The sequence below is a fragment of the Anoplopoma fimbria genome, chromosome 12 (genome assembly GCF_027596085.1).
Source record: "Anoplopoma fimbria isolate UVic2021 breed Golden Eagle Sablefish chromosome 12, Afim_UVic_2022, whole genome shotgun sequence".
Lineage (NCBI taxonomy): Eukaryota > Metazoa > Chordata > Actinopteri > Perciformes > Anoplopomatidae > Anoplopoma > Anoplopoma fimbria.
The window spans coordinates 10348275-10419441 of NC_072460.1; the positions used below are offsets into that span (position 1 = coordinate 10348275).

Sequence of the window (71167 nt, forward strand, 5' to 3'; positions counted from 1 at the left end):
AGCATTCAAAGTTTATACAGTATTTGCCTGCACTCTTGTTTCAGCTTGTTCATGAATTTATCAATCAGGAATTGGATCTAGTAACTTGTGTAAAGGCATGATGCCACAACCTGACTGGATTTCCACTATGTTCAGACTTGTATTGGAGAGGACTATGGGCATACAGCAAACGGCTACTGGTCTACTGCGTCAGCATGACACTTGGATTTATTAAATCCTATTTGCATTAGCATATTAATTAGAATAGCACATAATCGCCACATGGTGCATGTAGTTCATCCATGCTTATCTGACACACATTTCAGTCCATCCTCATCCAGCGGATAAAAGAAAATCTCCATGTGAATGTATGTGTTTTCACCTAATTCCTGTGCTCCTGTCATTTTTCTCTGAGCAACCACCCCTTCTATGAAAAATGAAGAGTTACTTGATATGCATTATAAATAGCTGCTCCCTGATTGGACGAGCTCAGACTCTCCTGCAAGCTCTTCCGTATAGCAACAGCCCCCTCCCATCCCTCCTTATCACCGCTTCTCCCTGGAATCCCCTTTCTCTCCTCCTCCCCCCTCCCATCTCCTTCCCTTCTTCAAAAAAACACAGACAGCTCTCGTTCTCCATGTGGCTTCACCCTCAACCCACAATGCACTGGGTGCTGCCACTGGCTTGAGATGTGGCAGGCAGTGTCTGTGTAAGGCAGGCTCCTCTGCTCTCCTCCTCTCCTCTAAGCTACAGACTGACTTGCTCCTCCCGCTGGCTCCCACTGCTGCGGCAGCATCTGGATGTGGTCGCCATGGCAACAGCAGCGGGCCTGACCCCACCTCCTCTGCTCTCCCGCTTCTCTTCTCTCTCCACACACACACAAGCACACACTCGCTCTTGCTCTCACACAGACACAACGCCTCTACCCCTCCTGCTCCCCCTCTCCTTCTCTTAAGCTTTTTTTTTTCTCTGCCCGACTGGGTGCGCTTCCTTCAAGCTTGACCTGGATTCTGCGTGTGGCGCCACGTCTGCCACGCTGCATGTGTGACAGTAGTGATGATGACAGGGGTGTGCATAGTCAACTGACCTGTTTCAAGGAACTTTGAGGGTCAAACGTTAAACTAGAAATTACCTTCTTTCATCTCATCTATTCTCCTTTACTTCTTCTGTTTTCTGCCAATACTTTTCCTTTACTTTCCTCTTATCTGCTTGTGTCCCACCCTTTTTTCCTTTTGCCACTGCCTTTTTCTTTTCTCTTCTCCCCTTTTTTCTCCTCTCATCTCCTGCTTTTCTTGGATCTCCTCTCTCACTTCCTTTCCTTTTAGCCACCAGCTTCCCTTTTCTTTCATCTCCAGTTTCTTCTCTCCTTTCCACTTCGTTATTGGTTCTCCTCTTGTGTCCTTGTTTCTCCTCTTTTCTTCTCTCCTCCCCTAAGCACCACCACCACCACCACCTTCTTTCTACCCCCTACCCATGTGCTTCAGGGCAGAAGCAAGGGGCTGTAAAAAAAACGTGGAAAAAAAAATCAGCTGTATCCTCCTTCCTCAATCACTGTACTCCACATCACACCCTGAGCCAGTCTGCACCCCCCCTTACCCATTCCCTCCCTCCCCCATCACAAATCCTTGCATCCTCCTCAGCTGAATATTTGAACAAAGATATCAGCCTCCTGAAGGCAGACATCGCCGAATCTTTGTCACACTGATGCATGTAGCTCTTAAATACATGGAATCTTTTGTACATTTTCTCTTTTTGGCACACTTTGTAAGTTTGGCCCAGCAGCAATGTTCTCACTTAGAACTGTAGACCTACACTTTAGGATATGAGTCACAGCCATTCATTGAAATACATTCCTTTATAGAGAGAAAATGGTTATCTGTGCTGGTACGGGGACGGCTTATCTATATTAGAGATACATTCATATCATGTAATGCACTCGTCACAGATTGCTGCATACCCGCACTTTTTATTTGTTTTTATTCCTTTATCTAAAACTTAATTTGTATATTAAACTAAATCTGCTGAATCTTACAAAGATGTAGTTTTGTTTCAGTTATTTACACTTTTTTTGATTGTTGTTTTGGTTTGTTTTCATTGTATCCTTTCTTACAAGTTGCTGTGAATATTTATCATTTTATGTGGACCCCGGGAAGATGAGCAATCACTTTGTGGGGGGATCACTAGGTGGGATCCCAAAATATATATAAAGTATGCATGCAAAACATAACATGAACATCACCACATGTGGTTCAGTCATCCTCAGACATAAGCAGCATAGCATACATTAAAACATCCATATACTCATTTGAGTTTGAGGGGGGAAATTATAAAAATTCAGCTGAATGCGACATTAGATATACATATTGCGAGACATTTGCAGCTCCTGAGAAATCTGATCATTTGAGAGACATGTGTCCTGTGAGAGCTAGGACAGAGAAAATATACATGCAGCAGAGGAGCGTTATATTGGAAAAAAAGAGGGTTGACACAATAAAACAATCAGCCCAGTTTTACCAGGCAGCCGAGTCTAATGCGGTATCTGGGAAAGCAGAGAGGCTGGCAAACCTGTTGGTCTCAGGGGAAATGCATCTTTTGTGCTGTTATGAGGCTGTCTGTGTGCTCTCATGTTCCCTCCAAATTTGGAATGTGAGAGATATTTATTTTGATACGTGACGTATGGCGTGGAGGGAGGGGATTCGCAGGGAAATAACAACTGTTAGTGAGTGTGCCTTGATCAAATTAGTCTCTCTAATTCAATCTGCACTTGGAATCCCTCATGGTTTATTTAGTAAGGTGAGCATACTAATTGTGCTCTGGTTTCTTCCCCCCCTCTCTCCTCTCACCTACTTTTGCACATTTGGTGATTGTTTCCCCCCCCCTCATCTTTGTCTCCCCCTCAATACTCCCTTCCCCCTCGGTCCTCTCTTTGCCTTCTTTCCCTGCTTTTGATCCTCCACTCCCACTCTCTCCTTAACCCTCTTTCATCTCACTCTTCTCTTCGGCTTCTTTTCCAACTCCTCTGTCACTGTAGTAGAGTTGATGGACCAGCAGAGGGTGCTGAGGACCGGTTGCCTGGTGACGGGGGTCCACACTCCACCCATCCGACGTAACAGCAAGCTGGCCACGCTGGGGCGCATCTTCAAGCCCTGGAAGTGGAGGAAAAAGAAAAATGAGAAGCTAAAGCAGAGTTCCACAGGTACGGCGCTGGATGGGTTAAGGGTGAAGTGATGGCATAGGGTGGCTGTAGTTGTCCGGGTTCGGGTTCACATCCACACACACACAGACAGTCTAGCATTTGCTGAACACATGGCTAAATATGATTCTCTTGCTGTAATGGAGAGTGCTATCCAATCAAGGTGACATTAAGAGTGAATGTCATTTAGAGAAACGTTGACAGTTGGTCAAGTAAGAGGTCTGTTGCAGTGGTTCCCAGTCCGTCCCCCCAGTGACTGGACCCGCCTTCTAATGGACTAATGGGCGAAATTATATACATAATCTTTTTTTATAAAAAATTATATACATATAAACAGTTCTGGAAAAAATTAAGAGACCACTTCAAAATTATCAGTTTCTCTGGTTTTACTATTTATTAGTATGTGTTTGAGTAAAATGGAAACATTTCTCCCAAATTTCAAATAAAAATATTGTCATTTAGAGCATTTATTTGCAGAAAATGACAACTGGTCAAATTAAACAAAAACGATGCAGTGTTTTCAGATCTTGAATAATGCAAAGAAATTCATTTTTAAACCACACAATACTAATGTTTTTACTTAGGAAGAGTTCAGAAATGAATATTTGGTGGAATAACCTTGATTTACAATCACAGCTTTCATGCGTCTTGGCATGCTCTCCACCAGTCTTTCACATTGCCGTTGGGTGACTTTATGCCAAAATCAAGCAGCTCGGCTTTGTTTGATGGCTTGTGACCATCCATCTTCCTCTTGATCACATTCCAGAGGTTTTCAATGGGATTCAGGTCTGGAGATTGGGCTGGCCATGACAGGGTCCTGATCTGGTGGTCCTTCATCCACACCGTCACTGACCTGGCTGTGTGGCATGGAGCATTGTCCTGCTGGAAAACCCACTCCTCAGAGTTGGGGAACATTGTCAGAGCAGAAGGAAGCAAGTTCTCTTCCAGGACAACTTTGTTCTTGGCTTGATTCATGCGTCCTTCACAAAGACAAATCTGCCCGATTCCAGCCTTGCTGAAGCACCCCCAGATCATCACCGATCCTCCACCAAATTTCACAGTAGGTGCGAGACACTGTGGCTTGTAGGCCTCTCCAGGTCTCCGTCCAACCATTAGACGACCAGGTGTTGGGCAAAGCTGAAAATTGGACTCATCAGAGAAGATGACCTGACTCCAGTCCTCTATGGTCCAATCCTTAAGGTCTTTTGCAAACCTCAGCCTGGCTCTTCTTTGCTTCTCGTTGATGAAGGGCTTTTTTCTAGCTTTGCACGACTTCAGCCCTGCCCCTAGGAGCCTGTTTCTAACCGTCCTCGCCGTGCACTTCACCCCATCTGCCGTTTGCCATTCTTTTTGGAGGTCATTTTATGTCATCCTACGGTTGTTGAGTGACATTCGAATGAGTTGGCGGTCATCCCGGTGAGTGGAGAGTTGTTTTCCTCCTCTGCCGGTCTGTAGCGTTGTTGTCCCTAATGTCTGCTGCTTGACCGTGTTCTTATGAACCGCCGTCTTTGAAATTTTAAGGATGGAAGCAACCTGACGCTCACTGTATCCCTCTGCCAGTAAAACCAGAATTGAACCCTTCTTTTCCTCACACAAAACTTTTCTTTTTAACTTTGTTGGCATGGTCAATAGTCACTTTTTTTTTTATTCCAATTACTTTTGAGGTACTAGTAGCATTGTTTCTGCCATCCAGCTGGTCCTATTGCAAGAGGATAGTGATGACCACAGCACTGGTTTTTATACTTTTCTTCATTAAATAAGATTTGGTTCAGGTGATCACCTAATCAGTACCTCATTAAGAAGAATCAGGTGTGCCTGTATTGGAATTCAACAGACACTGGAATGGAATGGCTGCCATACACGTAGAGATGCTGATTTAAGAAAAATTTGGAGTGGTCTCTTAGAGAGCTATATATATATATATATATATATATATATATATATATACTGTATATATAAACACATATATTCCTAATTACATTGGTTTGAACTACCCGATTTAGCGTCAACACTCACGTCAACAAAGTAAGATGGTCTCAAAAATGCTGTTTTATTGTAACTGCATAAAATCAGCTGTCTGAAAAGACAGAAATAGAGAAGATTACAAGCAACAGGAGATAAATCATCAATACTAGAAATAACTTTTCATTTCTGGAGATAATTGCAATGAATGTCACATAGTTTTGTTGTCCTCAACAGAGAAAACATGACATACTCCCCTCTTGTCCTCTCACAGATGTAGCATTATCCAGCGGTCTTCTATGCCACGAACACAACTCCCCCACCCAGGGCTGCTGCTCAGACGGTGCAGTCCTGCTTGGAGGATTCGGGGGATCCTTGAACTCAAACCTCACAGTCAGCAGTGTGGAATACCTTGGTCCTGAGGAGGAGCTTCCCCCTCCAGGTAGTACAATCCCTCACTTTACTCAGACTCAACTAATCAATTGACATTATAGAGCTGAATAAAGCAAAAAGCATCTGGGTGTCTTTTCCTCAGTTTTGCGGTAGATCAATGAGATTAGGAGATTGCTGTGAAACCAATCTATTATCTTTTATGTAATCCACAAAGCTATTGCTTGATGAAACTGAGACATTTGTGTGTGTATCTTTAGAGGGCAGCAAAGACAATTCAATGACGTTCCAGTACAATACGGTACATCTCACTAAAGTTGGACAATGTAGAAAATGTCATCAGTAAAACCTATGCAGTTTGGCAAAAATGTTACGGCACAATCCATTTTACAACTATTCTAAATGCTTTCATTGACATACTCCAGTAGCTGCCCCTCTTCAGGACTGTGAACGGGTGGAGGAGAATGTACTAACATCGGAGGAAGATGGAAGTGAGGAGGTGCACCCTGTCGGGGATTTACCTGAGGGGCTAAAGGACGTGGGCGAGCAGATGGAAGAAAGACCAGAGGAAGAGATTCCTCCAGGAACATCACCTCCAAAAGTACCTCCAAAACATTATCCCCAGTTGAGTCCTGGAGATGGTGAGTGCTATGAGGTTAAGGATAGGTCATTTGTATGTCATATAAGATGAATCTGGGAAACGAAATTCTGCTTCACAAATATGTGTTCATTTTTTTGGGTGAAATATTGGATAATTGTTCCTCTTTGTGCCTCAAACGGTTGTTTACATAAAACCCTCTGAGCAGTTTGGAGGAGAATTCACTCTTCGGTGGACCTGCTAACAACTGAAATATGATGAGGAGACCTAATTAGACACCGTGTTATTCTAAGAGATCACAAGTCAAAAAAGATTCAGAACTAACAGTTAAATCTTTTACAATGTGTTGTGTTAATGTCATATCTTAATCTAAAAAGTAACTTATAATAACATCTATAAAACTAATGTCATGGAGTAAAAAGAACAATAAATTCCTAAATTTTTGTAGTGGCATGAAATGGAAATACTTGAAAGAGACATTTTGGGAGCTAATGACCTTCTGTGATTTGAACCCGGGTGGTCCTGTTTGCTCTAGAACCAAATAAGCCACAGCATCTCCTAACAATTTACAACTGTGATTAAGCACAGTAAATGTTATTGGCTACTTTTCCCCACTGTTTAAAATCTGAATGAGGAAGAATGTAGTTTACCATTCCAGGTCGAGTTCCATAGGCTTTTTGAGACTCTAAGATATAAAGCACGGGGCAAAAGCATACCCTAGGTTTCTTGTTGTCACTTAATATATTCATGTATCTTATTATGTTTGTTGTACCTGAGTCTGTGTGCTCTATATTTTACCTTGCTGCAAAAAAATATGTCCCCTCGGAAACATTAACAGTTGAAGATTCATTGAAGCTGCTCTGTTGGGTGGCTTGTCACATTACTAATTGTGTAGTTTGACAAATCCTAAATTTGGCATTGATACCTTGTTTGAAAGCCAAAGTTGAAGTGACTCAGGTTCATATAGACTCCTGTAGATATGCTGCAGATGGCAGGTACGCAAAGTAGCTTGCTCTTTAATTTCTTTGCAAGAAAACTTGTTGAGTTTGTTTCTCAGTCCTGTTCATATTTCCCCCCCAGATGTTTAATGCCCTTATCATATTAAATAGATGTGCAAGTCAGGCGTTCTGGGGAGCCTTAATTCCGATAAATTGATATTGTAATGTGTTTCCCAAACTCCGGTCCCTGTGAGCCTGCAGACGAATAAAAGGATAAGATATTGTTGATCTGCTCCCTTTCAGATTCAGGCCCTGCGTCGCTCCCTGCTAACCTGCCCAACTCCTACCTTCCCAAGGAGCCTCCACCCAGGGCAACAGAGAGCATGGCTTCAATAACCTTGCCGCTACGAGGGCCCTTAGGCAACACCTCAGGGTCCCCACATATAGGCAATATGATGCATCCTCCCATGCCCCCTAGCTGCATTATGGAGGAACTGCAGAGAGCCTTCGCTTCCAAGAACAGACAAGAGATGTGAGTGCTCAGGTGGACCCCATACATCTGTTTGTGTTAGCGCCCTCACTTGGAATTACTGGGCAGGTGAAAAACAACTATGTTGCTTTGCTAGTCTTATTGGTGTCATAATGAAGTTTTCTCACAAATCTCAATTTCTATCAGTAAAGATTTTCCCCTGAATGACACCTTTAAAATACTCATACTAAATTGATTTGATCAGATTTTATGCTCCCACTGCCATCAACATTAATCCTACATTTCCCCTCCTCTCTTGTACCCACAGTGTCCATGAAGGGTTTGAGCAGGCCTCAACCCCAAGGCTGTGGTGTTCAGATGGGCGTCTCTCTCGCTCCTGCAGCTCTGAGAATCAGCACTCATCGCCTTTTGGGGGCGGCTGTGTGGGAGGTGGAGGCTCCGACTGGCCCAAGAAGGAGGCGGAGGAGAATAAGGAGAACATGCGGCTGGACCAGTGCTTCTCCAACAGCTCAGGCCTCCCCAACGACTTAGAGGGCTGGAACGACTCCGTCATCTCTGGTGGGTTGAAGAGCTTAAAAAGTATGATTAACGATGCAGCCTCTAAGCATTTTACATTCACACATATTTTTTGTTTTGGCTCAGTACCCTACATATTGGATTTTTATTTTTTAATTTATATTATTCTATTTTATTTCAGATTTTAGCATTTTATTATTATATTTGATTATTGTGATTGATTGTTTTACCCTGTAAAGCACCTTGAGATTTCATTGTATTTTAAAGTGTGCTATATAAATAAAATCCATTATTATTATTAATGCTAATGTTGCTCTCTGGCAGCTGGGGGTGTAAATAGACAACTGATGTTAACAACGTCACCATAACAACTTTATAAAGTGGCTAACAGAATCAATTGCTGCAGATTTTTGACATTAATACACACATTAATACAATCAATATGGATTAGTTAGGTTTTAAATTATATTTTTTGCACTCTACACTCTACAAAAGGGGACCCCCATAATGCCCCATGGTCCTTATTATTTCAGGTGATATTGTGCTTAAATATCCCCAAACAACTTGTTTTGTTTGAGCAGTAGCCTGGCTAGGGCAACTGGTAATCTAGCCTTAGAAGTTACATATTAAAGGGGCTAGGAGTCGCACATTGTTGCATTTCAAATCTACTTTGCTGCAGTACAGAGCAAAAACAACAGAAAACACTTGAATAAGGGTGTGGTTGTTGCTGAGATTAAGTAGTCATCGTAATTTTTGGGTTGATGGATTGGTCGGCTTAATTCATTTACAGAATGATTTCCGCAAATTGTTAAGATGCGTGATTGTAAATAAACACTGTGATTCTTACAAAAAAGCTACAAAAGATAGTAAGTTCAAAGTTTCCTGTGTGTAAATGCTTGTATGCATGGTTGCAGGTACACTTCCTCGCAGGCTAAGGAAGGAGTTGCTGACGGTCAAACTACGAAACAGGCCCAGCAAGCAGGAGTTGGAGGACAGAAATATCTTCCCAGCCAGAAGTGACCAGGAGCGCCAGGAAATTCGCCAGCAGATTGAGATGAAACTTGCCAAGTAAGAAATGAAATCTTCCGGTTGCTATCGGAGTACAGTGTTAGTGTTGTAAATATGAAATGTTTTATTGATATCAGATCAGTAACAGAATTTTACTTTCTCCTTGCTTAAATATGTCTTAATACTACTCTGCAGTTAGTTAATGATTTTCATGTTATTCATGGTGCAACAACACAAACCCATTGAGATCTGGGCAATGCTTAATTGCTTCAGTTACTTAACAACCACAGTAGGAGGATGAGATGAGATAAAAAACGGGATCTGAAAGGATTATCCGATTGTTTTGATTTATGTCGTGTAATCTGCTCCTGCTAAAATGTGACTGTTTGGGTGTAACACTATTTACTCGGTCCTCCTACTGTATTCCAGAATAGCACAAAACCATTAAACTGAGGAGATTCCCAATGTGGGGAAATGGTATTTCTATTGTAACCAGTAAGGGTTTCAAATGGAGTAAAGTCCCAGAACTCATTTGGCGCAACAAAAGTACACGTGTTAAGTCAATTTCTGGATGCTTTTAAAAGAAACAACAGGCGTTTCTGTGGTGCAAAGAGAACAGACAGATGCTGCTTCCAGGAAAACACCCTGTGCACGACGTACCGCTAATGTTTGTATCTGTGCTTCCCTGCCAGGACATTAATAGAACTGTCTTTTATAATACAACTGAGAAACCAAATGTGCAAAGACCGACAGCAGCAGTCTTGTGTGTTAATTTGTCACAAGATCCAAGTTCTTTAACACCAGCGTATCAAACAGAGGCACACCACAGCGTTGCATGTCCTGCTGTGCAATAATTCGCAGTCAGGCAGAGAGGGCCACCCACACTTTGTAGAGATTCAAGATCTATCAACTGTCTGTGAGACTACTAATAATACTGCCTCCCTGATCTATTTTTAGATTCACTGGAAGAACATATTGTGTTGTTATTTGTGAAATGTATAGGTGATTCATTAGCAATCAGCTTATATAAAGGTGAGGATGGAGCACGACTGTATCTTGCATAAGAGCCAGCCGGGCCTGTGTTTTAAAGACAGGGAGGTTCCAATTGTCGCACAGCAGTGAGAGAAGCTGCTTGTTACATAAAGCTTCAGATTCTGTTGATCTTGAACCTGTAGTTTTTATTTTATAGCCGTTTAAATAAAAATAATACAGACTAAATTAAATGAATGATCCCAGGAAGATCAAGGAGGGTTCTCAGAGCAGATTTGTATGCTTCATGCTGACATTGCTGAAAGAAACCTGCATATGCACCTGCAAAAGGCTTCTGCCAGCTGTTTACCAGCTGTTAAGTTTACTTCTTTGTCTGGAGATATTATCTGTAAATCCAGAGGCTTTAAATAACGTATGCAAATAGGATTACTTCACCTATAGTGCTGAGCATAAGCAAGAAAATGCCTTTTCACCGTGCAGTACAGTATATACATACATTTAAAGCATAATGCACCATTTGGGAAGGAAATCCTGGCTAAATATAGCCGAAATGCTAAAGAGGAGGCAAAAAGCTCATTTCCCCAGGGCATTCATACTGAATGACAAAACAATCCATCACACACTACTCTGGATTTCTCTTGGTGACTCCCACCCAGATTCAATCTGCTCTTTTTCCCATCCTATCTGCGGCTCACACTGTAAACCTACTGTTACATTAGCTGCCGATCAAGCAGAAAATGCCGTCAGGACTTATGGTGGATAATGACACCTTGCCTGTCCATTGTGTCAGTGATGGATGACCTTTCTAACTTTAGAGACTCCCACCTGGCACTTGTGCTGCAGCCGCACTCCGCTGTTTCTAATCTTAGCTCCTCACTGTTCAATAATGCATCTCCCCATGCATTCCCTTTTCTCCACAAAGGTGTTGTTGGGGAGTTATATCAGCAGAAATAATAGAGGGAAGGAGCAGGTGGGGATTAGCTACTGTACTAAAAGGAAGAAAGGCTGGGAACGGCCAATTTCATCTCCTTGCATGTTTGGCAGCTGAAATAAAAGAACAGACTGAAAGCCTCTGCCACCCACTCCTTGCTTTTTCATTCCTTTGTTTCGATTTTTCATTCCTCCCTTGGCTGACATGGTTAGCTTTTCTTTTTCAACAAATTTTGTTGCAGAACATCCTGAGTGGGAAATGGAAACCCTCATGCCAACAGGCGTTTATGCGTCATCATGGTATTCGGGGGATACCTTTCAAAATAATACCTATGAAATCATATCCTAAACGCGGATGTAGAAAGCATGGGGTGAGACACCGGCGCAAAGTAAATCTGCTGTAGTGATAATCTCCGTTATCCCAAATAAACCATCTTCTGTCACCTGAGATCAGCAGAGTAATAAGGTTTTTATGATTCATGTGGCTCACAAAAAAGAACGTCTGACATTGTTACCAAAATAGTGTTTAATATTGACAACGATCTCTGATTTATTCAGCTCACCAGCAAAGAAAATGGTCTGATGCTAAAAATAGCCACAGACTCTCTGTCAAGCACATACAGCTCTGTGTGCAATAGTGAAATCCCCATTACTGTGTTGCTAGGGAGAAGTGCGAAGATTCTATTGTCTCAAGGATAGCGAGTGTTGTTGCTAAGCAACTCAGCGGCCAGGTCAATAATACAGTGGATGGTGGTATTCGCTGGGGCTTTAGAAGTGATTTTCTGTTTCATCTGCTTGAAATGTTGTGCTGCTAAGTGCTTTTGGGAGACTTTGTCTCTCTGTTTGTTTATCAAGGAGTCACAAAAGAATCATAGTGTTGGACCGTTCCCCACCTAATGAGATTTTAAGATTGTTGTGTAAAAAACTGATTTGATCAAAAATACTTTGATCAAAAGGGGAACCTCACAGAGAAGGAGGATTGAAATCAAATGGGAAGAAATGGATCAAACTCCTACATACTGATTGTGTGCAAAACACTGAAATGATTCTAGACCACCTTCTAAGTGTTTGTTTTCCATATTCAATCCTATTTCTCAGAAGGAAGTCAAACTATTGCATTATTCCTGTTGCTATTACGGGATGTCTAGTCGTGCATGTAAATTAACACCGACCTGGTCGCTTGCTTGCACTCATTACTGCATAGATATCCAAGTGTGATTTTGTGTCTGTGCATCCAGCTTCCTTGTCTCTGCCAATGCTGTGATGTACAAAACACATCTAAGACAAATGCCTATTGCATAATGCGTTTTAGTACCGTTGCCTCTTCTGTTGTGATGGTAGCATCTGCTCTTACACAAATATGGTCTTAAGTCAGTTCAAGTCCCACATTAATACTACTAACTGGGTTTAGATCACTAAAATGATTACGGTATATTAGCTATTCAGTGCACATGTAGCCAGGTACACACGGTACACACACATTTGGCAGTTTGCTTTGTGGGTGTCCAGGCCTCAGTCCGTGTGACCTAACTTTGATCTTTCACAGGACAGAACTATAAAGTGCCCAGTATTTTCTTGGGTTGAGGGTTTAAAGAGTCCTGCTGCGTGGCGGCATTCTGCCCTCTCTGTCCTTTTCCACCTCTAGAGGTGTGCTGGGGGGTGGCCACATGCTGTCTGGGGTCCTGAGTCCTGTTGTGCAGCTTACATTTATTATTTAAGCATAGTATGAATAGTTCACACACACACACACACACACACACACACACACACACACACACACACACACACACACACACACACACACACACACACACACACACACACACACACACACACACACACACACACACACACACACACACACACACACACACACACACACACACACACACATTGGATTTTGGAGACCTTTTGGATGCTTTGATGGTGAGGGAACGTGACTGCTTGAAATGAATGCACTACTGTAGGTGTGACTTGAATCTTAGACTTGGTCATCAGAGCAAAGGAGAGGTATTTTTTTTCAAAACATGAAATAGGCTACAGTCATTTGATTCTATAAAGTATTTTGTTCTGGTTTTATGTCTTTTACGTGGCTAAACATAAAATGAACTAGTGCTACAGGAGTAAAATGACTGTGCCAGTAACCCAGTGTACACAAGGATGAGGTTGGGGATGCCGTGAGTGGGAGCCTGTTAGGCTCCGCCTCCTAAAGAATTATGCATGCAGTAACCGGGGAAACTAGGATAGTCGCGCCCCAGCAGCCCATCACGACTCAGTTGAAAAGCGCTTGTAGCCTGTGTCGGATAGTAGAGGAGCAGAGCTGCTGCTCCGGCGGTGGAGATCAGACGCATCACGGCAGCTGCACATGAGACGCAGTATCTTGGAATCGACATTTAATTTGGTGGTAAATTCTCAAACACGAGAATTGCGCTTCTTCGACTATTCCAGATGTGGGGAGCGCCTCTGCCGAAGCATCACAGCCGCGGTTTGGATGCGAGATGGAGACATAGGGGATTCCTCTCGAGAACGCGCACAGTGAAGAAACTGCAGCCGGTTTAGAGGATCGGAGGGGCAGCTCGAGTCAAACATGGTTCAAAACGTGGTTTTGGTGTTTCTCCGCAGGAGGCTGAGCCAGAGACCGAATGTGGAGGAGCTGGAGAGTCGGAACATACTGAAACGTAAGTTCAAAAACACTTTCATTGCTGTCTCTGAACTATAGTCTCTTCACAAAAAATACTATTATTTACTATTTGAAATAAATATTTTAAAAAAAACCTTAAAAAACGCTTGAACCCTGGCTAGATGATGTATTAATGATAAGACAGATTGTACAGTGTAGTCTATTATTCAGGAGTAGAAGAGAGCGTGAGTGAAGCTTGTTGTAGGAACTGGATATTATATTAGATACACACACACACACATATCTATCTATCTATCTATACACACACACTATACTATATATACACACACACACATCTATCTATCTATATGTATATACACACACACACACACACACATATCTATCTATATATATACACACACACATATCTATATATATACACACACACACATCTATCTGTCTATATGTATACACACACACACACACACACATCTATCTATATACACACACACATATATATACATATATATATATACACACACACACACATACATATATATATATATATATACACACACACATAAATATATCTATATAGATATGTGTATACACATTCAGTTCCTACCAACAAGGTTCACTCTCTTATATTTTTAACGGTCACTTACTGAGTATGAATTTCTAATTTGGCTTTTTTCCCCCCTCTTCCCAGAGAGAAACGACCAGACAGAGCAAGAGGAGAGGAGGGAGATCAAACAGCGGCTAAACAGAAAGGTACAACATTGTGTGATTGTTATTTTCCATATATTTAAAAGACATTTGTTTCTGATTACACCAAAACTAAAATATCAACCAAATGAACACTGTTTTAAATGAAACACATGGAGACTTTCACAGCAGTCTACTCTCAATGTTTGTCCAATCCCTTGTGTTCCAGCTCAACCAGCGGCCCACAGTAGACGAACTACGAGACAGAAAGATTCTGATCCGCTTCAGTGACTATGTGGAGGTGGCCAAAGCTCAGGACTATGACAGGAGAGCAGACAAGCCCTGGACTCGGCTCTCGGCGGCAGACAAGGTGTGTATTTAGGTGGAACACAGAGAGACAAGTAATATTTGACAATAAAGACATTAGTCATACATGTTAACCCCTATGACCTGCCACTGATCACATGGAATTATTACCAAAGCGAGTTCACCATCAGGCCAAACTGGTTAAAAAAGCCTCCAAATTCGTTGACCATTTGTTTATCAAGACTATTTGCATTGCTTGTTGCTGTTATCAGCTTATCTCACAAAATCCCGTTTTTTTTAGGCTGATTATATTTCCTCTTCCTCCTCCTGCTGTCACTTTGCCTTCCAGAGGTTACAGCGCCCCGATGGCTCTGGATGAAACCAGGGATGCACTAATTGTTGTTTTTCCCTCTTCCCCACAGGCTGCAATCCGAAAAGAGCTCAACGAATTCAAGAGCACCGAGATGGAAGTGCATGCCTCAAGCAAGCACCTTACGAGGTCAGTATGTATACGGCTGTGTGTAGTATGTCAGGTAATGCATGCGTGCTCTATTCTGGGCCGCAACGGTCTATATTTAGCTCTCCTCGCTCATCCAGAGAGCACGGAGGAGCTAAAGATAGATGGGGAGGGCTTGTAAACGAGGAGTGGGGGAGGTTGTCCTCTGGAGAGAAATGATAAAATGCCACGGTGTCCTTGGCTAAGCTTTGTTTGGAAAGCAGGGATCATTGTGGGTTGTAACAGTGACCCAGAGGGAGTACTGGGATGCGAGTACGTGTACAACCCCTCAGCACATGTAATGACTGCGCTAAAAATAGCCCCCACAAAACTGATTATAGCTGCAATAATAGCTGTGTGCGATGACAAAGGCACCCTCTGCTCTCAAGTTTGTACTTATACCCTAACACGTGGTTTCTCTGCATGTTTGTCTCTCCAGGTTCCACCGGCCATGAAAGCGGGGAGTTTCTTCTGTGAAGAAATGCTGAGGCTTCAAATCTTTTTCTGAAGCTGCGCAGTGGCAGACAGTTCAAAGAGCCTGGAGCCCATTCGTCTTCAGCGTGTCTTTAACATTCTTCCAGCACCCTTGACTATCATATCATCAGTATGAGGGCACGGGTGTGAGAGAGAAGCTGATGGAAATGTTTGCGGCAGTGTGTCCTGGAGACTACTGAATGTCGCCACATGGAAGCTGGCTGGTGGAAGTGGACTATAGTAAAGCCTCTGACTCTCAGGATCAGAGCGGAGGGAAAAAAAAACAAAAAACAATTATGTCATTCAGTCAGTGTTGGTTTTTTTGTACTATTTCATGGACTCCTTTGACAAGGCGGCGTCGTTGGAAGAAGTTGTGCATGTGACCAGCTTCACCTTTTCTTAACTGATGAATAATGTGTCACTTGGACTGTGTAAAGACTGTGCAGTCTCGGGGAGATGGTATTGGGGATGAATTTTGATATTAACTGTACATAATGTCAATCTGAATGGGACGTCAATGTCTTCACTGAAAAGAGAAATACCTTTGTAAGCACTACTTGTCCTCAAAATACAAGGTCTTTTTTAAGAATGGCTTATCTCTTTTGTAAACAGTTTTATTTTCAATTAAGAATCAGGTTGAAGATCTATTTAAAAACAATTGATAGATTTAACAATTTCATTTCATTGTTCAATTAATTGGCAATTTCCAGTGCTTTACTAATCTACATGAATAATTCAGGAATTTGTATTAAAAATGTCACAGAGCCAAACAGCTTATTACCTGTACTTACTTTTAAGAACACAAAAAATTATTGAATTCATAAATTTCAGAAAATAATAAATATCAGAATAACATGACATTTCCAGTATAAACAAACGTATAACAACAACACATCCAGGTCAGAATAAACCAAACACATCTACGTACAATTGAAGCAGAACCTGGAACAATCAGTACTTAAGGCAAACACCTTGAAATGAAACCAGCAGAGCTGAAGTACACAACCTTGTTTATAGTTAGAGATCTTTGGCAGGACTTTGTTCAGCTCGAAACCTGGCTCCATCAAGAGAAAAACAAAGCATGCAGGCCTCTCTTCACACTCTTGATCTCCCCTTCTTGCTACAAAAAGGACACAAGTACAAAGAAACATTCAGAAAAGACACCTCATTAAAACGCTTTTTTCAAGACTGCATGTTATATACAGGCTTTCAAAAGGAGTGAAGGATACAAAATGATAGCCAGCCGAATTATTCCGGTCTAATCTATGCTGAAGGGTCACCGGTGTTGTGTCCACTCACCATTTGGCTGAGGAGTCTGTCCTGGACTGACTTCATGTCATTTCGTATCAGGCACATCTGAGAACAGCAGGCAGAGCAGCAGGGTTTTAGGGGTGGTAACATAGAATATGACACAGTCGGGACAAACGGGACGAGTTGACACATGAGACAATGAGATGAGCAAAATGTTATTAATGCAACGCAGCGAAAAATGGACGGACGAGCTGACAGGCAGAGGTAACATGCTCTATTGAAAAAAAATAATAGATGAGCCATGAATAAAAAATTCAAAGTTTAAAGCCGCATGAGCTTTGGGTTTACCCAGCTTATTAGAAGGTAACACTTGGGAAACACAATGAAGCACATATTAGATATCAGTTGTGTAGTTACAGTCTGAGGATCACACCTGGGACGTGAATATTCTCTCCTCATACTCCACACTGTGACACACGTTGCCCTGGAGGGCTTTCTTCAAGGCATCATTTCTGGAAGGAAGGCGACAGAAAGTCACACAAGCCAATGAGGAAGAGAGACAAATAAGGTGGGAAAACACGAAAGCTCAAGGTAAAGGAATAATGTAAATATAATGTGGGTTAAAGGCAAACACTAATAAACATAAAATGCAATATTTTCTAAAAACTGCAATTGGTGTGGAAAAGGATATCCGATTTACTCAACCTAATAATAAGATGTCAGTGATTCAGAATCAAACACATTTCTAAAAAAGTATTGTAAAGCAGAAAGCCTTTAATTAAGTCAAATAATGTAGGGGGGGGCATGGATCTGATCAAGACTGAAAAAGAAAATCTACATTTTTGGCCATTTAGGAGTGTGAGTGGCCAAAATAAAGCAGGTAACCCACCTTACATTACACTACCACTTCTTTGTGGTGCTTTTCAGTACAAATTGAGATATTCATCAAGAAATAGCTATTAAAAAACTCAACTCAAAGACTATTTTTTTTAAATGTATAACTCATGATCTTGTCTAGTAAAGAAATAATGTATAAATCCTAATTTTATCAGCCTCTAACCTGTATGACAGGTCACTTATTGGATCATGTTGTTAATTGTCTCCGACATGAAGATGATAAGATCGGTCGTGTGTGGGTCCCTCTGTGTGTGTGCACCTCTATGTCTGTCCATGGCTAATCTTGCATTCTGCTGCAGCAAACTGCTTAATATTTTGAATACCCAGTTATTGCCGCATGCTCAAAGACCTCTCGCAGTTTTATTTTTGGCAAGATTGTATGAAGTGTTATATATTTGAATTCAAGCTGATTGCTTGCATTAAGTTACATCGTCGCTTGTTTTGGAGTTTAATTGAAGTGTGTTTTACAACACTTTACAGCCCACTGGTTTGGTTCGTCACCTGTTTTTAGTTGGCTCACTTTTATTATTTTGTTTGGTGTTTAGCTAACTGCTGACATAACTACCACACTGCTGTACCTTTCCACAACTAAGTCGCTGCTATGCAGTTTGCCAAAATTGCATGACTTGCATGAATTCATTGCTGCTTGTTTTTGAGTTTGTATGAAGTGTGTTTTACGACACCTTACAGGCCATTGGTGTCTAGACGGAAGGTTAGCCAGCTGTGAGTTGTATTTATTCAATCATACAATACAGCTGTGATCTACAGTCTACTGAATGCACCTTTCTAGTTAAGGCATGGAAAGAGGGGAGGCATGTTGATGAATCAGGATGCTCTATATTAAGACAAATAACAAATGGCACTTTGCAGTCAGGGCAGCAGTGCCTGGCTGGATAATGGTAGGGAAGCTGCTTCACGTATCCTGCGTCTATTTCGAATGTTGGTTGTATACATCGTCAGAAATAAACACGACACGTACACAACGCATGGTTAAAAAGAAAGTATATCTCCGTCGTTTGTCATATGAAGAAACACGGGTCAAAAATAGCTTAGGGTGCATATCTAGTGTATAATGATAAGCCTGAGGAAGAACTTGTTTTCTAAGCTTTTCAATTCATGTTCCACCAAATAATCAAGTGTTATTCAACCTTTTACAGAGTATTTGGGTTTAAGCCTGTGGGAACTGCATTGATCAAAGTGTGACAGGAATCACCGCATCAAAAAAACAATATGGCTCTTTCAGTGCTCACATAAAAACACACACACCGGCCTAAATTTCACCTCATGGTTCCCTGCTCCTGGTAGGAATGGAAAGCCACGGCCTGCTTTTTCCAGTGCATCTGTGAGAGAACAGAAACCAAACACTGTTCAAGAACTGAAACACACAAAATCAAGAACGCATTATATTCAGTGGCATCCTCATTTAACAGAATACCCCGTGTGGACAGTGTTTCCCACGGGATTTTTTGAGACACTAGTGGGTGGACCTTGGATTCTCTGGGCGGATATAGGGGCAAGCTCACTCGGAAGAAAATTCTGTGCACTTTTAAGTTAAATGCATCAATCTGGTGCACTTTGAGAATAAAATTAGGAAGCTGGATCAATTAACGGCTTTGTGCTCTTGTAAACAATCTTATGCTCTAGCAGTGGTGGAATGACCGTAAGTACAATTTTGAGGTACCCATACAATGACAATATTAATGCATCCTTGATCATAATCCAATGATAAAGGCCTACTGTAAATATATTATTTGAAACTACACTGCTATGCTGCATGAGTGTACTTTTACTTTTGTTACTTTAAATATATTTCGATGGAAATACCTTTGTACTTTTAGTTAAGTGGCATTTTGAATGCAGGACTTTTACTTGTAACAGTAGTATTTTTACCATGCACTCTAGTCATTTAATCAGAAACACATTGGTTGTATAATTAAAAAAAGTTTGGCGAGTACACGGCAAAAAAAAGTCACAATCACAAAGCATGGTAAATGAGACTGGGTTGTGTTTCAAGGAGGGTCGAATGTGTTGCTGACATTGGCACAGATTGTGCACTGCGGACAGTCAGCACTGTTCAAGAGCGGTACCCCGGGAACATGGGGCTCCGTCACTCCCGGCAAAGGCAGAGGCGCAGCGGGTTTTTAGTTCATGGCCGCAGGACGCTCTGCAGTTCGGGTGACGAGTGCTGTAAAGCTGACATGGCCAAAGCCACGAGTTACTTTCGCCTTTCGGGACAAACTACAGCCGGATGCTGCACACCACTGAGGAGGATATGTGTCTGGTGAGAAGTGTAAAAAATACTTTTGCTTCATTATGAAACTGTGGCCACCACTAGGTAATTAATGAGAAACACTGGGATACTTTGTTTTATGATATTACTTTAGAGACTCCCCAGCAAGAGTGAGAGAAGTGAGTGAGTGAGTGAGGAAGTGAGAGTGAGTGAGTGAGTGAGTGAGTGAGTGAGTGAGTGTGTGTGTGTGTGTGTGTGGTGGGTGTGAGTGAGAGTAGGAAAGATGAGTGACATACAGTCAGGTCTTTCTCCATGCTTTTGAGCACAGTGTCATCCTGCTCCAGTTTGTGGATTTCTTCCATGAGGACGTTCTGAACTTGTTCAAGCCTCTGAGTCCTGTACAGAGGAGGAATTAATAAGTGAAATGGAAATCTAAAATATATGCAGACAAAAACAAAAACATTGTGTTTTTTTAAATTGCAGGGAAGCACAATGCTGTACACTTGGAGCCTGTAAAACAAACAAGTACTTATGTACCATCAAAGTAAACTAAGAACCAACCATAATACTCTGGCTCAAATAAATACAGGCAGCCATCAAAGACCTCATCCACATTGTAGAAGTGATCAAAATATTCAGCCATGACACTGAAACTATTTTTGATAACACTAAGCTATGCTTTCGGTACTCAAACACATCAATCTCTGCCTGGCCGACACTTGCATTTCCACGATTGTCTTTCGGCAGCACATCACCTTGCGTGTTTTCAGAAAGTGACTTCTCCTTGAGCGAGACTCTTTCCATAATGTTGTCAGACACATCTAATAACAGTCCAAGCCTGTCAATGGCATAAACTAGCACTTTTAATGGACGGTGCCAGCTTGCCCCTTGCAAGTACGCAAGTGGCTGCCACCTACAGCGCACTCGCTCAACACTTGACCAATTTAAGAAAATGTTGTCCCTATTGATCAGTTAGACACAAAACATGTGAAAACGTACAGCTTACATAAAACCATAGTTACCATAAAATGTGCATATTCATTTAATAATTTGTTGGACAACCCTCACCAGTGGATGGAAATGTTAGCATTACAACACTAACTACATACTAACGGACCTGTATTTGGCAACTTGCGTGTTGAGGGAGGAGACATGTTGTTGGACGGTCTTCAAGGACTGCTTGTTGTAAACTTCCACCATATTATGACGGCTCTGAATACAAACACATTTAAAAGATAATGATTCAGCTCGGCCATCATTTAGAAAACATTTTAGTGGCTCAGGATTATACAAATAAAACTGACAAGAGTCAGATACAAAGTGCTCAAAAGAAGTTCTGAGAATATATTAAGTAAAAAAAAAAACAGAAAAAAGGGGAACTACATAATGCAGAATATCAGTAATGCAGTAACTTCTGCTATTCTCTCTACTATTTAAACCTGGAACTTCTTCTTCAGCTCAGAACTGAATTGCTTGCACAGGTCACTCGGGTCTACAGCAATTTTTGGCAACTCGAAAAACTCATCCATGTCTCCATCCCCCACTTCAGCCTCCCAGTGACTGGAGCTCATCGCGTGGGAAGAAGACATCCCGCGGCTCACCTCACCCTCAGCAGATAACCCAGCGACTGAGGATGAAAGACAGACCCACTGATCCGTTAAAGAAGATAACATATAACATCTAATATATATATTGTTTTGGCAATTCTAAATAAGAAATAATCTGCTGTTGGTATACAGTTGTATATAATTTAATATATGATAGTTGTATCCCAAGTGCAACTATTATATTAGCTTTTAATCTAAGACAGCTTGTCGTTTGTGCTTTTCTGCCATTACGAATTGTGAATGTCACAGAATAGGATTCTAATCACAAGATCTGTTCCTTGAAAAATCACCTGAAACTGAATGTGATGTATAGTAGGGGAAAACAGGGGAAAAGGGTACCTGTGCCATGAGAAGTGTCTCTGATGGTCTTATTCTTGATATTCTGATATTCTGCTCTTATTCTTTCCTTAACTTTGAAAGTTAAATCCGTTGGGCTGCTTTCCTCTTCATCTAAACTACTTTGCTCTCCCCAGCTCTGGGTCAGACCATGAGGTCGGGTTGCTGAAACAATAAGGAGATAGTTGTATTATACTGGATAAAAGCGTCTGCTAAATGACTGTAATGTAATGTAATGTAATACTTAGGCGTCATTGCCAATATTAGAGGCAAATCAATGAAACACTTTCTATTGTGTTAGTTGCGTAGCATATAGAATGTAAATGATGAGTTGATAAGTATTTTATCACTTAGATTCCTCATGGGCTCAAGCTAAACATAATTACAGAGTATCTGACAAATAGATTTAACCAATGAAGACAGTATTGTTATGTCTTACAGGACTTGAACAACTTCCTTGGTTTCATCCGGGGAGAGCGCTGTCCTCTCATCTTGCTTTTCTTCCTCTTTTCCTTTTCATCTTCCTCAGAATTACTGGACGAGGAGACGTGGCGCTTGCGACTGGGTCCTGTAACAAGAGCCAACAGTTATAATACATTACCCAGATACGACCATTTAACACAGGGGTGTTCCTCTAAAGCAGATTAGGGATTTGACTGTGGAGCCACATTTTAGAGAATTCCTACTCACAACTTTTTTGTTCGATTCCATTACACGATTACGTTTTGTATTTTTATACTTAATTGCAACCTTATTTCGGTGTGGAAGGGACCTAGCTTTGAGGTTAGACACAAAGGTCTTTTACCTGAGACATGAAGCTGTTCAGACTTTCGGTCTCCGTCTGAAGATGGTGTTTTCTGTGAGGATGGGCAGTAATGCATTAGTCGTTTGTTTGATTGGCTACAGTTTATTAAAAATCCCAATAACTCACTATATCATTAGCGGTCTTTCAGTGCTCTTACCGTCCGTCCGCTATCCATCCAATTATAACCAATCAATCACATTAATCATAAAACATTAAGTATTTTAAAGCCCTACCTCTTTTTTATGAGACACAGCAAGAGTGGCAGTGGGGTTGTCCTTAACTCTGCGAGTGATTACTGATGACTGAGTGGATGAAACATAAGATACTGAAGACACTTTACTGAAGCTGTAATGGCTCCCTTGGTTGACAGTGTCTTCAGGGAACGGAGACTGAGGAGGAGAAGGCATGGAAGGCTTGTCCAGCTCGAGGAGCGTGGATGTCAACAGGGGCCGATAGGACAGAGAAAAAGGAGATTGAGATGCTGAGGGTAGATGCTGCTTGATTGGACTTATCTGGAAACAAAAGCAGGAATGGAGAGGGACAGAAAGAGATAAGAAAATGATGGAAAAAATAAATATGGCCACTTATTTAAGGGTTAACTAATCAACATATCTGTAATAGATTAAGCACAGTTAAATGAGAACAACATTTTTCAACGATGCATAAAGAGGCAAAGATGAAGTGCTGCAGTGCTATTATCTGCTCTGCCTTGAGTTAAATAGGTCATTTCAATCATTCTACATAATCATTTGGATCATCATGTGCAATTCCAAAGTTTACTACTTAATTACATTCCGCATTTATCTCGGAAAGTTGAATCTCTGTAATGGACACTTTAGATTCATGGTTACAATATCCTAAGTCCTCTTTTGTTACCCCTAACAACTGTTAGCAGTTGAGGGTAACCAAAATGCTTAAAGAGAAAATCTCAAACCTAAAACATTTTTAAGTGTGAAGTGTTACTCCTTTACTTTCTCTGTCCACATTTTCTCAGCTGGCCTCGGAATTTCAGCCAGCAATGCTTAGGATACAGACATACTTCCTTAAATTCTTCGACACATACATAACATACCTACATAAGGTGTCAGGGAAGTGCTGTTTTACCTCTGCTGCACTAGGTCCAGTGGGAGCACCATGGGGAGGGGTCTGACCGATGGGGGTCAGTGAAGGGAGAGAGGGTACAGACTGGTTGGATCGAGTCATGGATGAGCTGCATTTTTTTTCTGAACTGTAGAAAGAGGAGGGCCTGAAGTTTCCTTTACTGCTGACTGTAGAGCGAGGTTTGGGTAGCAGCAGGATAGGTGAGGGGGTGTCCTCGCAGAGCGGGTCGGGTGAGGCAGGGAGTGGGGATCCCCGCGGGGTGAGGAGAGGGGAGCAGGTCAAACCCAAGGTTGGGGCTGACCTCTCAGCAGCTGTGAGGGTCCAAAATAAGCACAGATGTTCAGGCAGCTGCCCTCAGAAGTTGGACAGGGAGTAGAAGGTCAATATATACATGCTTTTCTAAATATCAATTTACAGTTAAGAGGTTGGAGAGCAATAGGGTCATTTATATAAGAGTTTTCAAACTTTTTGCATAAAAGTGAGGGTGAAAATGTATCTAGTAATGCAAGCGTAGATAATTACACAATACTTTACATTTTAACAGAGTGAAAATAAAATATTGCAAGGCTAAAACTTAACAGACCAAGTAAATGCTTTACATACAATAGGTGCAATACATTTTGGTTTTAGGTAAAGAATATTCATTTTGAATATCCATCTGACAATTCAAATCTTCATTTTTGCCTTCGGAATAAAAGTGATAGTTTGTTTTTGACAACAGGGCTCTACGATAAAATTCAAATGAGGACTTGACTGAGATGAAATCAGTCCCCATATCAGCCTGAATCATTTCCAAAGGCAGATGCCTAAATTTACTCTTGAGCTTATTAAATAAACATAGAGTGTCACTACACTAAGTAAAAAACAACCATACATTGCTATGCAATAGTTTCAAATCATTTGAACCACTATGAAACATGTAATAGACATTAACTGATGTCAGAGGAAATTACAGTTGTGTAATTGTTGGTGATTGGCTTTCCAGTCTTACATCTCATCCTCTCGATCATAGGAGGGGATGAACAGGCGAAGGTCTGGCGGACGGCCCAGGAATCCTTCATTCCCTTCGTTTGTTCTTGGGCAGGGACAACATTTTTCTTATTTACCTTCCAAGTTTCTGAAAGATCATTCTCAGGCCTCTGCTGCTGAAAAGCAAAGTGTTTCTGTTTTCAACAAACATGAGGGCAAATTTGGACCATAATGTTAAAGTTCAAGTTCAAGACCATGGCTCCTTCCCAGCTTAATAGAAACAAAGTAACATCTTGATATTATTCCCCCCTTTTGCTTTTAATGATATACAGGATTCTGTGTCTTAAGATGTATACCCTTTTAATGAAACAGCTCACTGTTTTAAGCATTATATTATAACGACATATCTATATCAGTTGTCCAATATGATGAGGATTTTTATTTTATTTTCTCTATATTTCTCTTTAACTAACATATTCTAAAATCGGTCTTCTCAAACTAACCTTGTATTATCCAAAGTCCTTAATCCACACAACCTAGTACTTTTGAAAATGTAAGATCCAATGACCAAAATGAGGGGGTGTGCTCCCACCTTGAGACCCAATGGCTTTTTCAGATCTGACTGGTGCTTGCTGTCCGATCTCCTGTATGCATCTGTGGATTGCTTAGAGGGGCTGTTTTTTCTCCTCCTTACCTCTGGGACCACTGAATAGGTCTTCTCAGTCTTTCCCTGCTGGCCGACAAAATATTTTTTGGGGCAGACAAACCAATAACGAATTAACTGTTTTCAATACAGCCATGATGTCAAAATGAGTTACATATTCTATAGAGCTCAGTAAGGTTAGACTGATGTCAACAAGCTTTACAGCTGAGAAAAGTTGCCTGTGGCTGAACTTTCCTTGTCATTTTGTGCCCGTTTCAAAAACAGAAGCTCTAATAACACTGAAGCTTTGAGAACAACTGCATCAACCTAGGGAGTTAAAAATGAGCACTGATGTAGTTGTTTTCGTTAACTTTTGATAGATGTTACTTTATACATGCCCACAAACTAGATTTTATTCTCATTAAAATGATGTACCGTATTTTCCGCACTATAAGGCGCACTTAAAAGCCTTTAATTTTCTCAAAAAACGACAGTGCGCCTTATAATCCGGAGCGCTTTATATATGGATTAATTCTGGTTGTGCTTACTGACCTCGAAGCGGTTTTGTGTGGTACACGGCGCTCTGTCAAAATGTTTTAGTAGACTTAGTAAACTACAAAGCCGCACCGCAGCAGCATTACGGCTACCGTAGTCAGGAGCGTCGCGGAGTAATACATACTGTGCTTCACCATAATATTACAGTGTGTGTGTATAAGGACCCAACATGGCTCCTGTCAAGAGACACGCTTACGACGCGGACTTCAAACTCAAGGCTGTCAGTCACGCAGTAGAACATGGGAATAGAGCAGCTGCGGGAGAATTCAACGTTAATGAATCAATGGTAGGAAGTGGAGGAAGTTTGACTGACTGACTGTTTTGTTTCGCTTAATGCGCCTTATAGTCCGGTGCGCCTTATATATGAAAAAAGATCGAAAATAGACCATTCATTGACAGTGCGCCTTATAATCCAGTGCGCCCTATAGTGCGGAAAATACGGTAACATTATAGATATCAATACCAAAGTCACATAAAATAAATTGTGAGCATGTGGTGAATATGGATATGTTCACTGATGTATTCAAACTTACAGATGCTTCGTGTTATGCAGAAAACACCATCACTTATAATTATAATACAATATAAACTCAATGACCTCTACCTTGGAAGTGGGTGGCTGCGCTGACACAGACTCTGACTGGCTGCTGTGATGGTTGCTCTCTGGTATCATATAGCTTTTGGTTCGTTGTTTGCTGGCAGTCTTTTTCTTTGTCACTTGATCAGCCTCTGGAGTTTTCTCAGCAGTCTCCAGATGATTATTAGAGGAGTACTATTATTATGCGGACAAAGAGAGTATGATTTTAGTCTTTTTGCAACAGCACTATTATTAACTGCCGTCTTTCAAATGATACATAAAAAAAGACATGTTCTCCCAATGGCAGGCAGTGAATCCCAGCAGTTTTGTTGCTTGTGTACCTGGGATATGAAACCTCAAAATACTTTGAACGACTTTAACAGCCTGGACATAAATAACAGCGGGAGGTTTTAGGGAAGGCTTCTTCCTAAAGTCAACTATCATTAGCGGGGACACAATATCGGTTTCATCTGGGATTACTTCCATACACTTGTTTAGGAGAAAATTAATTACAACATGATTATTCCTAATCGAGCAGTTCATCAAAATATTGCAACAATTTGCTTGACATTTTCACTGAGCAATATATTTTGTGTGTAAGAAAGTGATCAGGACAAATCGGTGATCAGATAAGTTTGTCTGATCAAGACAAACCTAGTCTCATAGACATATGCTTACAGAATTAGAACAATAATTATGTTATTTGTCTTTCAAAAGCAGATAAGCAATTCATACTTAAAGTTAAAGTATAAAGTGAGATAAAGGGAGGTATGTTTGCCTTGGAAACAAGAGGATACTCTGAGTCTGATAGGCTGTCATCAGTGTCTGGCTCCCTGTAGCTCTTTCTAGAGATGGCTGCAGTTCTCTGGGGCCTCCTGCCGGCTGCATGTGGTCTATTGGGTGCTGTTGCTGGCTTCACTACCTTGCTTGTCCGCTCCACTCTCCCCTTCACGTCAGGCCTCTTCTGATTAAACAATGACACACTGTGGCTGACTGGGATATTGCATCGCTGACTTAAAGGACATAATCTAAAAAAGAAAAACAATACTGCCTTACCTTGTTGAGTTTGTTATTACCTTTCACAGGTTTTTGAGAGGCTGGGGGTAGATCTGGGGATTCAACTGTAATGAAAAAGACATTTTTTTACAGAGATGCTAATGACTTTAAATAATTTGATCCACATTCAGTTTTAATGAGATGAATTCCAGATTGTGAGCAGCATGAATGTGTGGCTTTAATGGCCTACATGATGTATGAGATGACATCGCTCTAGGCTTGACAGGCGCCTGCCTGGAGTATTTGGTAACTTTAGGTTTGGGTTTCCTGCTTGATTCCCTCAGCCAGCTGACATCTGTCATGCTATAGTCCGTGTCACTGAACAGATGCTTTTTCACATACCGCTTCTCCTGTAACACAGATGGCAAGGTAGTGGAAAACAGGGAGATAGATAGATAGATACGCATAGCGTTAGATGGTTTATTCGCTAGCACATAGTGTATTTCAATTTTGTGATTGCTGCATTATAATTGCTATGATAGTGACTGTAAGCTATTATAGCATTTGGAAAATAGGCATTCCTACACTACACAAGCAAAAACACAGTAAGCATGCACACACACATATAGAGAAAGATATATAGAGAAAAATATAAACACAGTGTCTCTACCAGCTTCAACTTTAAGTACCCATCACAAAACACTACAGTACAATGAAAATATACTTTTGCCACAGGTTGTCCTTTCTTGGTTGTGCTGGGTAGTGCTGGTGTGTCATGGATGCCACTGTCAAACAACATAGGTAATATTACATTAGACTGTTTAAAAAAAAATATATATATATATCTTACGAAAGGTTACTGTTTCAGCATTTGCATTTTCTTGACAATCCACAAGGCATTGTCAACTGTCAGACCTACCTGCTTGATATGGCAGAAGTGTTAGAGAAGGTTTTGTTCTTTCCCTAAAGAGCAATAAATCAGACTTAAAACAATACACTAGGATGCCATATAGGTATCATACAACCAGGTGTCAAAGTATATTATATATAACAGTAGTAATGTTTACCGTATCACTCAATGGTGTATCAATGTTGAATGAAAAAATATCTTTTCTGTACAACAGAAAACCTAGCATTAATGACATCCTTAAATGCAGTGAAAGCCGCTGAAATATTCAAATGTACACCAAATATTTTAAATGAATTGTATTACCTCTGCCTCGTAGACTTAGTTGTGGTTTTGCTTTGTGATTTCATGAGGCTTACAGCTCCTGAAACATCTCTCTATAGCAGATTAAGATCATGTTTAGTTAATAAAGCAGGAGAAAAGTAATTTAAAGTTACTCCTCCATAAAAGTAATGATCACTTACTTTAGCAGTCGATTTCCAGCTCATATTGAAGATAGGCCTATTACAGAAACAGTCAATAAGCGACACACTTATGTATCAATGACATTTGTGCATTTACAACATAATGTAGCCCTACAATCATCAATCTGTGTACCTGTTGACAAGAGGCGGAATCCAGCTCTTAGGGAAAATTTCTGCAGTATCTTTTGCTGTGGATTGGGTGTTAATCTCATAATGACTAGAGATGAGCTTCACCATGCTGCCTGCAACCTCTGCATCTCTCTAAATAGACAGTAGGTACGTAAATCACAATATACAACACTAATAGCCATAGAATTGACAGCAAAGGCCCAAAAGCACCGAAAGCGTCTGACGACCACTCTACAACAGCAAGTGGACTGAGTTAGTCCAAACAACACCAACAGTGATACGTCTTCCATCTAGGGGATGGTCTGACCTCAATTTCACATTATCTAGTTTAACTTTAATCTACTTTATATCATATCAATGATTTCATCTTATCCACTTTATAGTTTTGAACGAGGACCTTTATTATTTAGATCACGTTAAAAGATTAAGGTTATCTGTAGCCTAAATAGTGGCCTTTTCCTAAAACACTGCTGTTTCTGTGGTGTTTGCTTTTTTACTCTGATGCTTGCAGTGCACCATAGGAGCATTAAATGGTGCCTTTCAAATTAGGCTTGTTATTGCTCAGTGTGTTTGCTTCCTGAAGATGCTTAAAGTTAACATAATGCTTACCTTCTCTTTGTTTGATTGGATACTATGAGTTTCAACCTTAACATTGGCTGGTTCTCTCTTTTTCAGAGCTTTGGTTGTGGAGGACTTGGCTGGATCTTTGATTAGAGCAGCATCTGCCTCCAGTGACAAAAGGCGTTTGCTCTTTCCTTTGGCGAGGCCATTTCTCTGGGTCTGCTGCTGTTTGGTAGTACACAGTACTGAAGCACACTGAACCGCAGAGCTTCTTCCTTTAGAGTCCTCTCTGATATCAAGCAATTTTCTTTGGGGTGCAAATGGCTCCTGAGGTGCAGGATCTTGGTTACTCTCATTGAGGACCTGCTGCAGGCGCTGGGTGAGTTCGTTATGGAGTTGCTTTTGACTGGTTGAGCTTGAGCCTAGAAGTGACAATCTCTGTCCTGATGACGGGCACTCTTGCTGCTGTGCCAAACTTGAACAAGGCTCTAAAGACAATTAATAATTTAAAAAACAAATTAAAGTTTGAGGACATTAGTTTTTTAAGCTAGGTTTTATGTGTTTTCCTAGCTTTTAATATGCAAAACATTTGGTGACATCTTAGAGATAATAAAAGTATTTCATGACTTCTTTGCCTACCAAGTCTCGGCAGATAATTGATTTTCTGTGTAGGCATCATTAGCATTTCAGAAACGGACATTTTGTTCCCGTTAAAAGATCTGCAATTTGAACAAATATGTTAAGAGATATACACTTATACACATACTGTATAAACACATCAACTACTCCAGTGGCAGTAGATTTACAGCCAGTATGGAGGTTCATTATAATGCTTACATGTTACTCTCAGTTCTGGGTTGGGTGTCAGGCACAACACTAGACTCTGTAAGGAAAAGATCAGTGGTGCGTTCAAGATTTTCTGAAGAATATCAATGCAGCTGTATTTCCTGGCTAAGCTAAAGTCACTCTAGCAATACAATACCCAGATACTGTTCTTCTCCATGTCCAGATAAAACCATATCTACTGCTTCTGCCACTGGTATGTTCTGTAGAAAAAGCAGAGAATACAAATGCAACAATATATTTTGCACCAGAAGGCTAGAAGAGAAATTCCATTGGGACGGCTGGTTGGGACCAACAGCCTAAAACATTATCTGGGCCTGGAGTCATCAGATTTATCCTAATCGTTAATACTAGTTAATTACTAAAACAAATCAAGGAAATATTATTGTGTTCTTAGTTAAATCACATCATACCATCATACATGTATACTGAATACAGATTGTGCAAAAGTAGACAACAGATACTAGTTTAACTTTATATATAAACATATCAATTTGGTGATTATACCTTTTTGTGTTTGCCAACCATATTCCTATTGGACTGTTTGGAAGTCATGCTCTGTAGAGATGTAGCACTCTGAGACAGACACCATGAAATTAATTAACAACACATTTTGAGTACTTAAATGTCACATTTTGGACTTGCTGAGCTTGAATGCAGTATCCAGTATAGGTCGTACCTGCTCGGTCATGCCACCTGTTATTGTGATGTTAGTTGGTGTGCTATAACTGCAGGTCTTAGCAGTTGTCCTTAGCTCTCCTAGGTAAAGTTCACCTTGCCTATCGCATGAACGAACCATCTCCAGAGATGGCTTCCCTTTAACCTTGGCTGAAGTGTCTAAAAGGGAAAGAAGAAAATAACAAAGTCATAATGAGATCTGAGTTGACAAACCGTTCTTTAATTTATCTTCATGGACAATAACAAAGAAAGAGAAAATAAATTTATGATCTTAGTTTGATTTATTGCAAACCTTTTGCTCACTAGACCTACAAGGATCTATCCTAACTGTTTCCTCCATGTTTTCCTCAATTTGTTGCTGCTGCATATAAATTGCAGCAGCAACAACTTGATTGATGAATTGATTGATTGATGAGTTCTATTGCAAATAAGCTTCATTTTTACAACTGTCTTGAGAGCATTTAAATTATTTCACGAATTTCAATTGGTGTGACTGCAATTCTGGAGAACCTCTGGTGATACATACTGGATGACATAACAGCAGAGAGGGAACTGGCACCATGCACACTTCCTCCTGCACTGATGCTGATAAAGGTGGTAGACTCTGAAACCCTCATCCTGGTTGGGGTCACCATCTGGATGGAAAATCAGAATGTTTCTGTGAATGGTCAATTTAAATGTTCCCTTGCCCTTTTACGCCACCTACTGGCCTTGACTGTTTCTTCTAAATAGTTTGACACCTTCATTTTAAATTCTTCTTTACAATCTTTAATTTTCTTTCTCCTAAACAATCCCATCATTTGTAGGCATAAAAGAAAGCGGTGTTATGTAATGTATTGTTACATTAAATCACTTCCTACAAAATAGAGTAATACCTGGACAAACTATTCTTCTGTCTTAAAGTCCATTTAATGTACTTGGAGTAAGAACAAAAATGTAGTATTTTATCTATTGAATTTGCATTAAATACTTCTGTAACCACAAAAATCTAAAAGACCTGGAGAGCCTAGTTATGTATGCTTATGTGCTCACTGAACTGTCATTGACAAACTTTTGCACTGTTAACTATACTCAAGTGTGTTGAATTGCCACATATTTGATTTAATATAGAGTACAAAACTCTTTCACCTGCACAGGAGCACACTGGGGAGGTAAAAGGTAGGGTGCGGTAACTTTCTCACTTTCACCAAGGGACATCTGACTCTCTGGAACAACCTGCATGGAGAGTGGCATGCAGTGTGAACACACAAATGCTGTCATGCTGATGTGTATCCAAACACAAGCCATACAATTAGTTTGTCTTTAAACATATCCCATTTACTGGACATAACTAACACCTTGTATCCTGACAATTTGATCCAAGCCAATCTCAAAAATGAGCAGATCCATCCACAAATAGGCACCTGCCCCCTACTGGTATTACATTTTAGCATTTGTAATGACATTCATTGATTAAATCATGGCTGCATATTGAGAACATCAGGTTAACAGACCATTCTTTACCTGGGAGTTGTTATCTTCCATCATAATTCTAACTGTACTCTTCACTATTGATGTGCCCGTCTTCCCCACAAAGCCCTGACAGGAAGAGACGCTTGTTAAAACAAACCAAATTTATCACGTACACTCTCTGTCTGGACACGGACTAGAGCTACAATGCTGTGATTTTAAAACATATTTATTTTGGGATTCCAAGTTCTCTTCAATATAATTATTGTATCTAGAACATCCAATAGTTGTGTATTTTGGTGCCACAGGAAGACAGAATATCCTTATGAATATTTTGTGGTCATTAGGGCTTCAGTAAATAAGCCATGGCCTACTTTGTTTTTGCTGTGTCCATAGACAGTACGAACAGCCTGCAGGATGTCAAGGGAGGAGCTGAAGTGGATGGTAAGACTCGATCCTTCTATTTCACCCACAACCACCACCTCTGACAACAGTAACTGCAAGACTTTACTCTTGCCCTCCTCTGGAGATAAAAAAAACACACACATATATTTAAAAGACATGGCCAGTCACATGGTGTAAATCAAAAAAGGGAATGTTATCTTCCTGAAGTTTAGTGCTCTTTGTTAATTAGTTATGCATGCTTCCTGACTACAGAAAAAGTTTTAAAAGACATAAATCTATCAATCCCATCAAAATGCTCTTGTTCTATCTACCTATCGATCGATATATATAGACCGATATATATAATATGAATTCCATTTAACTCCTTTTAGTTATTAATTCCTTATTATGTGCATTCCTTTTAGAAATTTGGTGGTAAGGACCTAAATAAATGATTACCTCTAATTACTACTACTTCCACTTCCACTACTACTACTACTACTACTACTGGTTGAGTGTTTGGGTGAAATTAGCAGCTAGAGGAGTAAATACAAATGCAGTGGTCTCTCTGTTTTCATTACCTGTAACAGTGTAGCTTTGGACTTCACTGTCATTGATACATATTGTTTCCCATTGGCCCTCCTACAAGATTAGGAAACCACTCCACGTTAGGATCTGACAGATATACATCGTCTGTGTATCACGTATCTGTTGCACTCTGACTTTCACTTTCATGAATAATTGTGAGGTACCTGTGCTTCTCCATCAGACAAAGAGAAGTAAAAGGAGATGCTGTGGCTGTCAAGGTTGAAGTCAATCCAAAATTCTTCCAGCTTCTCATCAGCAGGCATCAGCAGCTGACAACATAACCATAATCATTCCAGTACATCTACTAAAACACTTAAACTATTTCAACGATTTAACAAAAACAAATTTTACCAAACAGGTAAAGGGTTCTTGATCAATTGTATAGCATGGCCTTGAATGTGCTGTCAGATGAGACAGACAATATCTGTGTTTGTTACTTTTTCCCATATAAATCCTGTTGATACTGACCTCATGTTTGTCCAGAAAAACCTCCAAACAAGGATAGGAGTACACTCTATAGTTCAGAGAGGACATAGTGATTATGTACACAGATTTACACAAACGTATTTTGTATGAGAGCATGATACGTCACCAGGTAAAAAGGCAGAACTATGACTAACACAGTGCTAGATTTAAGGGTGTGAAATAACAGTTGAATTTAATTATTCCTAACCCTCTCAGATTCCCCAGACCTCTCAGATTCCCCAGACCATGGCTGCATTCAAACTTATCTTTTTTGTTTAGGAAAGTTCCTAGAGCATGATAAGAGCTGGACTAATTCTCTAAATGCTAAGGAAAGGTGCTTTAATGCTTTTCTTATCTCCTAGGGAACACTTACCATCCTAGGAAGATAATGCCGTCCCTCAATTAATTGCGGCAGCAACATTTAATGCAACACACCATTTGGCTGTCAAGAACATCGGCTGTAGCTCTTTGAAATGTAAATCGAAAACATCCTTCTTATGGTGTGTGATTGTATTTTGGACAGGAATCCTTAATTGAATGGTATAGCATTGAGCTTGTTACTGTACCTATTTTCTAATTGCTATAAACTTCTGCCGTTGCATTGGATTCTCTGAGAAATGTGGTTGTTTTTTTTATGAATGGGTCCTTATGAATTGTCTTACACATCTCTCCTTGACCTCAAGACATTTTCTATCAAAGTCAAGGAAAAGTGGTTTTCTATTTGACTGCAGCCCATGTCATGGGTGGCACTGCGTTATGGTTATTGTTTACCTTCTCCTGTCTCCCTGCATCCCATTCACCAAGTTCAGAAACTTACGACAATCCTGAAATCACACACTTATATTACTTTTTATGTAGCCGAGCTCCTGTTGTAGTGTTATTACAAAACATTAAAACTGTAGTGCAAAATAATGTAAATTCAAACTAAAGGCAAAGATGATGCACTTTGATAAATTACCGTCTCAAACTCAGAATCCCGGATCTTGACTAGGGCACTGGCCACATGCTCCATGCTGAACCATCGATCTGCCAGTTCCATCCTCTGTTCAGGAGTGGCCATTCTGCACAATGCCTCCATCAGGGCTGTCTGCAAGTCGTAATCTGATGCAAACAAAGTGTGTTGTACATTTTTGTGTCTATGTATGGTTCTCGGCCATGCGAGATGGAACTATTCAAAAAAGATACTTACCACCACCCTTCAATATCTGACCAGCCAACTTCATCCTGTAGAATTGTAAGAACAAGCAACAGTTCAAGGGTGTGTGGTTGCAAAAGTGAATAATAATGATCCTTACTATGAGGAAACCCATGACATACATGATATCTGAGGCCTCCTGTGATGTTAGGATCTTCCTCTCTTTCTTAAGCTCCACTGGGATTTTGTCCAGAATTAAGTTAAATTTACGAATTGCCTGTTAGGACATTGTTTAGAAATTAATTAATGAACACACACATGAATCACAGTTTGTAATGCTACTCCAAAAAAGGAGTAATGAAAACCATTTCAAACCTCTTTTTGGATCAGGATGTAGATCCTGGGGTCTACTGCCAATTGACCAATCGGATACAGGAAGGACTCTGTGATTTTGAACATTCCTGCAAAAGAAACAAAAAACAGGTTTGCAGCAATAATGCAATTTTAAGTTTTTACTTATATACCAAGATTCATCATGAAAGTTCATGTGGTGCTAAGAAGCTCATCCAATATGATAAATGCTTATTATTTTCCACCAGAATATATTTCCATACATACAATTACTGTGTTGCATAACTAAAGAAGTTCTCAAACATTTAGCAGTTCAAGTCCACATACTGAGGACAAATAAGAAAAAGAAAATGTACAATCATACCCTCTTTGCATGCTTCATGAACCACCTGTAACAGGAATGTCAGAAATAAAATAACATTATGGACACTAACGTGAGTGGTCCATTGTTTTACTATACAAGGTGTGTTTTACTGTTAGAAATCAGCTCACCATTAAGGCATCAAAGAAGTCCTCAGACAAATTGAACAAGGTCTCATCCCACTGCTGGCCACACTGGATCCACAGTTGCCTGCATTTTCGAAACCACTGCACCATGTGCACAAAACCAGGTTTATTAAACAACCGAGTAATAAGTACATTTAATTATGCAGCAGCACGCACACACTGTGTGCCTGTGTGTACTAGATGTATACTTATCTTTTCCAGCAGGCCTTGAGCTATTAATCCTGACAGCACTTGACAACCACCAGGGAGTTTCAGGTGTTTCCCACATTTGCATAGGACAGCAAGACCCAAACTGGCTGACTTGGAATCTTTTTGATCCAAACTCTAAATAAACAATAAAGACATAGTTTAATTAAACCCACAAGACAAAGCACCGTGGCAAATCGAGTGTACTGGGATACATCTTACCCTGCTAACAAGTTTATCCAATTTGGTGAGGAACTGTATGGAACATTTTATGGGGGCTCCTTCATATGTGTTCCTTTGCAAGAATACATCCAGTGCTTGGACATCCCCACTCTTTAACACTTCATCAATGACTTTTTCCAACTGCACACAAAAAGAGTTAATCAAATCAAATATACAACAACAAATATTTAAGTAATGCTACGTTCAGTGACAGGAATGGTAACGTGTACTGTTTTTTAAAGGTTTGCATTCCCACCTGGGTGTCGTGCCTCGGTGCCATTGGTCCTTTCGATGGACAGCTTTATTGCCGCTTGGCCTCTGCTGTCATTAGAAAGGCTGTAAAAGGTCAATTGCAAACTGTAAAGGTCAATTGCAAAACAGCCTGTCATCTAACGTCATAAGCGCGCGAATGTAATTCACGCTGACGTAAGGTTACACAGCGTTAACGTCATTTACGCACATTCCGTAGGCGGTTGACATTTACGTAAGAAAGCCGGCTCAGTCATAAAGATCTTCTAAACGTTAACTAGATGACTTTGTACGTTAACCGCTGACAAGACAACCATATTCCTGTTGTCTGTCTAAACTATTTACGTAACGTCAACTCACTTTAGCTAACTTACTCATTAACGTACACCACGTTTGAAGTGAGCTGACGTTGAACTAAGTTAACGTCACTCCTAGCTAAGGCTATATGGCTTCACCACGCCATAAAAGGTCTTGATAACTTACCTCCCGCTAACGTTAGCTAATACAACCTTTTCCTCGCAAACGCTAATTTCCAACTACAAGGTACTAAATAACTAAAATCATTGATTTTATTATTCTTTTCACGTTAACTTACTGCGATGTCAGATGTCACCTAGAAACACGACGGCTCTCCTCGAAACGCGCGAAGTATTTCCCTTCAATACGCATGCGCACGACTAGTCGCTAGAGTCAGCATAGGGGAGAAGTTCGCCTTTACTGCCTTCAACCAGAAGGGGTTTATTCATTTAGCTAAACAATGGTTTTTGCAAAAAACACACTAATTACTTTCTTGCCTGCAGAGAGGGCAAAGCTACTGGATAGTGCATTTATAACAAATGTTAACAAATGTGAGCCATTATTCTGTGAGTAATCAACGACTACATTTCCCATGAGCTTTGATGGCTTCTGGGATCTGTTCAAATGATTACAGTAGTTTGATCCCTTTTAGCTGAAAACATAGACAAAAAACTATGTTTTAGAATATAATGTCACTAATAATGTGTTTTGAACAGTTTTGCAGAAATAAAAGAAAGTGACAGGGAATAAAACACTCATTGAGTCACAGACGGGTAGGAGCCAGCCGGCAGAGGATCTTTTCAGCCTTAAGAATAAGAATAAGAATATCAATTACACTACCATACATAATAACAATCTTAACATTATTTGTAACTGTTCTTTATTGTTAAACAAAATACACATCTCTGTGACATTAAAATTGTATTTATTGCATGGTTATGGCATTTGGTTTGACAACAATTGACTCAAAAATAAACTCTGAATACAGGGTTAGGCTTTTTAGAATATCAATTACACTACCATACATAATAACAATCTTAACATTATTTGTAACTGTTCTTTATTGTTAAACAAAATACACATCTCTGTGACATTAAAATTGTATTTATTGCATTGGCATTTGGTTTGACAACAATTGACTCAAAAATAAACTCTGAATACAGGGTTAGGCTTTTTAGTTCAGACCTTTAAATCGGCCCACTCCACCAAGTTTGACAAGTTCTGTCTGATAACAGCCAAGAGCAAAATGGCAGACAAAATCCCTGCATTGTAGAAAAACAATTTTCTTTCCACCCAGCCGAAAAAAAGATTGGACTGATGTGTATTAATAAAAATTTGACTTAATATTTATTTATATATATATATATATATATATATATATATATATATTATAACACTCAGTAGGTGTGACTTCCATTCAATTTACCCCCATTAAAGTGCTTTTTTTTTTTTAAAAGCCAGTACAATAAAATTAAAGAGTGCATTTTTAGAAAAGCAAACACAAAAGGAATACAGTGGCATTAAAGTTGGCTTAAGGTAGAAGTGCACTAGTGTTTGTGTTATTGTTCACTCTGACTAAGTCTGTCCAGAGTTGACAGTATATCTCAAATCTAACTTGATTCAAAGAAGTCTCACAAAATTAACATTACATGTCACAATGCAGTTTTGCATATTTAGGTCTTGCTGACAACCATCATAAAGTGCTCTAAATAGATTTCATCTACCTTAAGTCAGTATCCTAAAAGAAGTGCACCATACTATCCTCACATTCTTTGGGTACAGTGAGCTTGTAGTTATGGCAAACTAACTTATAATTCTCTCCATCATTGTTGTCCCAGTATTCAGTGCCACCGACTTTGTATTGAATGGCAAACTGTAACACTGCTTCTGGCTGCAGGAACGGAGGAACAGGCAAGTGGAAACGAAATGTATCATAGCTGAGTTGGCCTTCTCCTCCTTCCCGGGTCTTGTTGATGGTGGACACCCAAGAGGCCTTAGTTTCTGTGCAGCTCTTCCAATCTGTAAATGAATATCGAGCTATGACATCTTTCTCAAAGTCCAAATTGAGGACCTGGGTGATTCCGATGACACCCAGTTCAAAACACAAGACTCTCTCAAGACACACTTTCTGCTCATAAAGGTGATGCAGGAATCCGGGCTGGTCGCCAGGTTGTTGGGCAAAAACTGGCCTCATGTATGGCAAGGATATCTCCAGATGCTTTCCATCTGCCATCTCTGCACCCATCAACAACCTAAAGACAACATGATGTGGTACAAATGGATCTTCTCCAGATTTGAAAATCTTGATGTCTTCCAAGTCAAGCCCCAAAGAATCAACAAAGCGTACGCCAACATTCCTGCATTGCTTCTTCTTCTCTGTAGCGGAAGGCAGAGAGCGGGATCTTTGTCGGATGATGGGTTTAGGCGTGGGTTCACAGGAGAGACTACGATGGAACTCTTGTGCCCTCTGCTGAGAGACCCTGGGGCTTGGGGGACGGATTGGAATTGGTTTCTTTAGTGCACTAGGTTTGTCAGCTTGAAGCATTTCAGTCAGGTTAATCGTAATGCAAGGCCTTGACACCCTGCTGTAAGAGCTGGACGTCTCCTCCTTTGGAGGGGGGATCCTCTCATGTCCAATAAACCACCCTTTGTCCATGTTCTGTGAGAACTGGTGTCCTGCTTACCTGTAAAGGAAGTTGTAAAGCATTGTTTATTATCAAGCCTCTTGTGTCACATTCATCCCCAAAACATAATGTCATTCTTATCTAAAGCACAATGACTCATTTGTAACATCAATGTACCCTTTTTACCTAAAATGTATGATGTTTTGCTGCAATTTGAGAAGAACAATTTTGTTGTTGTAAATGCCAAGACCGAAACCGTCCCAGCAGGGAAGAGAGTGGGCGTGTACTCTGGGAGTACGTGCCTAAATGCATACAACCCTTCCCTCTCTCTGTACAAGTGTGCATTACTCAAACTACGTTTAATATGTGCCAAGATAATTAGATGTTGACATCATCTCACCATAAAAAGATATGCAGAGTTAGTTTCATCTGAGCTGCAGGGTGTATCCTAAACTAAATCCTTCATTTAAAGTAGTATTCATTGGAGTTGCGCGTGTCCGTGCTTCCGGGAGTCTCCGCTGTTGGCCACCGCCACGTCGCCCGGTCTGTGACTGGTAACCTGAAGTTAACCATCTCCATAACTCAATCACACATACATGCATGTAGCATGCCCTCGATGGGGATCGGCTAACCTGCGCGCAGTTAACCGGAAGCTTCAAACGGTCCAGAACATCCCAGACGTCACATGGGAGATTGAGTGTTTTAACATTAGCAGTTGCGTTTGCGTGCATTGTTTTTAACATTTTTACTGAAACACAGTGTTGGCCGTTTATCCACTTAACGTCTCCAATACGTATAGTACGTAGTATCACCAAAGAGCGATGACGTATTTCGTCTGAAAGACCGACTGGTATGACTTGACTCCAAGTCCCATGATGCACCTGTGGTGCCCACTTGGACACAAGCGGTGAGCCAGTAAGCAGCAGGTAAACAAACCTATCTCACTGGGACGAGGAGCCAAACAAGGCGTATGCGCTGTCTTACCGTCTTGCATTTTTAATGGCGAGGAGGATGAAAGTCGAAAAAGAGACACAATTTCGCTGTCAGCAATTCATTCAAAATAATCGCTGAATTGTGTTGAAACGGATAGGCGAGTCGACGGCAAAAAGAGGGACGCGTTTAACCGACGACTGTCGCTACCGGACATCTGCGCATGATGCATTGCACCACTTTTGAGAAAATGGGTGTTTTTAGCCTCATCCTCAGAATAGAGTACATGATCCGAGATGTCGGTTGGGTTCTTTAGCTACCGTGTCATTTCATTGTGTTGGATTCAGAACAACATCCCCTCTGGAGACCTGCAACATGGGGCCCATCATGCAGGAGCGCACAGCATCCACGACACTGAAACGCGTCGTCTCCAAAGAGAAGATTCGGGTAAAATATACTGAAAACAACGGACCTGTAACCAGGTGGGCCCTTATTTTACAGTGACACGAATATGCCTCAACTACAATTGTTATGTTATGATTCAGACATAGGTTAGAGGGGAGCCTGACCAACCACTATTATGTTTCCACAGTTCAAAGAAAGGTAACAAGATGAAGAAAGCAGTGGGCCAGATGAAAAATGGTCTCCCAGGACCAGGTCAGGATAAGGACACAGTTACAACAGTGCAGAAGGTGAGTGAAATGCATCCTGGTTAAATAAAGATAGATAACGTCAACAATGATTGGCCTTTTACAGGATCAGACAGTGTTGCAGTGGGCTGTGTATATCATAAAACTCAAGACAGAAATAATCACACAATTTCTATAATGATTGTTTTACAGGGTGCACAGTCAAAAGGTGGCAGGGTCAAATTTAGCGCTACACGCAATACAAGCAAACTCTCCAGGTATGTTTTGGGGTTTTATTATTCTTACTGAATGCTTTGCTTCAAGTACAGTGAAGCACTAAACCCCCACAGCTTTTCCTTACATTTGTATGTCTCTTTACAGCCCGGAAGGAGGAGATTTGAGGCCTCAAGTCCGCAAACATTTATCTGTACACGGGAAAGAGGAGCAACTGGAAAATCAACGGATATCACAGTGCGGCAACGAGCTACACCAGAATCGTGGGGGGATGGGGAAAAATCGCCGAGCTCTCTCCCTGCCTCTCTCCCCAATATCTGGGCTACGACACATGCCGGCACACCCCCTAACACACTCCCCCACCCCTGAGGCACTACAGCGGCACTACAACCAGAAGGATGAAGACACCGACAGCGCCAGTGATCTGTCTGATTCTGAGAGGCTGCCTGTACTGCCCTCTCCCTGTACCCCTTGCACTCCTCCTCACCTCAACCTCCGGGCCGAGGTCATCAACACTAATGACTTTCCCCCGGACTTCCCTGGACCACATGGGGCTGTGGGTGATGAAGATGAGAGTGAAAAACCCAGCTACAGTTACCCAGACTTTCTGCCTCCTCCCTTTAACAGCTGGAGCCTGAGACAGCTGGCGGTGTTTCTTCATACGGAGGGCCGTGGCGCCCCCGGCCCAAGCCTGTGGGGAACCTAGAGAAGTACCTGGAGAGGCTGCTGCAACTGGAGTGGCTCCAGATCCAAACAGTGCAAGCAGAGAGCAGCCGTCCGCCCGGCAGCCGTACAAGGCCTCAGAGCTTCCCCTCTGCCACCACCGCTCACCAGCCCAGGCCTCACACAGCTCCACCATCCCGACTCAACTCCCCTAAAGGGCAGCGGCAAAGCCAGCGGGCCTTCCCATTTACACCTGTCAACAACCCCCCATCACCCGCCTCAGTCCAGCAACAGCATACCCGCTTTCCAGTGTGCCCTCACTGTCACATTCGCTACCCATTGTGCAATGGAAGTTGCTCCGCCTATGCCTACCAGCGCCACTCAAGGCTCAGCCCACTGCTTGAGCGCAGAGCCAAACCTGGAGCACCGGCGAAGAGGAGCAGCAGTGAGACCCGAGCAACCTCAACAGAAGGTAGGAGCCCAGGAGGACAAGGTGGAGGACAAGGCGGAGGAGGAGCCCAGACCCCAGTTAGCCCCTCAGCTGGAAGGAGTCATCTCAAACAAATGCAGGCTTCAGGCAATGCCCGTAAGCAAACCCAGGAATCAGGAACTAACACAAACACCCGTGGTCAGGTGAGGAAAAGCCGGGTTCGAGCTAACTCCGAGACAGATATAAAAAAAGAGCCTTGTGGCAGTAAAACAGCTGGTGCAGAGAAACGTGTTTTTGCTGCGAATAAGAAAGAGGTCATCACCTCCAAGAGAGTAGAGAAGGACTGGCAGAGGAATGAAGCCGGAGGTCAGGCCTCTAAAACTGCTGTGAAAAGAGCTGCTAAAGAGCCACAGTCTCTCTTCAAAGCTCCGCCTATTAGTAAGCAGAATGGCAAAACAAAAAATGTGCACTTTGTTGCAAAGTAACGCATATAAACCTACAGTACAGTGCTATAATTAGTGGTTACTTGGTGCAGGAACTTAAAGCTATGCTTGCTTTCTGTGTAATCTGTGTAATACTAACATGTTGTAACTGTCGTACAGCAGTCTGAGTCAGTCAGTGATGTACATCCTTCTATAGGTAAAAACTAACAAGAAGTCGTGCAGCTAGAATAGAGATAAAACAGCAATGAATTAAAAAAGCATAAGGACACTTGAATAGAACAGAATTATACACACTGTATTTCATTCAAAATGCACAGAAAGTATACAATCATAATGTTAGTTGTGTTTTGACAGAAGGCTCATTATGATCGAAAGCACTACTAGGATATTAAAAATACAGCTTTTATGTAAACTGAATTCTGCTGCACTGCACATCATCATCTCTCAATATACTGCTAATGTTGAAATAGGTATAAAATAAGCATCTACTCTACCATTGGTCAGCTCTCAGCACAAGTAATCCATAGTGAAGTTTAACACAGATCATTACATTTAGGAAATCAAATACGACCATAGCCGTTACTAGTGGAGTTTGTGATGTTGGAATGTATTTGTTTTGAATTATTTTACTTAACTTGATGTTGCATTTTCTTTTCTTTGGTGTGTCATTTTTTTTTTATAAATATAAATTCAATTAAAGCATTTTAGGCTGAAAAGGAGGCACAATGAGTGGTGGTGTACCACAGTGATGTAATTTGTCATATTTGTGCAATGGTTTAAGATTTTTGGTTACAAGGGCTTTTCATGTTTGAACAGCTTGAATTGTAGTCTATGATAATATATTGTATTTTGCATAGAGCTGAGCTCTTTCTATCATTGAAGACGGTGTAATGTTTGCTACGAATGTAAATGCATATTTTTCCAAATTTTATATACCATAGTTATATTTATGAAAGGTGTTGTAGTTGACCTGTACTCATCATTGTCATTATTTTGTTTACATTGTCCTGCACAAAAAGAAAATATTTAGTCAAAGAGCTGAATGTAACTTGGTGTCTATGGCATTGGTCATCCCTGTGATTCAATGGAATTTCTACACATCATAGCTGTTATGCTGTATCATGGTTGTGTTATACATATCATGTCCATATCACACTACATACTTGAAGTCTGTAGAACACTGTGTTTACATTAGTGTGTCTTATCTGTTGGTTGTGATTTACCATGTGCTCTTTACTTAAACTCATGTAAAGTATTAAAGCCATAGATATGAGGCCAGGAGGGACAATATTATTATAAATGTGTACATTACGTTGACATGCACGCAGAAAGATTGTGGTATGTATTTTCTCAATGCTGAATGCAAGTATTTGTAAGGCATAGAAATAAATGTTTTGCACTCAACGGATATTGATTCACCGGCCTTTCTTTGGAACACATTACGAAATGACCTGTCCCTGTTTCTGAGACCTTGCTAAAATCCCAAACTTAACCAGCCTTAACTCTGCGATTGAAAGAATTACAAGTTTTGCCGTCGTTTTAGGAAAATGTCATTTTCATTCAGTTGCATGTCCAAATGTCAACCTAAGTGCCTGGAATATGATCAGAGAATCACAGAAAGCTAATTTTGAATAAAATATTACTAATGCCTTTAAGTTCTTTTTGTTTACCGGATCCTGACTTCTCCCAGAAACATAGCACGTATGATATTGGTTGGACATAAAAATGATACATGTGTTACATCCTCTTCTGTCCTGGAAATGGTTTGAGAAGCCGGCGAAGCTGCTTCTCCCTGTCATTCACGCAACCTGCAACAAAGAGCAAGTATGTACCTGCAGCTGTATTATTTTGATGTAATAATAGGACGATAAAATACCATGGACTTAATTGTATATACTTTTGCACAATTATCAAAAAATGTAGAACATTGTTGCACTAGCAGCAGAGTCAGGTTACCTAAGTTTGTGTTGGCAGTGAAACACGAACTGCCAAATGTTTCTAGGTTGACGTCCTCTCTATAGACGGGGCCATCGTTCCACATGAGATCATAGCCACCCACCCTTTTCTCCTTGCCAGTCAGCCTGATGAGAAAAAAACACAGTTGATAAGAATGCAGAACGAAGAAAAAAAGGAACTCATCGTCAGTTGTATGTTTTTAATCTTAAAATAAACCATAACCTAAAATATAATTCAAAATGTGTATAGATTGGTGAATAGCAATATTGTGATGACTATAATGATTTGGACGGGACAGAGTGCCCTCACATCTGGTCTCCTGACAAAAAGGCAAACACACGATGACAAAGAGATCTTTACCTTCCCTCCATATCAACAACATTCAAAGTGTCTTCCAGGAGCCGGCACTTCATCTCATAATCCTCTTGACTACTGGGGGTGTGTGACGGGGAGGCATTCACCTCAATTAACCACCTGCAAAAAGACGGTAGGTGATGACATTCACCAAACATTTACTTAGTCCTTTGAGCTGGCATCAATCCATGAGCACATAACGTTTGTTAGGTAGGCACACGCAAGCATTGGGGGAGGCACTATCATTGTTGTGTGTCTTGTTATTTACAGCACATCTGTGCAGATTTATTATGTTATTTACACATGGTTATTTATTAACCCTAATATTTACTGCATTGTCTGTTTGGGTATCCAGGGAGGCAAGCCAAACGTGTGTCATGTTTGCTTGTCTGTGCATGCGCTCGTCTGTGCTTCTTTGTGAGCATGCATTGCTTAAGTGCATGTTTGCAAGTGGATACGTGTAGGTGATGATGCACTTTGATAAGATAAGATAAGATAAGATAATTCTTTATTAGTCCCACAGCGGGGAAATTTACAATGCCATGCTTACAGTGTATGACACTTACGGTTTGAGGTTCTGATCCAGTAGGATGTCATACCCATAGAGCTCAAAGCAGTGTTTGTCATTTATGATGACCTTTTGTACACTCTGCAGACTGCGGACAAAGATGTTATCCATCTCTGTAAACAGGGATTCTACAGTCTCTCTGCCATGTTTTGCAGTCAGGTATCTTCGAAGCTGTTGCATCTGCCATTTACATCCCTATTTAGAGATAAATAAAACAATGCAGGAACAAAGTGGAGAAAAAATTGGTTAAAAGAGAGAATATTCAACATCTTTTACCTATTCTGTGGTTGTTCAATTACACACCTTTTCAGGGTCATAGTCTGGCGCTGTTTTTTGAACAGCCACATTGGTGAGGTGCATATCTGAAGAGATGCGCTAAGTAGAATTTGGGAACTTTAATGATGTAAACACGCCTTCCACGGGGATGTGGATGAAAGCGACAAAATTAGGACTAACAGCCTCAGGATATGGGTAAAACCGCGCTATATAAAACTTGGTTGAATATTTAATTAGCCATAGGCTCAACTTTTAAAGGGATGACTCAGAAACAAGTGTATCAACATTCAAATGAATAGAGGAAAAAAATGTTATGATGGTGAAAAAAGGATACACTTGTCATCAATACTGCTAAGGGAGAAGCGGGTGCTTGAGAAGCGGCCAAACCCATCTCGATACAGCCAGGCCTTCAAGGGAACATACTGAAACACAAACACACATTGATTTACAAATGCCCCAATATTTACAATTTGTGTTAACATTGTAATTAACAAGGTTCAATACGTACAGCTGTGACCAGCACATAGACCCTCAGATCAAATTTCCTGCCTGCGGGGACAAAAAGCAAAAAAAGTAAGCAGGGATATAGATCTAATTCCTTTTGCTCACTCATCCTCCTGTTCAAATTTGTACATTTTTTGTTTTCATTCAGTTTATTGTAGCATAACATAGCATTTTATCATTTTCAACTGGGTATAATTCTTGTATTTATCTATCTTTAACTTAATAATTTAAACCTTTTAACTTTTACCTTTCATATTTTTACAACGCTGTATCACTAAATCTAATTCCTGTGTACATTGTAAATTTGGAAAATTAGATTTTGACAACCATTAATTAGGTAGGGGTTCTCTATGTAGCGTTGAGCCACATAGCTTTCCACTTGAGCTGCATCCTTCTGTTCCTCTGAGCGGGTGCCATCCTGTGTAAACACAATATTACCAATCTTAATATGTGGGTGTGATTGTACAATATCTGTTTTTTGATATTCATTTACACCTTATTCCTTGATGAAATAATTGCACAGTACCTTTTTCCAATCCATGATGTCTTTCAGTTTCCTGAACAGGAAAATGCCTTTCCCTTGAGATTTTGCTACCTAAATAAACATACCAGACCGGTTAATTTTCATGTTTTAAATTCTATGTGGTGGTAACTTAATTCTAATTTGGAAGGTCATCCAAATACTAAATTAAATATAATTGTATTGCTCTGTATCACATGCATGGTCTACTTTAACTAACCGGCTTCATGATCCAGGTGCTACCAGGGCTTCTTTTGAATTCCTCAACAAAGAGATGATATTCGCTGGGCAGTGCAAAGGTGCAGGGGAAAAAATCACATTTGGATGCCTCCATGCGGCCAACATCCCTTTCAAGATTTTTCCGGTATCTTTTGAGGTTTTTCACCATGAGGTTTTTGCGAGTCAACTGTAACATAGAAACGTAGAAACACAGCATAAGACTACATTGCTTTTTAGATGATATAAATGATTTATGCTCATTACTGTTCCACCTCGGGTCTCCAAGCATGCCAGGTTGATGCTGCCTCACCTCATAATGGTTGCGAAAGTGGTTTATCCTTACATGTTCCTCCATGTATGAATGATCAAAATTCTCCCTGAGCCAGCCCACATCACACCAGTTAAAGTCCCACTCTCCTTCACTGTGAGAAAAAAAGAGTAGATACCAGATTCAAGCCACAAATAGGACAAATAAGCTGATATGATGATGGACAGACACGCCTACTCACTCTTTGACTTCAACCCAACCTGGTCTCAGGCGCAGGACATCCTGGATGGTGTTGAGCAGGCCACATTTGTAACGCACACAACTTCTTCCCTCCCTGAGGAGACATTGAAGCTTAGTAGCTGATACCAGCAGTCCTTACCAGCTGTTCATTTGCGACATACTGAAGAACAACTCACCGCTCCTCACTTTTGTTGTAGTCATAGGAACCTTTGTATCCAGAAGTCTGCAGTGGTGAAGAAAGCAAACCAAGATTTAGTCACTTTAATTTGGACACTTTATAAACGACAATTAGACAGAGCGCTTTCTGTTTACCTTATACTTAGACATGGGAGCTATGATAATTAACTAACGTAGCATTAAAACTTATGCTTAAGTAATACATTTAATCTAGTTAGCCGTTAAGCTAAGATAGCTAGTCATAGTAGTGTTTGACAACTGCTGCTATGGCAACACGTCAAACAGTCACCACACGGTAAAAGGGGGATGTCCTGTTGTGCTATCCCGTGACCCATTACGGCCCGTTTAATCCCCATTAAACATGACACAAATTGTCATGTTATTTTAATATTTACGGTATTAAATCAACTATTGTTTAAAAAAAAAAAAAAAAGAAAAAAAAAAACCTTTAAAGAGCCGAATTTTTCAGTCATGTAGATTTATGATAGCCTATTTTTAATTTGCAAAATAATGTAAACATCTTCAATTTAGATAGAGATAGAGATCTATGAATAATGTTGTCATTTTATTCAAAAGTCTACCATTTAAAGCACCTAGTCTTTATCCAACACATTTTAATACAAAGCAAACCCGTCTGATCACTCATCAACGTGTTAACACTACTATAAAACCACCACTAAGTGGCGCTAAAGCCTCATCTAACTGAGTGCATCTGTTTGTACCATATGTCGATTAATTTTTTTGCATAAGATATTCCGTGATTAATCAAAGCAATGGAAACCTCGACATATTGACATATGTATGACATTGTATGTATTTAATAGTATGACAGCTTGTTTATTTCGGTTATGTGAATGGATTGCAAAATATAATTGACGAATTGAGGTCAAATTTAACCAACCTTGTTTGAACTTTGCAAATGCATAAATAAAGTTGATCGCCAACTCCATCCATCTTGGATATTTCTGACTAAGTGTTCATCCGATAACATTCTGTAAAGGATTCATTACCACTTGCCTATGTGAGCCTCTTGCTTGACAAAGCTGAAAGTATCAAATTATAAATGTCAAATCAACACAAATAGTTGTTTCGTATTTGTCCATAAAACTAATTTATATTTTTTGTCTTGTAAAATTGAAAGCCAAATCACTTCAAAATTATCAGTTTCTCTGGTTTTACTATTTATTGGTATGTGTTTGAGTAAAACATTTTTATGTTTGTTTTATTCTATAAACTACTGACAACATTTCTCCCAAATTTCAAATAAAAATATTGTCATTTAGAGCATTTATTTGAAGAAAATGACAACTGGTCAAAATAACAAAAAAGATGCTGTAACCTTGATTTACAATCACAGCTTTCACAGTAGGTGCGAGACACTGTGGCTTGTAGGCCTCTCCAGGTCTCCGTCCAACCATTAGACGACCAGGTGTTGGGCAAAGCTGAAATTGGACTCATCAGAGAAGATGACCTGACTCCAGTCCTCTATGGTCCAATCCTTAAGGTCTTTTGCAAACCTCAGCCTGACTCTTCTTTGCTTCTCGTTGATGAAGGGCTTTTTTCTAGCTTTGCACGACTTCAGCCCTGCCCCTAGGAGCCTGTTTCTAACCGTCCTCCGTGGTTGATGGATTGCATCTCAATTGTTTATGTTTCTAAGTGGCAGTAGTCTTTTTTTCTGCATGTATTATTTCCTCAAACATATTGGCTTGAACATCATGAATGATGACATCTAATGTTAAAACACTTTGAGTTGTCGGAAGACTAGAAAAGCGTTATTCAAGTACAGTCCATTTACAATTTAACATGTCTCATGACATGTTTATGGGATAAAGCTTTGGGGAGTTGGGGTACAGGGTAAGAGATATGTTTCCCTTTTTCTGATTCATATAGCATAAAAGATGTACATGTCCCCAATTCATAAAACCGTTTACATTTATTGCTTTAAATGCTTTGATGTCTATTCTGTAAAAGGAGCTTACCCCGTTTCATATGCTGTTGCTGTGCCTTTTTTCTTTCTCAGCCATTCACAGCTAATCAAACAATCAACCATACTTTTAACTCTGACATAAATAATCAGAACAGGCTAGAGTATAGGGATGTGTGGTTTGGATAGCTATTGAAGTGTCCATACAGTAGTAAATAACATAGGCCAGGCCTCCCAGCAGTTTGTACAATGATTGATCTATTAGCTGGGCCAAAACTCAGTCTCAAGACTTCTTACTATGCATATAAATATAATAAAGTACTTTATTTGTGTAATTTCATATACATTACAGCTGTTTTAAATCATCACATATAAAAGAACAGAATTTATTTCTAGAGCTGTCATATAGGAATTTTTGTATTATTTCTAATGATGGTAAATATGAAGAACAGACAAGAAAATGTAAATGTTGCAGTGATAATATAATTCATTTCCAAAACATCTGTATATAAGATTCTTCTTTCAAACTGCATCAACATCTGCTGCTTGGGCAAGCCTCAGCAAAAAAGCATTCTGAAGCATCTTTTCTTTGATGATGTTTTCTGCAGAGGAGATTCAGGCTTACATGCGTGTGTTAATTCAGTCAGTGTCCATAAATATTTCCATCCTCTCCAGATCAGCTACACATGTTATATCTAATGATAGCTGGTTGGAATAAAGAAGAATGGGATTGTTGCAATCAATCAAAATATCATCTTTGGCATAAGACATGTGTTTAAAATCTATCAAGGCATCTAAATCATACTTTCTAATTTCTCAACTGCTATTACATTATGATATTTTTTAATTAGATTTTTAATTGTACAGAAAAAATATATATTTCAGCAAACCACACCGTACCCGTGTTTTCAAACAGTATTTAGTAGAACTACTGCATTATTCTTGCATAAATATCCGCTGCTCCCAATGCCAGGAGTTTCCACTTACATCACCACCGCAGAGCTATATCCAAGTTCAAGTTAAGTGCTTTATGTTTCATGACAGACAGTTGTTTAGTCCTTGGGGAATGTTGTCCCGGGTTTCACAACCCAGTCTAAGCAAAACTCTGTTTAATAATCGGTTAAACCATAGGTGCCAATCAGGGATCAACCTCTCAGCAAGCATTTTTGCTGCATTTTTGTCTGTGCAACAGGTTTATGGTTTGGCAGTCATCAGTTCAGAGAATTTTGTCAGTAGTAGCTGTATCTATTATGCTTATCATTTTGGGTAACCACATATATTCTTAACCTTTTACAACATGATAAAAAACAACTCCATGACCAGTATCTTGGAATGGAAATTGTTTTTGAGGATCAATCCATTGGTTTGTCCCTTTCAGACATGTAGCTTGTGTTTTCTTAAGGATTGGAAATTAAATTCCAACATGATTGTCCAATTTAGATGTCAGTTTAAGTCTAAATTTCTTTGGAAGGCCCCTCGTTGACTGGCTCAGTTTGATAATGCTGATAATACCAATTACACTGTGGCTTTTGCATCAATCTCAATAATACTAATAACAATACTAATACTAATACTGCTACTACTTTTACTACTACTGCTACCACTAATTATAATAATAATAATTATTATACATCACAGATCCCGGTGTTCATTTCAACAGGCTTACATATCTGCAGCCTCTGAGAAGTTAAGGCCACCTGTATATTGTTTCAACAGCTCCACAGCACTCTGTAAGGTAATGACTCTGCAAATCTTCAGGTTCTGCACATCCAAAATGTTTTCTTCTAAAACATATGAGGAGGCCAAGAAAAACAGGACAGGGTGGCACCTGGAATGTGGAAATGTATTACAGCGCCACATGTCTCCCAAAAAAGCTGAGAATCCATCTTGATGCGTTTCCTGCTGCAGCCCTATAATCAACACTTCTACAAGCAGATGTTGTCAGGCAGAAAGAGGACAAATACATATGTTGACATATGACATGAAAGAAAAACCGAAGGAAAAGAAAAACAAAACTATAACAGCGATCTTGGAAATCGTGTTTGGAAACTTGATTGATCCAGAATTGATTTTGCATCGCTAATGAACATGAGGTCAATAATTGAAGTAGTTAAATTTGTTGCATAATGCACTGAGTATAAAGTGAGAAAGATCTAATAAAATTAGGCCCGTTAATAGGTTTCATACCTCAATCCATTTCATTACTGCTTGTTTAGTGTAAATAACCAACCATGATAATATGGGCTCAAACTGAAAATTCCGCTTCACCAGACAGGGTCCTTCAAACCAGAATGATACCTTGAAAGCATGCATACGTTGCATTACTGCTAAACCACACACAGTCAGATTGGTCAGGGGAAATGTGGTCTTCATTTATCTGGAATTCTCTCTTATTCCCAGTGTAGGGAATGTGCCAGGGAATTGGGGTATAGCAGAAAACCATTGCCAAGGGGAATTTGGAAAGAACCAGAGGGCAATCACAAGTCAGACATATTTAGGTTTAAGCCTAGTAGAAAAGTACAAATCCAAGACATTGATACCCAGGGAGTGAGACGGTAAACAGAATAGGGGGCTTTGGATCATCATGCCATAGAAGGCCCCAATCTTCCCATGAAGTAACCCATATTTGTTTCATGTAAGTGCATTTTCTGCATGTCTATGTACAAATAAACCAATTTGTCTTTGTATATGTAAGTATGTAAACCTCAACCTCATTAAGGAAACACTTAATCTTTGAAATACCTATATTTAAATTGATTTGCATCCTACATCTCTTAGTTCATCTTTGGATACTATTTCAACGTGTTAGGTAGTATGGTACAGTCCTTATGAGACTTTTACAGGTTTCCTCTGTTATCCTCTGTTCCAGCTGTTTATAGCATTCTGGTGTTTGATGGTAATGATCGCCCAAGGAGGGAACTCAAATTGAAAGGAAATTGGAGTTGGAGGCTCACTGAGGTAGGTTTATTTTCATAACAGCAATCTGAGGGCTTAAGGTACGCCCTCATAAAATCTGTTGGCCTGTTTTCAGTTATATGTGCATACAATATCTCCATCAAATTCCCATAGGCGTTCCCATTTGCGTTCCAGGATTACTTGAGCCGGTTAATGTGTGTTACACACACACACACTCATGCCCCACAGTGGTTTGATCAATTAAATAAAAATCAAATAACGTAAACTACATTTCTTTGCCGCCCTCTCATCTTTCATGACACCATATATGCCCCATTTTAAATTAAGTTACAAATCATTCACTGGCTGTTTGACGTCTACGCCTCACACACAACATAGGTGATGCTCTTGCAGATGCTCTTGGAGGCTTAAACCACAGACTACATTCGTTTTTGCTTTTTTCAGTAGCTTTGTTTTAGAATCAACTGCACACCTTTGCGCTTGCAATAAGAGGAACAAACCTACAAAAAGGCAAGTTAGCAGTCAATCCCAACACTACATTTGGGGATACTACGAGAAGAGAGAGAGAAGTATATTCCCTCCCCTTACTGCTCAAAATGCCTAAAAATGCAAATGTAGATTTCAGCAGATTTCAGCTACACACATGCAAACACAGATGTCTGTAGAGTCTAACTGTAGTCATTCATCACAAAGAATACTTTTAGACACTCACAATAAAAGTCAACAGCCTTTTTCAAATCTTATTTTTTGTATGTTACCACTTCAAAAGAAAATAACATATTTACTGTATATCAGTTTGTATTCTAACACTTAGAGTCTATAGCTCTCTCCCTAAAAACAGACAAAGTAATACTGCAGATGGACTGTAGAGAGAAAACAAGTGTGGAAGCAGCACTGTGTGTAGATGGCCTTGAGGTGAGTTTGTTCTGATCAGCAGGATTACAAATTGTACAACAGTAACTCTCCTGCCGAAGAGTAATAATGGATCGGTCCTCTAGGCCTGGAAACTGTTGCATAAATAGATCCAAAATAAGGATGTCACCATGCATATGTTCTAAAAAAGTTATCAAAACACTCATTGCACTGCATCATATTTGCACTTACCCTTCACTCTCCACTTGCGAGGTATGTTACGAAAAAATACCTTTATTATTGGTTTATTAGGCTATTGTAATTATTTTGGAGTGTCCAGATTGATTATTTGGTGAGGTGTGTGTATATAATGCTTACGTCACTGCTTTTACTTTGGTAGTTCTATTTGATAAATTAACTACAACTACAATAAAGCGAAATGTATCATCATATACAGGTGGGTTAGTATTTGCCACAGTATAATCAATGTCTCATGCTCTTAAGTGTTGCTGAATGATCACCTTTACTATATTTCAACAAGACCAGTGGACCATTTTTGCAAGTTATTCATAAACAGAAAGTCAAGTGGAGTATAATTCATCGCAGTGCACACACAAATTTCATGCATTCTGGTAAAAATTTGGTGCACCAGTGTCTGCCTTTTCTGCATCCATTTATGGCGTAAATGTCTTTATTTATGTAAAGGACAACACTAACTTCAGACACAAAAAGATGCATTTCAAAAGATAATAGAATGTAAAGTAGTTCGGCTCTGAGGTATTCTGTATTGCTAACAAACATGTATTCTCTACTTGTCTAATTTATTATTATCCATACTGAGTCAACATACATGTATGATTTACTCTTTCATCCTCTTTGTGTCTTTTGTTAAGGGAAGTAACTTCTTTAAATGTGAAAGTGCCACTTATTCATGTCAATTATATCATTTCATTGTTGCTTAATTTGACAGATGTGGGCGTGTACCCGGTCCTCTCCTAAGCCCTTTACCTTTGATTTGGGCTTTAGACGGCGAAGTGACTTTGAGGAGCATCGTTGCTCTCTTTGCTCCACTGATCCCCCTAACAAAGCCCACTTTGCTGTGTGACGTTTTTAGAAAAAAAAACAACCTAGTTTGCTTTCACTCCAATGTGCATGTTACAGGTATGATGTATGTCCTGAAGCGATGCTTATGAAAGGAACCGCGTCCAGCATCCTCTGCTCCGTTATTTGACACCTGGACCGTGTGGGATTAGCTGCAGATGGACATCTACACAGAAGTAAATGGATTTTCACTCGGTGCTGGTGGGAGATTAATTGGACAAGTGCGCTGCATCCTCTTCGGGTTGATGCTTCATTTGGGGAATATCTGACATGACAAGGACACTATACATCTTCGCGAGAACCATGCTTTTCACAATGCTTGCATTCATTCTCTTACAAGGTAGGCTACGTTTTTGTGTCGGCAAGGTGCAACAAACTTAATTTTTTTTCCACCTCCTATTTATTCATTTATATACTTGATTGTTACTTAGCTTATTTCTAACGTGTTTTCTTCATACAAGGGGTTTTGACGTCCCACGCCTCGGTGACATCCGAGATCAACACCGCGCGTCTCGCAGGTTCCAGCCGGGCGTTTGGCTCCGGGAGATCCGCAGGTTTACAGCCGTCTGATGCAACGGAGGCAAAGTCCAGACCCAAGCGCTGTACCTGCTATTCTTACAAGGATAAAGAGTGCGTCTACTACTGCCATTTGGATATCATCTGGATCAACACTCCCGAGTAAGACCTGCTTTGTTAGATACTAAAATAAAAAATATTGCCTATTCCAACAATAATCCACCTGGACGTGCTATTATTGTGCAAGCAAGGGCGTAGGCTGGTGAGGACACATATTAAGTGGGGGTCTGTGGATTTGGAGTTAAACACTAAATTTCATGCATTCTGGTAAAAATTTGGTGCACCAGTGTCTGCCTTTTCTGCATCCATTTATGGCGGAAATGTCTTTATTTATGTAAAGGACAACACTAACTTCAGACACAAAAAGATGCATTTCAAAAGATAATAGAATGTAAAGTAGTTCGGCTCTGAGGTATTCTGTATTGCTAACAAACATGTATTCTCTACTTGTCTAATTTATTATTATCCATACTGAGTCAACATACATGTATGATTTACTCTTTCATCCTCTTTGTGTCTTTTGTTAAGGGAAGTAACTTCTTTAAATGTGAAAGTGCCACTTATTCATGTCAATTATATCATTTCATTTGAATTAATTTAGAAACGCCAGCGTTAAAAACTTTCTGCATATTAAAACATTTCAGAAAACTTTGTAATACAAAAAAATATATATTGATGTAAGTACTTAACTGGGAAGTTTCATTGTTATATCTTTTAGTTACTTTACTTTACTCTATTCACCTGTAGTGTCTCAAAAATGTAGGGAATTTTACAAAACATTTCTTTGAAAGGGCTGCACGGTGGTGTAGTGGTTAGCACTGTCGCCTCACAACAAGAGGGTCCTGGGTTCAATTCCCGGGCTAGACAACCTTCTGTGTGGAGTTTGCATGTTGCATGTTGTCAGCATTGTCTCTCCGGGTTTTCCGGCTTCCTCCCACAGTCCAAAGACATGCAGCTGAGGTGAATTGAAGACTCTAAATTGCCCGTAGGTGTGAATGTGAGTGTGAATGGTTGTTTGTCTCTATCTGTCAGCCCTGTGATAGGCTGGAGACCTGTCCAGGGTGAACCCTGCCTTCACCCATTGACAGCTGAGATCGGCTCCAGCACCCCTGTGACCCTTAACTGGATAAGCAGGTTACGGAAAATGAATGAATAAATGAATTTCTTTAAAAGGCTGTTTTCTCCAAAGTATTATCTCATAGTCTGAGCCAAAAAGATTCACTCTGTGAAATGATTTGACTCTAAACGTCAACAAAATGAAACAAGGTTTTTTTTCACCTGGCACTATCCAATGTTCAGATTTCTGTTCAGGAAGAGTATGCAAATGAGCACATATTTAATAAGGTGATGCATCATTTGCATATTTAATCATAACAATAAGAAAATAATAATTGCGTTGAGGGGAAATAATAAACTGAAGTCACAATATTTCAAGACCAAATCCACCTGCCATATAGTCTGCTGAGCATTACCTTATTTTGACCGCCTGATGTCGAGGTGAGAAATAGTTTAGAGAAGCAGCTGTGGGCTGCACTTCATTGGAGGTGGAAGACTGAAACTAACTGAAAACACTTGTGATCAGGCATAAATCTCACTATTGCGTAGCTACGCAAATGTAATTTATGATGAAGTGCAGCTCACAACCACTTCCCCAAGCTTTTCACTGGGGAGCATTTTGGAGTAGAGAGACAGCCTCTAACAGAGCAAAGGTGTGGGGGACACTCAGACTAGACAAAATCAATGAAGCACACTGATCAGCTCTCACCTCCTCCATGTCTGGCAGTAAGTATGTGACGTGAGCCTTCAGACAGGACCTCTTCCTTTCAGCCAATCAAATGCTGGCATGCTAAGTCTTGGACATGGGAATATTTACAATGACTTCACAACAAAGATAGTTCAAACAAGTTTGCTTTTACATTGGTAGTGACATAAAAATGTAGATGCAGCTGTGAGTCTTCAGATAGCCTGATGGTGAATGGCCATCTATAACGGGATATGTGTGCGGGAACTGCTTCCTGCACACTCCAAGCTATAGACCAATATCAGTCGCCTTGAAACCGACCATTAAAACATTTGGGCAGATAATTCTTGAGATTTCAAATGTGGCCAGATCACAGACTAAATATATTGGTCCTGGGAACTTCTGTTTATGGACATCATGGTTCCAGCTTTCCTCCTCTCCTAAATTCTCAGCTCTGGACAGCAATGGCACTACTCTCCCGTGGTCCAGTTTGGGCCTTGGTGAGGAATGGCGAGGACCTTAACCGCCCCCTTTGTTTCGGAGACGTAAAATTCAGTCATGTTTGCTAGCTACACATCTCGCTGAAAGATACTGTAGCAGCAGGGACATCCCCATTGTGGATAGTTATACTTCATTCACGAATAGTCCTGAGCTTTCTTAAGGTGATGATCTCCCCTAAACTATACTTTAAAACTGAACTTGCCCTGCTAAAATAAAGTAAATAAAAAAAAAAAATAGGCACCTCAGCCTTTTTTTTAACTATCCTCGAAAACTGTGGAATTCCCTCCTCAAGGCTATAAGAAGTGCAAGCTCTGTGAAGATTTTAAACAGTTTACCAACTTTAACCTTAAGCCTGTAACAAACTGTCACTTTTGCTTTGTTTTCATCTTTTACATGTTTCAGTGTTCATAAGCCTTCCTTTGCCGCTTTGTTTTATCATGCAATATTTGCATGTCTTAACAGGTCTAACATTAAGGGGGATTTATTTGCAGAAATGAAATATATATTTCATAACCCTGAAACTAAGAATCGCAGCAAATAATGAGCCAATTATATTTACACAGAGAGTGGGTTCTTTTCCACGAAGTCTGCCATGTTGCACCTTCATTTTTCCACAGCCACCCAGAACGGACAAAAAAAAAAGTATTTTTTACGTTACATGAACGTAACAGGTGCTTTTTATCAGTACTTTTAAATGTTTCTGTGTAATTTATTGTCTCGCTGTAGCATGCATCTTCTCTTCTCTCTCAGTCTGGTCTGAGTTCCTCCAACTACAAACACACAAGCACACACACAAAGTCAGCAAGCTGAGAAGCCACGGTGGAAAACGTTAAAGTGAACCAGGCGAAGTGTGTGATTACTAAAGTTTACGAAAACTACGCTCATTACTTAAAATGCAATAACACTTGTGAGTAATAAGCCAACACTTTATCAAGATGTCCGTTCAACAAGCATTAACATAAACAGAAGCAAAACCTTTTTCAATCTGCTCTGTCCGCAGTCTCTAGTCCACCAACGCTAAGTTTACACAAGTACAGCATGCTAACTTGACTAAAAGCACATTTTCACAAACAAGCTAAAATAAAAGCTTGTCTGTAGTCTAACTGTTAAGCTTAGTTTGTTCTTGTAAACTTCTCTGCTGGCTTTTCACACATGTGCTTACCCAACGTGTGTTGAACATGTGGCCTAGCACACCACAAATTATTAGCAATGCCTTAAAATTAAATTAATTTTGCTACCTCCTAACCACATATTACAATCCTTGGCAAGAGAGAGAGAAAGCATTCTTTCTTCTTCTTTCTTCTTGTTTCACAACTGCTGTTGGCAGCAAACGTTATTACTGCTTAGCAAGTTTGGACAAATTGACATAGTTTAAAGACTGACAAAAAGATAAAAGTCATAGGTGTGCTTTCCAAAATGTGTGCTGACATTGTGCAGAGCACTGCACTCTGATAGAAGATACACTTTCAAAAAATGCTCTGGCTCTTTAAGAGAAAGTTTCATAAGTATGTATCACATTTATCCAATAAGGAAGCATCCCAAAGGCTCCAGAGGAGCAACTCAATGCTGGCTCACAAGACTGTGGTTTAGCTTCCAATTGTCAGTGTGCTCCCTTTTCTCTAGTGACCTCTACTCTAAACCACAATTATAATTAAAGTGTTTTCACTCAGCTTGCCACATTGGCAGGTTTTCAATCAGATACAGGCAGCAGGCAGTCTGAGATAATCTGGCATATCTACGGGGGAAAGACATTTATTTCAAATGTTTTGAAAACAGACTTGATGGATCAGGGGCTTTTTGCTCTGATCGGCAGACCTTTCTTTTGCAATGAACAAAAGCTGCTGGGGTGCTCTGATTGTTTCTAAAACAGTGATTGTTTCTAAAACAGTGGTTGTTTCTAAAACAGATTCTCCTTCCTCTTTGGCCCTTTGTATATTTTTTTTTTTTTTTTTAAAAAACAGAAGAGTGGGAATCAGAGAAATTGGAGAGAAGATGAGCAATGCCACCTGACACTTAACAGTACACAGTCATGGCTTTCAGTTTTTTAATTTGATCTGTGGAATATATATTTCAGGTTTATTATTCACTTAAATGTCAGGCTACCTTTGTTTTTACATAACCAATACCTGATGGTCACTTGTTTTTGGGCAACATGTTTCATCAATAACTGAATGCAAAGCACAAGGTGTTCAGTGAAATATCTATTTCTAATGTAAAAAGAAAAAAGATGTTCTGCTCAGATCAAAAAGCTTGTATCATGTGTATGCATTTTATTGAAACCTAAACCGCCATAACATGATCTATTCAGAGCTCTCAATCTATAGTGTGGGAGCCTATGTATGACTGCCAGCTTGAGGGCAACTAGAAGATATGTTAACATTTGAGAACTCTCTAAAACTTACAATATTGAATGTCTGTCTATTTCTCTGTCCCCAAGAACGTGATTTATCTCACATTTTACTTTAACTTAAAAAATGGCTTCTGTTTGTTTTACCGTCTCAGACACACCGTTCCCTATGGAATGTCAAGCTACAGAGGAGCTCAGCGGATCAGACGTTCTGTCAGTGGACAAGCAACTGACGGTGCAGAGGAAAAGACTCAGCGCTGCATTTGTGCTGGTCTTGATGAAGACCCTGAGTGCCATGACTTTTGCCTGTCAAGGTCAGTCTTATTCTTTCTGTGAAAAATAAAATACATCAGATCCTTCTCAGTTTAAGATCATCACATCATGTTAATTATAAGTTAAAAGTGAAATGAATAAACCCTGATAAAAAAGGGCATTTTTCAGGATATTGCAGATTTAATGTGAAATGCTTTCTTTAAAGCCCCCTGCAGACAGCGCCAATCAGGAGTCTTCACAGAGTCCCTGGTCCTGGATGACAGTTTGATGCCTCCCCATCATCTGCTCTTCTTCTCTGGGGACTGGACCCTTCCCTTCTTTCCACTCTCTTCACTCTCCATTTGAAACTCTTGCCTCCACAGGTTCACATTAAAAGGAAAACGCTTTGGAGTTTAACACTGTAGACATTCCTCAGCATCACAACTCTTGGAGCAAGTTCCATCTGGCCGTGTGGTTTCAAGCACTCCTCAGCAAATTCATTACAGATCCCTGGAGGCTCTCCTTTTTGTTCCCTCCTGAGAGCAGCATGAGGATTACGTCCACCATGAAATAATAGCCAATGACCTTGCTTCTGTCAAGCTTGATCAGACAAATCCTCTGTATTCACACCTGGTGGTGTTGAAGACTACAATTGTTGTAAGCTTGTTTCAACCTATAAGGGACAACAAAGACATTTCTATGACAATGTTGTAAAACAAAAAGGGCCACAAGTAGGAGCAAGGGATGATATTGCGATGTCTTGCCACAAGAATATCTAAACGAGAACACAGGAGAATCTGCTTTAAAAACAAGCACAAAAAAAGAGGACAGCTTTTGGCTAGCTGTGCTGTGGGGCTTATTACTGAGCTTTGATTTATGAGACTATTTACAGTCAGCCTGGAGAGCATTCACACCCTGGCAGTGTGCATATTTGGTCTTAAACCGTTGTTGTGTTCTGCCCAAATTAGTCCAAAAAACGTCCATGTTTTATTGTAATGACAACACATGCAGACATCATATCCTTGAAACTCTTGCATGGAGCTGTGGAATACTGTTGAATGTTAAAAAGGAACCTGACGATAGACTTTTGTCATTGTCAACGAATCCCATGAATAGACCAAATCCAGCAATGAATTGTTTCTATTATCAAGGATTGCATGTGCAATCAAAGCTTGGTGTATCTGATTCCACTGTGCCGATAGAGGCCTAAAAAATGTGGTAAAAATATTCTGTTACAAATACTAGTCCTATATTGAAAATGCAACTTCAGTAAAAGTATGTTAGAATAAGCAGGAAAATATACTTAAAGTAACCAAATTTAAAGTACTCAATGCAGACAAATGTCTTGGTGTCTGCATAGTTATATATTATATCATTAAATTATTATATTCATACATTTATGTAAAAGCATATGTTTAGTGTTGTAGTTGGTTGAGGTGATGCTATTTTTAAACTATTTATAGGACTGGAATTACCTATAATTTTCATTATGGACTAAACTGATGATCTGATGATTTAGTTAACTCATTGTTTCAGATTCACTTGTGTATATTGTTTGTTGGTTTAATTTATAACAAAACATTATATTTTACACATTTTTATTCTTTTATTTTTTATGCAAAATGGGGTTATGATTATATATGATACTACTGTTTAATTCAATATAATCTTTAAGCTAAAAATTTTTTGCAAGTTAATGCCAACCTATATATTACTGGAACAATGTCAGCAACATGAGCCCATGTCCAAACCAACAATAAATTTAATTTCTATATACGGCATAATGCTCTTGTTTTGTCTTGGGTCGTAAATCCAGACCACCTCTTTCCTTTGCAGCGGAGCCTTTGACACGATGCAAGATTTTTGTGTTGTGGAGTAGCAACAACTTTCAGTTGCTTTAAGGTGGCATTGCTACTTTTTAACAATATAGCCTTTTCTGTGGTAAGCTACTGTTATCATCAAGCAGCGTCAACTAAACGCTTTATGTATCAGTACCTGCGGACAATGGAATCTAACAAGGAGCTTCTGAAGTTTGTCTGAAGGCAGCACTTTGTTGCTTTCTGAAGCGACAAAGTTTTGAAAATGATCTTGTTATTAGTGTATACGAAAGCTACTTGAGATTACAAAATCATTTAAATTGATATAGCAGGATTTGCAAAATAATTGTATTGCTGGTTAACTTAATTTTTTTATACATTCATGATTTTATTGTAAGTTAGAGAATATTTTTTTACGTGACAGAGCTGCATTTCTACCATACAAACACAATTTCTCCAATAAGACACAACGTGAGACCCTTTGAGGCCCTAATACCACCTATCATCCTGGAATGTTGCACTGAGTCTGCCCTGAATAAGCTTACCCTGGAGCCTCAGTACGAACCTTCTGCAGTCAGCACCAATAATATCGCTCAGAGAGGAATCCCTCATTCCCACAGCTCACCCTGGGAAATATTCCTGTGCAGACATCCTGACTATGGGATGACAGGTTCAGGGCCCCTACCATGGCTTACAGTTTGTTGTTGTATTCTGGTTCATTAAAAGAGAAGACCTTTTGCCTTGCAGTGAACTTTTGCTTTTGTTTCTGACAATTAAAAGACAGCCACTGCTCCGGTCACATGAGCATTTCCAGACACAATAATATCATGTTGATATTTGTGTGTATTCTGTTTTTGAGTTGGTGTATCAAACATGTAGTGTTTACCATAATCCCTTCTAATGGCATTGTGTTATGCTGTGCACAGAGATAAATTAAATTAGGATAAAGATGCATTTAAGTCTCTTGTGTTTTGAGCATCTGAGCTCTTTTACAAATAATGTGAATGTGAAACAATTATTTTGTGATGAGAGGCATCATTTACACCACACCTTTCCAGCTTTTGTGGTAAGGTTATTACTCTGCCAGGAAAATCATGCAATCTTGAGTGAGTGAGACAGTGTGCACCTCTAGGTTGTCCACAGCTAATCTTGTGGACAACTTCTTGTGCAGTGTGCTGCATTGGCTGCATACTTTAGGGCCTCTTATGGTTGCAGAGGCATACACTTTCTCAATTGCCTGTTTTATACTGCCATTAACTTCTTGCTGACTGTATGCAAGCGCAAGTGGTATACTAGCTGAGTGCAGATGAAAGCGTATCTATTGTGTGAGATGTGGAAGAAAGAAAGATGTCAGACAAGGTGTTAAACAGACATTGTGGGTTGTATTCCTTTAATCACACAGTACAGTAGAAGTCATTGCAGATCTGCACTCGAGTGCATCTTTTAAGTTAAAGGCCTGTGATTGAAAGTAAATTGACCACACACTGCACCTGGCATTTTCCAAAACATTTGAGTAGTTAGGCAGCTGACAATCTCACCTCAAGGAAAGGAGTAACATGCGAACACTGGTTCAATCAGGTGCGGAATGTGAGGAGTGTTCATGTTGGAGTTGTTGTTCACACTCAGTGAGCTCAAGCTTATTTTCTCAATCATCTTCTCACCATGAGTGATGGAATCTTACATGATCCCACAATTTTCTGCTACAGTTAAAACTGTTGGTTATTTCACATGAAAGATTTATGTATTTCTTTTTTTTCTTTTCTCAATGGTAGGGTTTGGTTGGGAGAATGTGATGTCATATACTTCCAGGTAGGATCAGGATTTAGCTAAATTTGAATAAGAACCTGATGACAGGAAGAGGGTTGTTTCTGTCACTGTCTATCCACACTGATCAACCCCATCCAAGCAGTCCTGATGAAGTCGATTAGCTGTGTTTTTCGAGTGTTAAACCCTTGCTAAAAACATGTTAAGATATTTCTAAACTTTGTTTCTATGACCTTTAAAAGAAGATTGAATGTTGGTTTGCATTAATGTATTTCAATATAATAGGTTAATGAGGATATATAAAGTCTGGTATGTGGTAGACTTGACCGTGGTAAAGTGGTAAATTTAACATATAACAGAAGTAAAAGCATCATTGAAACTTAAAGTGAAAACATGTTTATTAGCTGCAGTAAAAAGGTTTGTACTTGTATAAATCAGGCTGCTGGATGATGATTACATCTTATTTATCTGAATAGGCTTGTCTGTCACAGCCTGTGTTGATGCCCACAGGGCATTAAGATGTGTATCAGTACATGTTGTAGCATCACACCTGCTGCAGGTACATATAATTATGTGTGAAGATTCATAAAAGAATTTAATACCATGAATTATTGATTTGTTGGCCTTTGGGCTTGATTAATGTTTGCCTCTAACAGCTCTATTTCTTCAACACACGTCTTGTGCTGTCTGCCTAACGCCTAAAGTTCTGAAAAAAATGGAGTTAAAGTCAGTGATAGCCACAATACCAACGTAAAATCAAACAACTCAGGAATGCTTTCAGAATAACCAAGAACTCAAACACCAAGTCCAGTAGGGACAGGACGCTGTCCCTTTTACGAGGAATTGGACAGAGTGCACAGAGGCCGACTGGCATTCTGTCCTAGTGAAGGTGACGCTTTGAATCAGAGCTTAATTAGGACTATAGTAATAGTATGAACCTATTTTGAGAAACAAAATTGAAAGTTAAAAACTCTCTGAAAATCAAATTACCTGGCAATCGACATTTGTTTACAATAAAAGTATTCTAACTTCAAAGTAAAAAACTGTAATTTCCAAGTAATGTTTTTTCCGTTACATCAGTAGCCTTTTTGACTGTAAAATAAACCACAGTAATTTCCAATACTGTGTTTTGGGTTACAACAATAGTGTTTTAACTGTAAAATAGAAAATGTAATACTGTGAATTCCATTATACGTATTGTTACTGTTGATAAAATAATTCCTGGTATACTTTCTGTCATGCTGGTAATTTACAGCTACCGGCAATCTGCTGTTAAGAACAAGTTTACTGCATTTTTTAATTCTTGACAATCTTCAACAATAACTGCAGAGAGAAAGCAAAACGTTTTCTCACTATGTTTTCTTTATTGTTGAATGATGGCAAACATTACATATATTTCTGGTGCTTTATGGGTGAGCATACTACAAAATAGCAACCATAAAACAATAGGTATTACTATCCAAATTGGCACATACAATCCAGCTCTGGTTCCAACCTTCGCTGGCTCCCGGTCAAATACAGGATAGACTTTAAAATATTACTAGTATTATTATTCATTCATTCATTCATTCATTCATTTTCCGTAACCTGCTTATCCAGTTAAGGGTCGCAGGGGTGCTGGAGCCGATCTCAGCTGTCAATGGGCGAAGGCAGGGTTCACCCTGGACAGGTCGCCAGTCTGTCGCAGGGCTGGCAGATATAGAGTCTTTAGTGAAAAATGTAGCGAGTACTTGTCTATTATTTTGTGTCTCTGCTGTTCTCACATCAGGTACTGGAATGTTTGGTTCCCTCAATTCTGCTGACTCATCAACTTCCTCCCTCCAGACCCCCCAAAACTATTTTCCTTTCCATGAGCTGCTGACAATGGTGGGAGCAGTGCTGTAAGGTTATGACGGGCCCTAGTGCATGCTAGATAGTACTTGCACGCACACACACACACACACACACACACACACACACACACACACACACACACACACACACACACACACACACACATACACATACACATCACCGATCATCATCAAACAATAACATACATATTACCAAGCCATCATAACTGCATATCTGTAATATAAGAAATTATTAATTTAATTGAATAATTTTCCTAGCTTTTTTTTATATAGTTTTATTTGTATATTTGTAGGATAGACATATCAAGTTGGTACAGATTGCTACTAACTATTTTACACAAAAAAAGAAGCACTCAGCACTCTTGCATAGTGCACACTGCCAGCCCATCCAATGTTTATCTTGATGAATAGGTTGATGGAAAAGAAACAGGAAATGGAAAAGCTTGACCTACTATGATTCCATGAGGCAGGCAAATACACACCTGTTTACATCATTTGATACATTACAGTACTAACTCAATGGAAAGTTATCTCAAAAGATGTAAAGTTTTTTTTAAACCAACCAAGTCTTGCCCTACTCTCACTGAGGAAGAGTGTGTGTGTGTTGTTTGTTTGTTGTGTGTGTGTGTGTGTGTGTGTGTGTGTGTGTGTGTGTGTGTGTGTGTGTGTGTGTGTTTATGTGTGTGTGACAGTGTTTTGAAGTCTGTACTCAATGCAAGGTACCAAATTGCCACAACTATCCCGTTTTCCTGTTGTATGGCCTCGGGCAAATGAGTACTTCTGTTGTGTAGCAGAGGTCACAGTTTCCCACAAATGAAATCAAATGTGTGATGTTGCATGTGAAGATTAGCTAGCCATTGATTGTCAGTGAATGTCCCAATTATGAATCTGTTCCACCAGTCTTGAATTATTGCATGCACACTGCATTCATAATGTCCTCTTGGGTCTTGTGGCTATCAAAGCAGAGACGAAAGCCGTGGCTCTCCTTGTGGTCTCCGTTTTTCTCATCTCTAATTGGTTCTCAGATTGCGTATGCTGGCTTTGTCCATGATGTCTGATAATTTCTCCGAGCCCATAGATATATATTACGAGTGAGTCAGACGTCTTCACAAGAATTTGTTTGCCTGGAGCATACCAAGGACTAGACAAAGTCTGTATTGTTAGATTTTCTTTCATTTAAGTTTCAGCAGATTAGACAAGGGAACGGGTGCATGTCTTCTTCTTTTTTTGGTTTTACCGCCCATTTTTGCCTCTCGCCTGTTCAAAACAACAATGGATTTGGTCTCTGCAGACAGATATTTTGTAAGTGTTTATTTGCACATAAGGAAGTGGTCACTCGAAAAGCATGTGGAGACGCATTCTAACGCCAGGTATGAACTTGTGATCCTTCCTCTCCTCCTTTGACCTCTATCACTCCTCTTCTCCTCCTACCCACAAGGCCGGCAACCAGCTGGATCTTATCTTCACTAGACACTGTTCTACTGCTAACCTCTCTGTCACTCCCCTCCAGCTCTCGGACCACTACTTCATGTCCTACTCCCTCTCCCTCTCCTCTCCCCCCTTACTTCCTCCACCTACCCACATGGTTTCTACCCGTAGTCACCTCCGCTCCCTCTCCCCCGCTGATCTTTCCTCTTCCGTTACCTCTGCCCTCCCTGACCCTGAATCCTTCTCTCTCCTATCCCCCGATACTGCTACTGATCTTCTCCTCTCCACCCTTTCCTCCTCTCTGGACAACCTCTGTCCCTTCACCTCCAGGCCTGCACGCCCAACTCCTCCTGCCCCATGGCTGTGGGACTCAGTGCGTACTGATAGACGGAGCCTAAGAGCGGCTGAGCGTAAATGGAGAACAGGCAAACTCCCGGAGGACCTTTTTTTTTTTTTTTTTTCTTCTTAACTTCCAATCTCTCCTTTCCACTTTTTCCTCCTCTCTAGCTACTGCTAAAGCGGCTTTTTTCTTTGAAAACTCTTTGAAACTTTCTCTTCACTCCTCCAAACCCCCACCCCCTCCTCCTACTTCCTCCCTTCTCCTTGATGATTTCGCCAACTTCTTTGACAAGAAGGTAAACGATATCAGATCCTCCTTCTCTCAGCCCCCCTCTCCCTGTCCACCCTCTCCCTCTCTACCCTCTCCAACTCTTCCCCCTCAGCTCCCCCTTCCCTCTCCACACCCCATCTTACCCTATTTTGCTCCCCTCTCCCCATAGAGGTCCTCGACCTTGTTACATCTAACCGCCCCACCACGTGCTCCCTTGACCCGATCCCCTCCCCTCTTCTTCAGTCTATTGCCACTGAACTCCTTCCTTTCCTCACCCACCTCATCAACACATCTCTCGTCTCGGGATGCTTTCCCTCGGCTTTCAAGACTGCCAGAGTCACCCCCTTCTGAAAAAACCATCACTTGACCCCTCTGATGTCAAGAACTTCAGACCGGTTTCTCTTCTACCCTTTCTATCCAAAACACTTGAACGTGCTGTCTCTAAACAACTGTCTTCCTACCTCCGCCAGAACAACCTCTTGGACCCCCCACCAGTCCGGATTCAAGGTGGGTCACTCGTCAGAGACGGCCCTCCTTGCGGTGACAGAGTCGCTTCACGCCGCAAGAGCGAACTCTCTCTCCTCTGTCCTGATTCTCCTGGACCTGTCAGCGGCGTTTGACACGGTGAACCACCCTCGAGGGGATGGGCGTCTCAGGCTCTGCACTCTCCCTGTTTGCATCCTACCTGACAGGCCGATCCTACCAGGTGACATGGAGGGGGCCGTGTTGGAACCACGCATGCTGACTACGGGGGTTCCACAAGGTTCAGTTCTGGGCCCCCTTCTCTTCTCGCTCTACACAACATCTCTGGGTTCTGTTATTCGCTCGCATGACTTCTCTTACCATTGTTATGCCGATGACACCCAGCTGGTCTTGTCATTTCCTCCCGGTGACACCCAAGTGGAGGCACGCATTGCTGCGTGCTTGGCTGACATCTCGAAGTGGATGGCGACACACCACCTGAAGCTCAACCTGGACAAAACCGAGCTACTGTTCCTCCCGGGGAAGGGTTGCCCGCACCGAGACCTGTCCATCACCATTGATGATGCCGTGGTGACGCCAACTCGGACTGTGAGGAATCTGGGTGTGACCCTGGACGACCAACTGTCGTTCTCAGCAAACATTGCATCGGTCACACGCTCCTGCAGATTCCTCCTCTACAACATCAGGAGGATTCGCCCCTTCCTCACTGAGGAGACGGCGCAGGTGCTCATCCAGGCTCTGGTCATCTCCCGCCTGGACTACTGCAACTCACTACTTGCCGGAGCCCCGGCGTCGGCCATCAGACCTCTGGAGCTTGTCCAGAAAGCTGCAGCACGTCTGGTGTTCAATCGCCCCAAGTTCTCCCACACAACTTCCCTTCTCCGTTCTCTACACTGGCTCCCTGTAAGAGCATCCAGTTTAAGACTCTGGTGCTAGCCATCAGGGCGGTGAAAGGAACAGCTCCTTCCTATCTCCAGGCCATGGTCAAGCCCTACACCCCCGCCCGACCACTTCGCTCTGCTGCCTCGGGGCGACTGGTTGCCCCGTCGCTCAGAGGTCCCTGCGGCCGATCCACCCGGTCACAGCTTTTTCTGTCCTGGCCCCTCAGTGGTGGAATGAACTCCCCACTGACGTCAGGACAGCAGAGTCGCTACCCATCTTTCGGCGCAGGCTGAAAACTCACCTCTTCAAGAAGTACTACCCTGAGCCTTCCTCGTAGCACTTATTGCATTCGTAATAGTTGTTGCACTTATTGTATTCGTATCAGTTCGCTGCACTTATTGTATTCGTATTCGTTTACTGCACTTATCCTATTTGTATTAGTTTGTAGCACTTATTGTATTCGTATTAGTCTGTTGCAATTATTGTTTTCGTAGTAATTTGCCTCTGCACTATACTTTTGCTCTGGTTTATGCTTTAAGATGCTTGTTTAAGAAAGGAGATGCACTTATGACTTCTGGTGACTAGTAGTTCTCTTGAATATCTATGTTGAATACACTTCCTGTAAGTCGCTTTGGATAAAAGCGTCTGCTAAATGACTGTAATGTAATGTAATGTAACAGGGCCAGACAGGCAGGAAAATGCTGGGAAACTAAAGATGGACAGACAACTCCCCTTAACGGGCCTGAATCGGGACACATGAAATGTCCAATGGAGCCTCATACACGTGAGAGGTTAAGGCAGACTGAGGATGGGTTTAGCTTTTAAAGTGAAAGTACATATTTATCACTGGTGGAATGGAGTAGAACGAGTGGTGTGTAATATGAAAAAAAAGGAAATTAAATAACCATAAAACATGACAATTGAACATGTTTTAACCAATTTGATGTGGGAGTGCCGCCCCTTAAGACAATCAATCTATAATTGTGTCATCCTGATTGTCTATACTATAATATTATAATGTTGGTTATTCTATACACACTACATCTGTAGCAGGTTTGTCCGTCCATGGAGTGGAATCCTTCCTCAGCTGCTCTAAGGGATGGGTACCAAAACCCGGTATAAGACGGGCATCCGGCCTATATTATTAAAGACCAGAGTATTGATAAGCTCCTACATTTCCAATTATTTTATCGGCACTTTTTAATGTTTTGGTGTAATTTATTCTCACGCTGCAGCATGTCCTCTGCTCTCTGTGTCGGGGCTGAGCTCCTCCACATACATACAAACACTCACACACCCAACCCCAGAGCAAGCAGCATACCAGAGAGTCTGTGTGGAGATTGAGAGGTGAACCAGGTGAAGTGAAGAACTCAAAGGTTAAAGTCAAGTTGACTACAGCTAAGCTCGTTGCAATAAAACCTTTGCAAGTGAAAAGCTAATACTTTATCATTTTACCTTTCAACAAGCTTAAACATGTTAATATGTAGAGAAGTGATATTTTAATCTGCTCTATCCGCAGTCTCTCACCCACTGCATCTATGTTTATCTCTGATAATATCGAATTGTTACGGACAAGCTAAAACAAGCTGTCTTTATGTAGTCTAACTGATTAGTATGCTTGCTACCTATTTTAAAATTTGGCAAATTCTTGTGACCTCATCTGCTGGCTGAAACAAAGCAGCCCCTCCTCCCTCTACCAGCCGCAGTGACTCACATAAGCAGAGGGAGGAGGACAGGAGGAATGACTGCAGACTGATGTCTCTATTCTGACATTTGAGATGTGGTTACAGTGAGGTATTATTAAGTTTTTTGAGTGACTTCGCTGTTGTAAACATTACTGTTGCTGCTCTGGAGACTACATTTAGTTATCAATAAAATCTTAATGACACCCATCCCAAGTTGTTCTTCCTGGGGTTTCTTCCATTTTTCCCTGTAAAAGATTTATGGCAGGGAGGTTTTCCTGATCTAAATTAGGGGCCTAAGGACAGAGGGTGTGATAAACTGCACAAATTTAAAGTCCCCTGAGGCAAATTTCTTATTGGTGAAATTGAGATATAGAAGTAAAAGTGACTTAACTGAACCCCCAGGCTCCGACACCTCTGAAATAT

The 71167-nt window shown here is 40.4% G+C and overlaps 6 protein-coding genes across 6 annotated transcripts; 3 read left to right on the forward strand and 3 right to left on the reverse strand.

Moving 5' to 3' along the window:
- Positions 1–3018: 3018 nt before the first annotated feature.
- Positions 3019–16156, forward strand: phactr3a (phosphatase and actin regulator 3a). Its single transcript, XM_054608659.1, has 11 exons — positions 3019–3175; positions 5409–5576; positions 5950–6165; positions 7364–7592; positions 7858–8108; positions 8981–9134; positions 13617–13672; positions 14324–14385; positions 14549–14689; positions 15048–15124; positions 15561–16156. The coding sequence occupies exons 1-11, from the start codon at positions 3019–3021 to the stop codon at positions 15574–15576; spliced, it is 1527 nt and encodes a 508-aa protein (XP_054464634.1). The 3' UTR covers positions 15577–16156.
- A 437-nt stretch (positions 16157–16593) lies between these two features.
- Positions 16594–37347, reverse strand: sycp2 (synaptonemal complex protein 2). The gene is made up of 48 exons (XM_054609378.1): positions 37276–37347; positions 36688–36767; positions 36432–36572; positions 36216–36347; positions 36009–36113; positions 35881–35905; positions 35541–35626; positions 35348–35442; positions 35220–35254; positions 34989–35131; positions 34802–34854; positions 34034–34079; positions 33730–33834; positions 33559–33619; positions 32968–33116; positions 32648–32722; positions 32273–32359; positions 31671–31779; positions 31146–31303; positions 30974–31042; positions 30606–30669; positions 30461–30506; positions 30263–30342; positions 29672–30111; positions 29067–29194; positions 28934–28970; positions 28776–28846; positions 28630–28675; positions 28482–28525; positions 28287–28347; positions 27813–27972; positions 27623–27687; positions 27345–27530; positions 26594–26761; positions 25384–25521; positions 24814–24964; positions 23826–24133; positions 22955–23233; positions 22722–22773; positions 22356–22484; positions 21920–22081; positions 21413–21600; positions 21091–21185; positions 20270–20369; positions 19025–19083; positions 17280–17358; positions 16895–16951; positions 16594–16715 (listed from the first exon to the last, which is right to left on the reverse strand). Exons 2-48 carry the CDS (start codon positions 36709–36711, stop codon positions 16659–16661), a joined length of 5148 nt encoding a protein of 1715 aa, XP_054465353.1. The 5' UTR covers positions 36712–36767; positions 37276–37347; the 3' UTR covers positions 16594–16658.
- A 1032-nt stretch (positions 37348–38379) lies between these two features.
- On the reverse strand, positions 38380–40284 carry ppp1r3da (protein phosphatase 1, regulatory subunit 3Da). Its single transcript, XM_054609812.1, has 2 exons — positions 40002–40284; positions 38380–39661 (listed from the first exon to the last, which is right to left on the reverse strand). Exon 2 carries the CDS (start codon positions 39631–39633, stop codon positions 38716–38718), a length of 918 nt encoding a protein of 305 aa, XP_054465787.1. The 5' UTR covers positions 39634–39661; positions 40002–40284; the 3' UTR covers positions 38380–38715.
- Positions 40285–40511: 227 nt separating this feature from the next.
- On the forward strand, positions 40512–44566 carry fam217ba (family with sequence similarity 217 member Ba). The gene is given in 5 exon segments (XM_054609102.1): positions 40512–41013; positions 41124–41223; positions 41374–41438; positions 41542–42092; positions 42095–44566. Coding segments are annotated over 5 exon segments (1701 nt in total). The 5' UTR covers positions 40512–40906; the 3' UTR covers positions 42973–44566.
- A 62-nt stretch (positions 44567–44628) lies between these two features.
- ttll9 (tubulin tyrosine ligase-like family, member 9) lies at positions 44629–48226 on the reverse strand. Its single transcript, XM_054609103.1, has 14 exons — positions 48148–48226; positions 48012–48058; positions 47837–47929; positions 47638–47749; positions 47329–47514; positions 47115–47183; positions 46916–47006; positions 46593–46633; positions 46419–46506; positions 46112–46170; positions 45807–46003; positions 45247–45360; positions 44887–45011; positions 44629–44738 (listed from the first exon to the last, which is right to left on the reverse strand). The coding sequence occupies exons 1-14, from the start codon at positions 48160–48162 to the stop codon at positions 44668–44670; spliced, it is 1308 nt and encodes a 435-aa protein (XP_054465078.1). The 5' UTR covers positions 48163–48226; the 3' UTR covers positions 44629–44667.
- Positions 48227–55120: 6894 nt separating this feature from the next.
- Positions 55121–60503, forward strand: edn3b (endothelin 3b). The gene is made up of 4 exons (XM_054608660.1): positions 55121–55145; positions 55267–55483; positions 60126–60284; positions 60449–60503. The coding sequence occupies exons 1-4, from the start codon at positions 55121–55123 to the stop codon at positions 60501–60503; spliced, it is 456 nt and encodes a 151-aa protein (XP_054464635.1).
- Positions 60504–71167: the final 10664 nt, after the last annotated feature.

Bases quoted from the DNA above. Each gene is read 5' to 3' on its own strand.
- phactr3a (XM_054608659.1), top strand. From the start codon at position 3,019: ATGGACCAGCAGAGGGTGCTGAGGACCGGTTGCCTGGTGACGGGGGTC. The intron at 5,577-5,949 runs GTAGTACAATCC...GACATACTCCAG, and splicing joins GGAGGAGCTTCCCCCTCCAG to TAGCTGCCCCTCTTCAGGAC. The intron at 14,386-14,548 runs GTACAACATTGT...CTTGTGTTCCAG, and splicing joins AACAGCGGCTAAACAGAAAG to CTCAACCAGCGGCCCACAGT.
- sycp2 (XM_054609378.1), bottom strand. From the start codon at position 36,711: ATGGCACCGAGGCACGACACCCAG. The intron at 30,507-30,605 runs GTATTGTATTGC...TTTTCCTTACAG, and splicing joins TGGAGAAGAACAGTATCTGG to AGTCTAGTGTTGTGCCTGAC. The intron at 24,134-24,813 runs GTAAGACTGGAA...GGACCCTCACAG, and splicing joins TATGATCGAGAGGATGAGAT to CTGCTGAGAGGTCAGCCCCA.
- ppp1r3da (XM_054609812.1), bottom strand. From the start codon at position 39,633: ATGGACAAAGGGTGGTTTATTGGACATGAGAGGATCCCCCCTCCAAAG.
- ttll9 (XM_054609103.1), bottom strand. The intron at 47,184-47,328 runs GTTAGTTAAAGT...ATGTTTATTTAG, and splicing joins GCACCTGGATCATGAAGCCG to GTAGCAAAATCTCAAGGGAA. The intron at 45,012-45,246 runs GTAAAGATCTCT...TTTTCTCATCAG, and splicing joins GTTGTTGATATGGAGGGAAG to GCTGACTGGCAAGGAGAAAA.
- edn3b (XM_054608660.1), top strand. From the start codon at position 55,121: ATGCTTGCATTCATTCTCTTACAAG. The intron at 55,146-55,266 runs GTAGGCTACGTT...TCTTCATACAAG, and splicing joins TGCATTCATTCTCTTACAAG to GGGTTTTGACGTCCCACGCC. The intron at 55,484-60,125 runs GTAAGACCTGCT...TTACCGTCTCAG, and splicing joins ATCTGGATCAACACTCCCGA to ACACACCGTTCCCTATGGAA.